This window comes from Dromaius novaehollandiae, chromosome 14 (genome assembly GCF_036370855.1).
Source record: "Dromaius novaehollandiae isolate bDroNov1 chromosome 14, bDroNov1.hap1, whole genome shotgun sequence".
Lineage (NCBI taxonomy): Eukaryota > Metazoa > Chordata > Aves > Casuariiformes > Dromaiidae > Dromaius > Dromaius novaehollandiae.
Genome location: NC_088111.1, coordinates 4,398,852 through 4,467,796, shown reverse-complemented (window position 1 = coordinate 4,467,796; position 68,945 = coordinate 4,398,852). Strand labels below are relative to the sequence as shown.

Below are 68,945 nucleotides of genomic sequence, written 5' to 3'. Positions count from 1 at the left end.
TCCAAGCCTGCCTTTTTTTTTTTTTTCCAGGCACCCGCAGCGAGGCAGCCATGGGGCTGCTCAAGGTTGGAGCGTATCGAGGACGCGAAAACACGAGCAGGGAGCAGCCTAAACACACAAGTTTTGTCTGCAGATTTAAAAATAAGAATTGCCAAGCTAAGAAAAAAAAGAAGAGGAGGAGGAACAACGCACCGCTCCAGCGCTTCTGCCTCGGAGCCGGCAGCAGAGGCGGCGGGGACCGAGCGGGGTCCGCAGCGCCCCGACTCTCCCGTTCTGCCCCGGCAGGGCAGCGCCGTCCCCCCGCGCCCGCCCGGGGAAAAATAATAATAATAATTAAAAATTAAAAAAAATCACGATTTATTCCTCTTCTCGAGAGGAAAAATAAGTTATATATATATACTCGGAGCGGGCGGCGGGGCCGCCCTTTCCCGCGGGGCGAAGCGGCGATCTTTTCCCACCGCCCCTATTTATTCCCCCTCCCTCCGGCGAAAGCCGAGCGAGGCGCAGAAGCCGATTTTGGGGGAAAACGCGCCCAAAACAGCGAGGAATGTCTTTTTTTTTTTTTTTCCGGGGGGGCGGGAGCGCGGCCGGCCGCGGAGCCTTACCCGGGTGCGAGTGGAGGCTGATGCCCGAGGCGAGGAACTTGCCCGGCGGCAGCGCGGCCGGCAGCCCCGCGGCCAGCGGCCCGGCGGCGGGGGGCAGGCGCCCGGCGGCGGGGGCCAGGCGGTGGCTCTCCATGGCCAGCGCGGAGAGCAGCGGAGGGGGGCCGTACACCGAGCGGGGGGGCCCGAAATCTCGGCCATCCATCATCCACTCGCCGGCTTCCAGGAGTCCGCCCGGATCGCTGTCGGTGACCCCCCCCCCCTCCTCCTCCTCCTCCTCCTTCCCCCGTCCGGGTTGGAAAATAAAATAAAATCAGGCGGTTTTCGCGATCGAGGCGTCCAGGCGTCCCATGGCGCGGCGCAGCCGGCCCCGGCGCGGCGGTCTCGGCGCTGCCTGCAAGAGAGACGGGGCGGGCGTGAGCCGCGCTGCCGAGGCGGGGAAATAGTCGGGACAGCGCGATATATATATATAAAAAATTAATAACAACAACAGCAGCAGCAAAAGGGGCGTTAAATGGGCAGAGCGGGGCCGGCAGCCCGCGAAGCGCGGCGGGAGCGACGCTGGGCGCCGGCCGCCCCGACGGCGGGAGGCTGCGGGGTCCCTCGCCCAGCCGCGGAGGAGGGGGAAAACAGCGCGGAGGGGGGGGAAAATGCTGCTTTTTTTTTTTTCTTCCTCCCCAGAGGGGGCTTTAGTCCCTCTTAAAACAGCCCCCGCCGGCAGCGGGCTGCTGGCACCGGCGCCCGCCGGGGGAAAGGGCTCGGCGGCGGCTCCGCTCCGCCCGAACGCCGCTTTCGCCCGCTCCGGCTCCGCTCCCGCTTCGCCCGGCGCCGTTCCCACCCCACGGCCGAGTATTCCGCGGCTGGTTTTTCCTTCCCTCCTCCACCCCGCTGGAAGAAAAAAATATATATATATATATATATGTGTGTGTGTATATATATATGTATTTCCAGCCGGGACGACCCGATCGGCCGGGAATGCAGCGCTTCTTCCCAGGAGAGCGGGAGGGCGCGGAGCCCGGCGCGGCCGCGGGGAAGAAGAGTAAATAATGGGGGGGAAAAGGGAAAAAAGAGGGAAAAAATTTTAAAAAAAATAAAAAAAACAGAGAAAGGCACCGCACCGCCGCGTTGTTTTCAGTCCCGCTGCCGGAGCGGGAGCGCGGGCACAGGGGGAAGTTTCGGCGGCGGGAAGCGCGCGGACCGCGGCTTTTGGGGGGAAAAATCCAGGCTTTGGGTGTGCGCTGGGGGGGGGGGGAGCCCGCCCGCCCCGCCGTCCTACCTGGGTGCGCTCAGGCCGCCGTGTCGCGGGGCCGGGCGGCGGGGGCCAGGCGGGGGGTGCCGGCTCGCCGCCCGCCCGCCGCCGGCTCAGGGGCAGCGCGGAGGCGGCGCGGCGGCCGCGCCATAGACCGCGGGGGCCCCGCGGAGCTGCGCGACGCCAACCCCCTCGGCAGCGCCCCGCGCGCGCCGGCGCTTAAAGAAAAAAAAAAAAAAAAAAAAAGAGAGAGGGAGAGAGGGAGAAAGGAGGAGGGGGAGCGCGCGCGGGGGGAGGGGGAAAAAAAGCGGAAAAAAAATAATTAAAAAAAAAAAAAAAAAAAAGCGGCCGCGCTCGGGCCATGAAACGCGCATTGTTCTCCCGCCCGCCCCTCCCCCCCCGGCCGCGGGGCGGGGCCGCCGCCTCCCCGCGCGGCCGCCCATTGGCCGCCCGCGCTGCCACTCGGCGGCGGGTAAACAGGCCCCGCCCCGCCCCGCCGCGGCCACGCGGAGCCCGCGCGCGCCGCCGGCCGTTTCCAGGCTCCCCCGCCCCCCCCTCCCCCCCCCCCGCGCCGCGGCGGTTGAATGGGCCGCGCCGGCGGGGAGAGCGGCTCGCGGCCGTTTCCAGGCTCCCCCGCCCCGCGCGCGCGCCCTGCCCCCCCCCCCGCCGCCGCCCCTCCCCCCGGCCGGGGCCGGGCGATCAAAATAGAAGATGGTTGTAGCTGCGATTCGCTTCTTTTCATTTCGCTCTATTTAGTGAAAATGCTGTCAAGTTCCCCATTTTCTGGGAAGGTGCCCGTGGAAAGGCGGCGGGGAGGGAGCGCGGCGCCGCCATCAACCCCCACCTCCTTTTTTTTTTTTTTTCGTTTTGTTTTTTAATCCTTTCCCCCTGCTTTGCCCAGTCCCCCCCCCCCCCCCCGCCCCTTCTTCTCCAGCCCTTTGCAAAACACTTCCCAAGTCGGGGCGGGGAGGAGGAGGAGGGGGCGGAAAGCGCAGGCGGCTCCTCTCCCACGGCCCGGCCGCGGACAAAGCGCCCATTCAGGGCCGGACCCCCCCCCCCCGCCCCGGGGCTCGGGGTCTCCCCCCGCCGCCCCCAAAGAGCGGGGCACCCCAACCCCCCCCCGCCCCCAAAGCAACCCGCCGCCGCCGCTTCCCAGCGCCGATCTGCCCCCCCCCGCCCCAAAATCCAGCCCCGAGGGGGGCCGGGCCGAGCACCGCGCCCCCCCCCCGCTTATCCCCCCCAACCCACCCCCCAGGAGCCTCCCAACCCACCGCCCCTTCTTAATTAAAGAAAAAATCCGGTTTTATAAAGGCGCGCGGGGGGGGAGGGGAAATCTAATTTAATCCCAGTCTAAATTAAAAAAAATAATAATAATAATAAAGCCGATTCCCCCCAGCGCCGCTCGCGGGACAGTTTCAAGCCGCCCGCGGGCGCCCGGGGCGGTTTCCAGGCGGCCCCGGCGGGGACGGGGGAAACACCCGCGCCGCCCCCCCCCCGCGAACCCCCCCCCCCGCGCTTTCCTCAGCTGCAGCGCCCGCGTCCCGCCCCGCAGCCGCGTATCGGGGGGGCATTTGCGCGTGTTTGTCCGCGGCTGCAGCGATCCCGATGCGGCGGAGCCCGGCCGCGGTGCCGGCCGCTTCCAGGGGGGTGTTTTGGGTTTTTTTTCTTTCTTCGGGAGACTAAAGGGGGGGGGGGAGAGTGGAAAAAAATATATTAATGGCTTAATCGCTTTTATGTGGCTTTAAAAGCATATTTTATAAATGTTTAATGTTTTCACACCCGGCTCCTACGCGCCGCTGTAATTGCGACGGGGGGGGGGGGAGCGGCATAAATCTCCGCGCTCGCTCATAAAGATGCTGCCGGCTCGTCCCGGCCGTGCCAGCGGGGCGCGGGGGCCGGGGGCCCCCCCGGGGTGCACGGCGGCTCCGGCCCTTCCTCCTCCTCCTCCTCCTCCTCCTCCTCCTCCGGCCGGGAGCCATCTTGTAGCAGCGCCGGGGAAGCGCCGCAGCAACGCGCCGCGCTGCCCTTCCCGGCAGCCACCCCCCCCCCTTATAGAGCTATATTTGGGAAAAACACATATTTTTTATTATTTTTGTTTTTTCTCCCTGCGGCCGCGGCCGTTACCCCCCCGCTCCCCGCTATTGTTTCCCCGACGGGCCCCCCCGGCAGCGCCCGGGCACGGGGGGGGGTCGTGGGGGGGTCGGGCTCACGTTTTCCCTGCAAAGCCTGCGCCGCCATCGCCGCCCTCTCCAAGGCTCCAGCTCCTGTGGTGGTTTTTCTGGGGGGGGGTCAGAAAGCAGCCCCCCCCCCCCCGCGGGGGGCGCTGCGCCGGGCGCGGCGGCCGGTTCCCACGGTGCCGCCCGCTGCCGGGCCGCCCCCACCGACGGGCCCGGGGGGGCCCGACCTCCCGCCTGCTGCCCCTCTCCCCTCCCTTCTCCTCTCCCTTCCCCCTTTATTTTTCCTTTTCCCACATTTTGTTTTTCCCTTTTTTTTCCCCCTTTTTTCTGTTCGGACACGACAGCCTCTCCCGGGCTCGCCCCTCTTCCCCCCCCCCGGGGCTGCGGGTAGGACGGGGCAGGGGGGCCGCCTCGAGGCCTCCCCCCCCTCCCCGTGCATCTGCCTACCCCCTCGGGGGGCACCAAGGGTGGGCTGGGGGCACCCCCTTCTTCCCCCCCCCCAGTGCAAACCCCGCTGGTGACTTTGCACCGTGCTCGCTGCCTGGGGGGGGGATGTCCTGGAGTTGGGGCTGTGCTGGGGGGTGCACGCTCGTGCAGACACATGCACGCTCATGCACACTCGTGTGCACACACACCCCTTGCCTGCAGCACCCCGTGCACAGTCCCCCCCCCCCACCCGCTGCAGCCCTCTCCCCCTTGCCTGGGCTCCGAGGGGTGCAAAGCGCGTGTGCACGCGTGTGTGTGTGTGTGTGTGTGTGTGCACGCGTGTGTGTGTGTGTGCACGCGTGTGCACACGTGTGTGCACGCTGGGAACAGGCCGTACTGTAATCGCATCCCCGCCCGTCTGCCCGGGAGGCTGCCCCCCCCCGCACCCCCCCCCGTGCACACGTCTGTGCAGGGCTCCGCACCTCGCGTGCGTTTTGGCCGCGCTCGCTGCGCGTTTGCAGGGCGTTGGGGAGCAGGCGAGCGCTATTTAAAGCGCGCAGTCGGGCTCGGTTTAGCAAAGCGGGCATAAATCACATTAAAATACTGATCGCGAGGATCCCGGCGCCTGGGGGGGGTCGCCCGGCTTGGGCAGGCAGAGGGGAGTCCAGCCGATGGGGGGGGGCAGCCGGGGGGGACACTGGCCGGATTCATTCGCATCCATTCTGGTGACGATCGGACAAACTGGGGGGGTTAATTCGGGGTCTTCTCCCCCCCAGGCCAGTAGCTGCCCCCGGTCCGCGAGGAGAAGCGTGGCACCGGCACCGTGCCTGGGGGGGGCCGGGCTGGGGGGTCCCGGTAAGGAGATCCCCGGCAAACAGCTTGGGAACAGGGCGAAGAATTCCTGATTAACGACCAGAACAGCTCGGGATCTCGTTTTTCTCCATAAATCCTGGCTGATTATAAACGCAGCGCTGGGCCGGGCTGCCGGCTTCGCGCGGGGGGGCCGGGGGGCACCCCTTAAATAGCAAACACATTTTGAGACGTGAAATTTGGGGTTTTCCCATTTCCCTAAGCCGTAACTCCGGCTCTGTGGAGGTCCAACCCCCTGCGCCGCATTCAGACCCCCCCTTTTTCGTCTTTTTAAAAATTTTTTAAATTTTCACTTTTCCTCTCCGCCGAGGAAAGTTGTCCCAGCACCAGCCCGTCGCAAGCCCAACGTCACCGTCCCAGGCGTCACCGCGAGGCCCGTGGCAAAGGGCTTTCGCCGCAGCCCAGCACCGTGCATGACAGATCAGCGTCGTTTTGTTTTTCCCTTTTACCCAATAATAAGCTTTTTTCACCCAAGATCGGGGGGGGGGGGGAACCATATTCCCAGGAAGGAGAGAGGACCTGCGCAGGGCAGGGCTAGCTCGAGCGCAGCACGGATCCCGGTGCTATAATTACCACCCGCATTTTTGGGCTCCTAAATCGGGTGAGATGGGAGGAAGAGGCACCCGGGGGAGCAGACGGTGGGGTAGGGGCGTGCGGGGCGGGGGGGGCTGCACATCTGCAGGCCCCCCACGACCCCCCAGTGCTGTGGGTCCGCATGGGTCCGAAACGGCCGGACGTCGGGTCAGCGCTGCGCTCGGAGCGACAGGATTTCCTACATCCCCGGAGCAAATTGGGTGTTTTTCCCTCGAACTGTCGGTTCTGCCAAAAATACACCCCTGGGTGCAGATGTGAGCGGGGGGGGGAGGGGGGGGGGGCAGCGCGCGCTATTTTCGAGGGCTGATATAAAATAGACACCCTCGGTTTTCGTGTTTCCCCCTACCCTGGCCCGCAAGAGCTGCAGGTACTTTCCTGTGCACACGAAGTGTTTTAAAATGGGAAATATTCACGGCTGCTCCTGCCGTTTTGACGGGGAAGGAATCACCGGGCATCTTAAGGAGATGGGAAGAGCCGCGGTCGGAAGCTCCTGGAGCATCTGCCCGGCGGAGGTGCGGGAGAGGCGCGCGGGAGCTGCCGGCACAGCCGTGTGCCTTTGCTCCGTCCCTCTTAAAATGCACCTCTCCTCTGCTGCTCGTTTCAAGGAGCGGAGCCTCCCGGAACTGGAAAATCCAGATTTGCAGTATCTGGCGGAGGAAGAAGCCCTGCTCCGAAGGGGGCCGGGTGCCCCCCCTCCGCACAGGGGTCCTGCACCGGGTTTTGCACCGCTTCGGGTTTTGCACCGGAGTAGAGCCGGTCGTCCTCGAAACGCCGGCTCTGGAGCAGGCCGTCGCGTGCCGGCCGCTCGGACATCCCGGCGGGAGCGAGGCGTGCCGGGGCCCGGTTACCACCTCCCCAAGGACCGGCCGAGCGGCCGGAGCCGGGCTGCGCCGTGCTGGCGGCCGGATTTGCGCCGTGCCCGCCGGAGGAGAGCGCCCGGCGGGGGGGGAGCGCGATTTAATTATGGAGCCGCATTGTGATTTTGCACACATAGCTGGCTGCCGTAATCGGGTTACAAGGGTATCTGATTTTCCTCCCTCCCCTCCCTCTTCCTCCTCTTTTTCTTTCTTTTCTCAGCTGTTTTTTCCCCTTTTTCTCCTTTTTTTTTTTTGGTTCGGTGGTCCAAAGCAGTTGCTTGGGTGTCTCCGAGACCAGCTGCTGTTCGCCGGCCCCATGGAGCGGGCGACGCTCCCCACGGCCGCGCCGTTCGCCCCACGAGGCACCAAAATCCCTGGAAAACGGGGAATTTCCCCTCCTGGGAGACAGGCGGAAAGATGTGCAGCCCCCCCCAACCCCGCAGGGCCAAATTCCAGCAGATTCATCCCGATTTCCTCAACAAATCCCGGACCTTGATGAAGAGGAGGACTTCTCTTCATCCCCGCCAGGCCGGGAGGAGGAGGAGGAGGAGGAAGCACGCCGCTACGGCAGTTTGGGCGGCAAGGCGAGCGATGCCGCCCGCGTGGGCCGGGCCGTCGGGCTCCTCCGGGAAGCCGTTGTTGTCCGGGCGAATTCTTCTTTACATTTCGCACACCAGGATTATTTCCCCGGGGGGTAATATCCTGTAATTGGAACACAATAACGGGAATAAATTACTTACTTAGCCCTAATAACGGCAGCCCGGTTCCCATATCTATAGGAACGGCAACAGCTCCGGTTAGTGAAAGCGTGATCGTGGCGGCGGATGACACGTTCTTTCACTGGAATCGGAATGACTTTTAATTAAATTGGCTGGGGGAGGAGGGAGGGAGGCGGCGGACCTCCCAGCGCCGCCCCGGCCGGCCGGGCGCCGGCACCGCGGGGGTCGTGGTGGTGGGAGCCCCCCGGGCAGCCAGGGCCCTGGGTCTGCTCCCCGCGGTGCCTCGGCAGCGCCCGGCCAGGGCCCCGAAGAGGCGGGAGGGATGGAGGGAATGGAGGGAATGGAGGGGATGGAGGCATGGAGGGGATGGAGGGAATGGAGATGGAGGGATGGAAGGGATGGAGGGGATAGAGGAGATGGAGGGAATGGAGGGGTGGAGGGAATGGAGGTATGGAGAGGATGAAGGGATGGAGGGAATGGAGATGGAGGGATGGATGGGATGGAGGGGATAGAGGAGATGGAGGGAATGGAGGGATGGAGGGAATGGAGGTATGGAGAGGATGAAGGGATGGAGGGGATGGAGGGGATGGAGGGAACTGGGGCATGAAGGGATGGAGGGGATGGAGATGGAGGGATGGAGAAGATGGAGGGGATGCAGGGGATGGAGGGGACTGAGGGATAGAGGGGATGGAGGAGATGGAGGGAATGGAGGTATGGAGGGAATGGAAGTATGGAGAGGATGGAGGGATGGAGGAGATGGAGCAGATGGAGGAGATGGAGTGGATGGAGGGGACTGAGGGATAGAAGGCATGGAGGAGATGGAGGGGATGGAGGCATGGAGAGGATGGAGGGATGGAGGAGACTGAGGGATAGAAGGGATGGAGGAGATGGAGGGGATGGAGAGATAGAGGGAATGGAGAGATAGAGGGGATGGAGAGATAGAGGGGATTGAGGGATAGAATGGACAGAGGGGATGGAGGGGATGGAGGGGATGGAGGGGACTGAGAGATAGAAAGCATGGAGGAGATGGAGGGATGGAGGAGACGGAGGCTGGAGGGCTGGAGAAGCCGGGCCGTTCCAGGCCCCCAGCGCAGGCCGTGCCGCCGGCCGGGCAGTGCCCACGCTCTGCCCACGGCACCGCCTGCCCCGCGCGGGGGACGGACCGGCCGGCGACGGGCCGAGGCACCGCGGAGAGGCGGGAGGGCTCCCGGCACCACCGAGCACGCGGCCCCGCGGGAAACCCCGGCCGAGCCCCCCCGGCACAGGGAAAACCCCCCTGCTCCTGAAACACAGCAACATTCACAACCCGCCGCGGCCGGGGGGATTGAATTACCTGCCGCTGCGGGAAGAAAGGAGGCATTCAGCGCGGTTTAGCTTCTTCCAGCCGAGGCCAGACGCCACGGTTATGGTCGCGCGCGGAGGCCGGGCAAGGCACCTCCTGCATCTTGTCCTTGGGACCGGCCCCGCGTCCCCCAGCCCCGCTGCCGCCCCCGGCACAGACCCCCCCGTGCCCTCACCGGCTCCCTCATCCTTTAATAAACCCTTAAGAGCAGAACTCAGGCCCTGCCAGCACGGCGGCTGCTCCGTCTCCTCCGGCGACATGAAGCATTTTCCTCGCCGCGTTTTGCTAATTAGCTGAAGCATTTGCGTTGAAAGGGGAGAAATAGGAGCCCGGAAAAAAGGAAAAAAAGGGGGGAAAGAGAGGACGAAACGGGCGCAGAAGGGGCCGGGAGCAACGTCACATCCTCCCGCGGGTCTCCCGGCCCCGCAGCCCTGCAGCATCGGCTCCCTGCGTTATCGAGATGATCCAAAATACCCGTTTTGCCCCCCCAGGCCGCTCAGACCCCCCCGCCATTGCACGCTGCGGCAGCGGTGGGTGATTTCAGACACGCTGCTCGGCGGTTTAGCTCCCCGCTTTATCTTCTACACGGCTGTTAATCCCCCGGACACATGTTTCCTATAAGCTGTTGATATTTAACACACAATAAGTGTCGTATGGAATTGCAGGACTGGCCCCACGCGGACCCACGGACAGCGCGGGGGGCTGCGCCGAGGCCCATGGAGGGGCCCCCAGGCTCCGGGCCGGGGCCGGAGTGAGCAGGGCGGCTGCAGCACCCGAGTGCAGGCGCACACGCAAGCACTCGCACAAACACGTGTATGCGCACAGACATGTATGCACACACACGCACTCACACGGACATCTATAGGCACGCACATATGCACTCACACAAACATATGCACACACACATGCACACACGCACATGCACTCGCATGGATACCTACAGACACACACATGCATGCACATGCCTTCACACGAACGTGTATATGCACACATGCATGCGCGCACACACACGAACACTTACAGGCGCACACATGCACACGCATGCACTCGCATGAACACATGCATGCGCACACATGCATGCAAACATATTCACACACATGCATGCACATGCACTCACACAAACATATATGTGCACACACACACATGCACTCACACAAACACCTATAGGCACACACATACACAGGTGCATGCACACACACTCTCACACAAACACCTATAGGCACACACACACACACACACACACACACGCGCATGTGCATGCACACAAACATGCACTCACACAAACATGTGTATGCGCACACATGCGCACACACACACACGCACACTCGCACAGACACCTATAGAGGCATGTGCATACATGCACACACACAAACACGCATATGCACACATGCGCACGCACTCACACACACGTATATGTGTACACACACACACACACACACACACACACACACACACACACACACACACACACGTGCCGCCTGGGAGGGGCCCTGGCCAGTAGCTCAGACTGGGGCCGCGGCACAGTCTCTGCGCCGTGGTGCGATGGGACCCCCCCCCCCCCCCCCCCCGCCTCCCCGCTCACCTGCCCGGGAGGGGGCCAGGGCCCCGTGCCCACCCGCACTGGCCCACACCGAGCCCCCGTCCCACCACGGGTCCCCCCCGTGCCAGCGGGGAGCAGACAGAGCAGGCAGCCAGCATGGGGGGGGGGGGGGGGGCATGGCCCCTGCAGCCGCATCGGATGGACGGATGGAAAAAGGGTCCCAAAACGCATGGGAGCATCCCGCGGCGATGGGAGCCCCCGGGGCCCGAGCAGCACCCGGGGCCGAGGCCGTGCTCCGGGTAGCGGGAAGAGCCCGCTCGGCTCCCTCGGCCGCTCTCCGGCACGAGCTTCGCGTTGCTGCGGGATGACACACGCCGCCCCCTCCAAAACAAGGCGCTTTATTATTATTCTGTTTCTAATTTGGGGGTTGGAAATAATTTTCCATCCCTGCTTCCAACCAAAACCATCCAAAAATAATAAAAAAAGCGGCTTTCCAGAGAGCCACGGTGGGGTCGGCGGCAGAGGGAGGCGAGGGGGGGGACGAAGAGCCACGCAGGAAAGCTGGCGGTGCCCAGGGCGGCTCCTCCGCGCCCGCCTCCGGGAAAAACCGGCACGGGTGGAGGTTCCCACGGATCCCCACGGATCCCCACGGATCCCCACGGTCGCCACCGTGCAAGAGCCGCTCCAAAGTAATAAACCCCCCAAAATGCGGCTGCTGCTGCCTGGCACGGAGGGTGCCGGCGGCGGGGGCCGGTGCTCAGGCATCCCAGATGTTTGCATTCCAAAAAGTCCTTTAAAAAAACCAGGAGAGGCAGGCACGACGGCAGAAACACCCGGCATGCAGAGCGGCCGCTGCAAAACAAGTCTTTTTTTCCGTGAGTCACCGGTGGAAAGACCAGCTCAGGCGCCCTCCGCCGCGGCTCAGCACCCCCGTCGGACGCCCCGGCCCCCCGAGCCCCCGGCGCGTGCAGCACCGTGCACCGCGGCCGCCGCTCCCGGCTCCCCTGAGCTCTGCCGAGGCCGCGATGAGGCAAAGCAGGAAAATCGGGTTGGGGTCGAGCGGGGCAGGATTAACGGGGGCCTCCCGCCGCGGCCCGGCCGCGTCAGCCGTCGGGAGCAGCGTTTAGGCTGCAGCAGCTCGGAGCGGGATTTTCCCACTTCCTGCGACCCCGGCAGCAGCAGGGGAAGAAATTGGGGGGGGGGGGGGAACTTCGAAACAAACAGTTTTGATTTATCGTTTGCAAGAAGAAATCGAGCATGTTGAAAGAAAGCACAGGAAGTCCTGGGGATCATAAATCCTGCCCGGGAGCAGATAAAGCCAACGCGCTTCCACGCGCTGGGAGAGCAGCGGGGTTACGGGGAGGGCGGGCGGTTAAAGTTTAGGGAATCTGGGTTGTTTTTTTTTTTTTTTTTGGTAAAAACAGCAGCAATTGCTGCCGAGCAGCCTGATCCTGACTCGGCTGTTTCCAGCGGAGAGTGATGCCGCGGGCTGGCGGAAAGGGAGGAAACGGCACAAAAAATGTGGCAGAGGAGGAGGACGGCTTCGCACGCCGGGTGCCCTGGGTGCCCTCGACGCCTTCCCCATCAAGGGGGGCAAAACCAGAGCAAAAAGGGGCCGGGGATGTAGCAAACCCCCTTGGCCGCCGGCGGGTCCCGGGAGCGCGGCGGGGCCGCAATCACTGCGTCTCACTCCCGGCCGAGCCCCCGGCGCAGCCACTTCCCGACGCTTCGCCGCTGCGGCGGATGCGGGATGCGCGCGGGGCAGCATCCGCGCGTCGGCCAGGCCGGGGAGGATGCGATGGCTCCTGGGGGAGCTTGGGGCAGCTGCGAGCTCCTGCCCCTCGCCGTCACCCGCCGAGTGACGAGAGCCCTGGATTTGTTGTGGGGACAGAAACAGCACGTCCTGGGTTCTGGCCGTGTTTCCTGGCAGCTCCAGCAAGGATTTGGCTGCGCAGGAATTTGGAAGCCGCCTTAAATCCAGACGAAATGAGAAAAGGCTGAGAGTGACTTTCCGAGCAGAGTTCGGCAACAAATCTCTGCTCCACAGCCGCTCGCAGAGCAGGAAAGGAGCCGCGGCCGCCCGCTCCCGCTGCTGCCGCTGCGCCCGGGCTGCGCCGAGCAAAGCGCCCCGGTGCCCCTGGCCTGGCCGCGCAGCCGAGCGCCGGGGCGGAGATGCTCGGGGGGCGGATTTGGAAAAGGAGAAGTGTCACCCCTCAGCACACGTGCTCCTTGCAGTGACCCCCCCCCCCTTGCAGCCCCAGCCCCCGCGATCGATAGCGCAGGTATTACACGCCATAAATCCAGCCGGCCCCGGACGCGGGGCTGCCGGGAGGACGCAAGCTGGCAGCGGCCCTGCGCGAGCGCGTCCAGCGGCTCCGGAGACAGCGGAAAGACGTCCAAGTAGGCGTTTGAACCAGCTCCTAAACGAGGATTGTAACTCGGTTAGGAACTGCTTTTAATAACCCCTTGGCCTGGCGGCTGCGCCGCCTCTTTGGGACAGATGTGCGTGTTCTGGCTCTGCCCGCTCCCGGCGGCAGGCGGCTCCCGCTCCGGCGCTGCTCCCCGCGGGAGGCACCGGCTGCCGAGAAAAAGCAGCAGCAAAAACACAAACAGATGCAAAAGCACCCGCCAGCCTCCTTCCACCGCTCCCGGGCCGGGGCAGCCGGGAAAGGTGCTTTCCTGCCCCGTCGGCGCCCCGGGAAAACCGGCGCTCCGGCCCAGGCCTTTCGCCCGGGCAGGGTTTCGGCAGCCCCGCAGGTTTCCCCGCTCGGGCTGCGGTTCCCTTTGCCTCCTTCCGCCGGAGAAGCCGCTCAAAATGATGGAAACCGCTCGGTTTCGCTTTTGCCGAAAGCTGGTTTCTCATCGAGTTTCACTCCCACGCTCTCCCGGCCGGCACCGCCGGGAGCTGCGAAGCTGCTGCGAGCCCAGGGGTTTGGAGCAGAGGAGAATTTAAAGCAGGATCCCCCCTCCAAAACCAGAATTTCTATAGGAATAGAAACATTTCCACCGCTCCGAGCTTTTGCAAAAAGCAAAACAGCTCACGAAACCCTGCGGGGGTTGAAGACAAGCTGGGATGTCGCCAGATAGACGTCTTTCCTAAATTAAAGCTGCCCCAGCCCCGGGGGGGGGGGATGTTTCCAGCTGCGGAGAGCTGGGATGCTCCTCGGCGGGGGCTGCTCCTCAGGGCCGGCTTCGGCCCCCGTCGCCCGCGAAAGCCGCGTTTGCTAAGCGGTGACAACCTACTGCAGAGGGGGGAAAAAACCCCCGCGCGCCCTAACTTATGTGCAGACAAGGAAAATCCGTTAAACTAAAACAAACAAACAACCGAATCAGAAAGCAAAGAGAAAAATCACATTAGCCCGACTGTGAATCATAAATGCCGGAGAGGGGTATTTACAGGCTGAATCGCAAGGCGCATGTAAACTGCGGAGCATCAGACACGCAGAGAGCCGTAAATGCAGGCAACGTTCGCGAAAAAATGCTTTGATTAGGATCTGGGCCGCATTCAGCCCAGATGTTCATTTGTCAATGAAAGAGGGATGGGGGGGAGGTGAGAAAGGCTTTAAATTAATCTTTACAACTAGAAAGGAGCTTGTAATACACACCATATGGGGAGAACCGTCCTTCTAATCCCCTCCCCTTCCCCCGAGCGGCTCGCACGGAGGCAGGCAGGGGTTAGGATCCTTCCCGGGCTTTAGCCCGGCCCAAATTTCGCCTCTCCCCCGTAGATGCCCTGTCTCCCAGCAGCTTTTCATCCCTGGACTTTGCGGGCAAGACAAGCAGAATACGAACCCCAGCGGCTCGGCCCGGCCCGGCCCCACAGGGGCTTTTTTTCCCCCCCGTGAACAAAACAAACTGCGATTCCTCTTGCAACACCATCCCTGTTTTATTATTTCTTCCCGGACTGAGATAGCTGCTCGCTCCCTCCCTCCCGCAGCCACATGTGGTTTCTTTTTAACCCCTCTGAGCTGGAAGCGGGGGGGCGAGGAGGGACGAGGCTGTTTATTAAATGCCATCCATTCAAATTAATTCCCCTAATGGCCTCGGCGGCACCGCGGTGCGCATTTAAATGAGCGCTTTGTCGTCCGCCCCAGCCGACCTGCAGCTCGCCGCAGAGCGAACCTGCCGCAAAGGCGGGCTCCGGCGGCAGCGACCGGCCCGAGCCTGCGAGGAAGCGGAGGGGGATTAAGCCCGGAGCCCAAACGTGATGGGCAGGGAGGAGGGAGCCCCGGCAGCTTGGCGGGCAGGGTGCGAGATCCCAGGAGAGCCGAGCCGAGCATCCGCAACCAGAGTCATCCTCCGCGCAGGGCGAGGGAGCCGTGCAAAAAGGTGCCGGGAGGGAGCAGCAATCCCGGGAGGGAGCAGCAATCCCGGGAGGGAGCGGCAATCCCATTCCCGGAGCCAGCTCGCGGCCGCCGCTTCCCAGCTGGTGCCTGGGCTGCGTTTCGCTCCGCCGAAGCCCTGGGGGACCCGGCGCCGGGCCCGCGGAGGGCTGAGCAATGCCCCCCCGACGGCTCCCCGCGCTCCCCGCTGCTGCCGCAACCCAACCCCTCGCTGCCCGGCTGCTCCGGCCGCGTGCCCCGGCTCCCGGCGCGGCAGCCCTGACGCTCTTGAGCAAACAGGCTGTGCCCCCCGGGATGGCCACAGGTTACGTACGCGCCTTGGCTCCGGCTTCGAGGCATCCCGGCCCTTTCATCAGCCACAGCACACGCACGTGCACGCGTACATGCATGCACACGCGTGCACTCTGCAAGCACCAGCTACCTCCCAGCTGCGGGCAACGGTGCTCTCAACTTCTCCTCGCATCTTGTTCCCTCTCTTCCTCCCTTAACAGCTGCCAGGGATTTCCTTCCACCCTCGAGGGTCCTCCTCCTCCTCCTCGCCATCCTCCCTGCCCTGCTCCTCTTCCCCCTGGGACGGAGGAGGAGGAGGAGGGGAGGAAGAGCCGCGGGGCTCCACTGTTCCCCTCCGGTTTGACATGGCCACCGAGAAATTACTGGTTGCGGCAAGTTTTTGGCTCCCCGCAGCCGTTGGGGACGGGGGGAAAGGTGCCCGCCTGCCACGTGCGGAGCCAGCGCTCACCCCCCACACGGAACGGGGGGAAAAAGGGAAGAAACGGGGCACGCACGCTCCGGGGGCCCTGCTGCTCACAGGAGCCGCGTCCCCGGCACACGGGGTGATCCCTGCCGTGCCTGTGTGGGGCCAGCAGCCCTGCGCCTCGGCCCTCCCCAACGCACCCGCGACAGCCATCTCCAGCCCCAAAACCCGGCCACGGGGGCCAGATCCGGTTCAGTGCGATGGGGCTGCGCTCCTCCGAGCCCCCGTTACGGGTACGGGCTACGGCGGTGGTTACTAATCATCACAGCAGCCCTTTGGTTTTCTTTCTATATGAAAATAAAGCAGTGGTTTGCAGAAGGTTCTCGTTTCGGGAAACATCTGGAGTCAGCACTTCTCCCCAGGCAGCGGAGTGCGCAGGGGAGCGTCAGCCCGCACGCGCTGCAGGGGAGGAAGAGGAGGAGGAAGGCAGTAACTGCTCGGGTCCGAGGGGACGGATGCAGCATGCAGATCCGTTACCTGCAGCCTGGTTTTGGCCCCCACTGCAGGCGCCCAGGGCCCCGTGCGGAGCCCTGCGAGGAAACGGGAGCTGCGGCGGAGGCCGAGGGGACTCAGGACCTTGCGGCCTGCTGGGCGGCAAGATCCGCACCCAAGGCTTACGGTTCCCTCTCCTCCTCCCGGGACGGGCAACGGGGGACGGACAGGGATGGGGACGGGATCCCCCGTGCTGCCGAGCGGCTCCTGCTCCTCCCAGTCACAGCCCGTGCCTGTGGTTGCAGGACCTTGGTGACATGAGGGGACACCCCTGCTCATCTGGGATGCTTGGATGGAGGGTGCCAGGGGGACCCCAGGAGGGCACCGGGAGCAAGGATGCTCCTGGGCCTGTGCACGGTGGGAAAAGGGCTTTGGCAAAGGCAGCAGGTCGGGGCCGCGGGCTGGCGTCTCAGCCCGGAGCGCTTGTCCCAGGCTGGGGGCCGGGACAGCCAGGGACATCCCCCCTTCTCCAGGCAGAGCCGCCAGCTCCTCCAGCGCCCCGGAGCAGCAGCCCCTCTGCAGCCAGCAGCGCCGGGCACGGGAAAGCCCCTTCGCCGCCCTCCCGCGGGGCGGGATGCAGGATGCTGCGGCGGGATGCAGGATGCCAGGGCGCTGCGGGCCCCCCCGGCCCCCAGCCCGGGGCGAGGGGCTGGCACGGCACTGCCAGGCTCCGGCAGAGCAGCGGGCAGAAGAAACCGCAGCCAGCGGTGCAGGGGAAAACGATGAAATCAGGAGCCGGGGGGGGGAGGGGGGCGGGGGGAGAGTTGTTTATCCAGAGCTGATTTTGATTTTCTGCTTTCGAACAGCAGCAGGATGCGGAGCCCGGGCTCGTTATGCAAATGGCAGCAATTAGAGCTCGCCGGGCTCTGCCGTGAGCCGCGTACGCACTCGCAGAAAGCCTTGCTGCGACACGAGGGGAATGACAACGCTGGTGTGTATCTGTTTCGACAGAGACCCTCTGCGATCTCAGATGGGCCCTTTCGTCGCTCCCTTAGGGAGAGGCTTTTCCCGGGGGAAAGACTTCCCAAGGAAGAGTGTCCCCGTCTCCCGGAGATGCCAGCCCTGCCGGCAGCACGTTCACACAAGCGCTCGGGACCAGAGAGGAGGAAAGATCAAGGGAGGGGAACGACGTTGGAGGCAACCCTTGGCTGCTCTACCAAGCTGGAAAGGGGCCGCGTCCCCCAAAAGGCATCGCCGCGCTTTGCTGCAGGGCGCTTTTGGCTTGGGAGGGGACTGAGCACCAGCGGAAAGGGGCAAAGCAAAAACACGCTGTGCAGGAAGGCGGCAACCCTCCAGGAACTGGTTCAGCTTGAAGGTGTCTTTGAAATGCCCTGAATTCACTGCTCCAGGGTTAGAAAGTGAAGAACATTTCCCCCGCCACACTAAACACCTGGAAAAGGAGTGGGCAGCGGTGACACCTCGGCTGCAGCAGAGATGCACCCGTGAGGGACCAAGGCGAAGGCACCCAGCAGAGCGGGTCCCGCTGGGAGTCAAAAGGGATGGAGCAGGAGTGCGTCCTACCTGGATGGGCAGCTCCTGGAGCACGTTGCAGCTCTGCGCTCGGAGGAGGCTGGAGCGCGGGCAGAGCTCGGAGGAGGTGCAGCAGCAGGGTCCCGTCCCCGACACGCGCTTCGCCTCTCCGTGGCTCCCGGGAACCTGCAGGATTGCACCCAAGGGACCAGACACAGGACCTAAATCAGGAGCAGCTCCAGTAAACTCATCACCTTCCTCCTGTTTCACGTCAACGCAACAGGCAGGATTTATTCCCAGTACCTGCCTGTGGTTTCCCACCCCCCAGAGGAGCATCAAAACTATGATATTAAAAGAACCGATCTTTATCCATCTTTCTCCCAAATCTTTCTCTTCTTGTCGTTGCTGCTGTTCTGGATGCAGATGGAGACGGACAAGCCGAAGCTGCAGAGCCCAGCGAGCTCTGCAGCCGGTGGCAGCGAGGGGGGGCTTTGCTCTCCATCCCCCCCGGGAGCAGCAGGCAGGGGCTGCGAGGGGCTGGTGCCGGCCCCGCTCCGCGGAGGCTCCGGGCAGCCGGGAGAAGCTCCCAGGCAGCTCGTTCAGCCCGGGGGCATCTGCTGCAAAGCGCGCCGGGAGACTTTGCTCCATGTCATTTCGCAGCGTTATCACGTTTAATGGAGCGAGCATCCTGCAGGAAAGCACCCCAGGCCTGAATCCCGTCTCTCCGACTCCGCTGCCACGGCCTGCGGAGATCCCAGGCCGGGAGCACGTGGGGCTGCGGGGCCCTGGGCCCGTTGCGCTGTGCAGGGGCTCGCGCATCGCAAGGGGGAGCGGGAGCTGGTCCATCCCCCGGCGAGATCAGCTCCAGCGGGCGTCGCTTGGCAGACGGCCGGCGTAAGGCAGCGCACGGAGAGACGCGTTTCTGCAGTCCCCGGAGCGTTTGGGTGCAAGGCTCTCGCACGTGCCCGTTCCCGCCCCGAAGGCCGGAGGCGAATCCCAAAGCTTCCCAAGCCGCGGCTCAGCCGAGCGTCTCGGCAGCGTTTCGCTGGAGCTGCCTGGAGGCAGTGCTGGAGGGAGAAGCTCGCTCCCCGCTGCACCGAGACCGCGCACCGAAAACGCAGAGATCCAGCGCATCCCGCGACCCGCCCGGAAACCCGCGGCGGTAAGGAAGAGGTTTGGGGAGCAGAAAATAAACAGCAAATACAGAGCAACACACACAGCACCCTGGAAGGTGGTCCAGAGCCGAGCCGTGGTTTTTCCCCCATAACTTGATATTTTCCAGGCCTTTTCTCCATGGTCCAGGCAGGAGCTGCCCAAACACCTCAAACAGCGCTAGAAGGGGACGGATCTCACCCAACTTCACCCCAAACCTCTTCAGATGGACTGAGCAGCTCGGTCCACCTGCCCTGGGCACGAGCCGGGGGCAGGTTGGGCCCCAGCGCTGGGGCCGGAGCCGGGTGGGAGCCCCGGGGGAGCCGCGTGGAAGCGGCTGAGTCAGCTCCAGGAAAGCCGCTCCGGGACAGGCCATTTGGCAGGCAAAGGTTGGGAAGAAGCTTTTCTTCCGTAACAGAGCCGAGCGAATAATTCATGGTGGATAAATTATTCACGAGGAGTTTAGCCGTCCTCTGGCAGCGCCTCGTCTGTGAGCTGCTAGCAATTACCCCGCATTTATTTGTGATGCAGAATTTTGAGTTAATTTATTCAGACAAGTCGTTCCCAGGCTCAGGAAGAGCCCAGGGAAAGGAGGCGATACCTGAAATTGCAGGGGGGAAAAAAAATCATCAAGATGAGTTAGTGCTTCAGTGAGACGCGATGTTGTTATGCATCTGTGGTGCAAGAAATACGCAGAGCTGCCATGGGCCCTGCAGCCAGGGGCAATGCAGAAAAGTGCGTGAGGGATGGAGGCAGAGGAGGCAGCAGGCTGCTGGGTTTTGATGCAACGCGCTCCATTTCCAGCCCAGAGCCCCCAAACGCCCTTGGGTTTTCGGTTTCCTGGAAACTTCCCCGCCAGCAAACTCATCTGTTGGGAGATGCGTAGGGCAGGACATAGAAGGGAAGAAAGCTCGAGCAAAACAAACCCCGATTTCTGTTTGAACGACTGGCTCCCGCGTTGCTCTAACGAGGTATTTCCCCATTTCGTGAGCGGCAGCCCTGCTCGGCGGCCTCCCCAGGCCCAGCCCATCGGCTGCCGCTGAACCCGCGGGCTTGTTTCTGCCTCCTGCGTGCAACCTGGACCCACCTGCAGAGCAGCCTTCGACCCAGCAGAGTTTTGGGGGGGGGGTCGTGAACAGCATATTATTCTCAAGTGAAGCAGAAATTTGCTTGAGCCACGGCGCTGCCCCAACAGCTTCGCCTGCTTTGCATCCTTAGGAGGAAAGACTTGGATGAAATGACTTAACCCACTGGCATTTTTGACGCGTGAGGCTGCCTCTGAACCTCCCAGTTACAGAGAAGATCTTGGCCGCACAGGTCCCGAGGACACCCAAATCATCAGGTATACCAAAGAGACTAAAAATTACAATAAACCCCTAGAATCTCGCAGTTGGATTTTAAGCCTGTCTCACGATTTTAAGGGTTTAGTGGCTTCTCAGGGCCCAGAGCAGACCAGCGCAGCAGACCTGTCCTCGCACAGTGACGGCACCTGCTTGGGTGCTTTTCCACCCTCCTGAGCGCTGAACAAGCCCAGCCCAGCCGGTCTGCACGCCCGCGGCATGGCCGGGTGGAGACGTCCCGGAGCAGGGTCGCGCTACGTCCCCGTCCCCCTCCCGCCGGCCCTGCAAGAGGTTTCCCTCAGGTCTAAGCAATGGAAAGCATCTCCTGAAGCCGGGGACTTGCAACCTCACGTCCTGCACAGACCAAGACTGTCCAGGTCTCCTAAGTTAAGCAAACTGTTCTCCCCATGAGCAAGCCTCTACAGGCTCAGAATCAGTGAAACAGGTAAAAGGAAGAGAAGTGAAAGAAATTTGCTTCTTTTTTTTTTTTTTGCATGGTTTTTCCCTCCTTCCGTAGGTCCTGAAATGATGCTGCGTCTCATGCGCTGCCTTCCTCCCTGCTCTCACCCCCAGGTCTTGCTCTTCCCCCGGCTCCTGTGAGCTCCCAGGCTGTTTGGGTGAGCCGTGCCCAGCGGTCCTGCCGAACCTCCCTCCGGCTTCCTCCTGGGTGCGGGGCACGGTCCTGGGCTCCGGTTTGCAAGTCTTGCAAAGTTTCCTCCTCCCTCCTGAGGCTGCACAGGCCCCTTCGTGGGGCAGGAGCTATAAAATACCAGTGAAACGAATCCCCAGCAGCGCGGAAACCTGCATGGGGGCACGGCAGGGCTGCAGCGCTCCTGGCCTCGCAGCCTGGAGGTTGCCCTCCCTTCCCTGGGCCCCCTGGTTTTCTTTTTAAAGCTGTTTTCTGCACGCCAGGGAGAAGGACCTGGGACTCCAGCCGGGATCCGAGGTGCTGCCCCTGTTGGCCACATCCCAGTTCAGCTCTGTGGTCTGCTCATCGCCCAAGGGATGGAGAGACGGGATGGACGCAAGCGACGGACCTCCCTTTCTTCGGAAGAACCAGGCTAGACAAGAGCAAAACAACCTTCAACCCCATGTCGTCTTCTTCCAAACCACAACGCAATCGCTGTTAAGTGCCGCAGTGCTGGAGTCCAGCCAGGAAGTAACGCTCCCCTCTCGCGGCATCTCCCGTTTGCGACCACCACGGCAGAGGACATTTTGCAATAGCCCCGGGAGGCAGGTGAGCGTCACCGGCCAGGAGCAGAGAGCCTGAGCAGCCTGCCCACATCCAGCTCCCAGACCTCTGCCGCCAGCTCACGTTCCCACCACGTCCAGGGAGTCCCGAGCCCCCTTTTCAGTGTCCCAGGAAGACAAGGATTCCCTTCGCGCCTTGTTTTACCAGTGAATCATGGGACTTGCACCCTCTAGTATCAAGGCTACCGAAAAGGGGACCCAATGACCGGCAAAGGGGGACACTGCAGACCCACTGACCTGTTCACGTCGAGCATCTCCTCAGCCACATGCAGGTCATCGGGTCAGGTCTCTCCAGTGCCTGCTTGCTCCTGCTGTCCATGGCCTTGGCTGTATCCCCTGTCCCCAGGGCACTTCTTGATGGACACAAGCTGGGCCTCCATCTTTCCTGGTGTTCATCCCTTGTGACAGTCACCCAAGATCGCGTCCCACCGAGCTGGCTGGATGTCCAAATCTCAGTGTCCTGAGCATCCACTGCTGACGAAGCTGGAAGGCCAGGGCAAGAACTGGTCAACCCATGGCCAACCCATGGCCACCAGGAGACCCCAAAAGGACCTTCCAGGGGGGAAGGCGGCTTTTCTAGCAGCAAGAGAAACATGATGGATAACCATTTCCAGCCCCTCCTCCTTGCTTCCTCCCATGTGGATCAGGGCTCCCACAGTCCATACTCACTCATGGTCCTTCCTCCTTACCAACTCCTCTTCCACCATCACCCAGACAGGATTTGTCTCCTCTCCACCTAAACCACTGTGCCTCCTCGTCCTCTCTGCAAGGCTCCCATTGCACCGGGGGGTTCCCAGTGCCCACTGGAGCTCTAACACCATCCCAGAGACCCAGAGCCCAACATCTGAACATCTTTATCGGGACGCTGCCTGTCCAGACACTTTTTTTTTTGTGCAATGAGAGGGAGCCGGCACGCCAGGAATGCGCCGCATCAGCACTTCGCCGGCGATAACTGACAGGGAATGCGGCGGTTCTGGCTCCGAGGGCTCGCCAGACCCTCCCTCGGAGGTGGAAGGAGGGTCCTGGCGATGCTCGCGCGCTCGCCCTGGCGGAGGTGCCCCCTCCGCCGCAGCCAGGCCCGGGATTAGGGCAGCGCGTGCCTGGAGGGGGGCTGCCTCCATCCTCATGCCCTTCGCTGCAAGGCACCAGCGCGGAGCGGGGCCGGCTGGGCGGAGAGGATGGGAGGCTCCCGAGCAAATCCCCAGCGCCCTGGGCAGCTCCATCCCTCCGGGGAGCCGAGCTGTGGCCCCTTTGCCAGAGGCACAAGCCGGTGGAAACTGCGGGACCTCGGCCAGGCAGGACTCCCGGAGCGCGCGTGGCTTCGCTCCGTCTTTCCGTGGTGCCGGCTCCATGCACAGGTCTGAGAGCTGAGAACCTCAGACTCATCTCACTTGTGCCTTCAGCAGGCTCCGAGGTTTGGGGTGGGGAACGAGGGGCCTGGCAGCTTCCCGCGGTCATCAGGGCCAACTTAGGGAGGCCACAGCAGAGCCGTAACCCCCAGGGGAGCCGCGGGATCCAGGGGGATTCCCGGAGCCGCCAGGACCCCCGGAGAAGGGGAGGGAAGCAGCCTCAGATCCACCCGCTCTCCTCTGCGCCCCAGCCCTCCCCGCGCAGTGATGGGGACGTCCCGGAGCCACGGCCGAGGCGGCGGGCTGAGAACGGGGCTGCGCTCGGTGCGCTCCCGGCTGAGTCACGGCCACGCGGTGGCCTTGGCTGAGCCCGTAACTCGCCCACGGCTTAGTCACGCCAGCTGCAAAACCCGGGCAAACGGCGAGACCTCGCCGGAGAGGAAAGCGGCTGCCGCCCTGCGCCGAGCCGCTATAAATCACTGAAAAAAAAAGAAAAGAAAAGGGGAAAAAAAAAAAAAAAAAATCGAGGCACCTACCTCCTTTCTCAGCAGCTGTAAATCTCCAGGAGCAGAAACCAGAGCGGCTTATCGGGGAGGCCACCCGGCCTTGCGGGGGCCGTGCACGGGCCACGTGGGGCTCCGCACCGCCGCCTGCCCCGCGGCAGCCCGGCCGGCCCCGGAAAGGGGAGACGCGGTTAACATTAACCGCCCGCAGCCCTCGCCGCCTTATCAGATGGGCACGGGGCACCCGCGTCTGCCGAGCATCATGCCACCCGCCACGCTCGCTCCAACACTGCTGCTAATTGCCAGCCCCGTTGCAAAGGGGAAAAGGAGGCAATTAAGGAGCACGTCCAAGGACACCCAAAACGCGCTCCGCGTGTATTTTGGCCACAGGACGTTTTGGAAGCTGCAGCAGGACGGGCTTCAGCTCGAACGGCAGCCTGGAAGTCGCTGCTGCGGTGCTCTGCATTCACACGACGCCGGCTCCGCGCTCTCCAAGAAAGCCTCCAACTTCACTACGAAAAAGGGAGAAAAACTGAGCATGGGTCTCTGCCCCATCCCATCACCCCATCCCCACCGAGACGGACACCTTTTCCTAGGAGGAAACATCACCACGGCCACACGAAGCGTTTGCAGACATCCAAACCCGGCACAGCGCAGCAGCGAGGCACCGGCAGCGCCGAGCAAGAAGTCGAGCGCAGCAGCACGCGCCGCCAGCCCAGCTCTTCAGACGGCCCCCACCAGCACCGCTGCACAAGGTTCACCACCACCCACCCGTTCTGCGTTCCCCAGCTGATCTTATCCAGGCGTCCGGCAACGCTCGTGTTAGCGCGACTGCAGGTGGAGAAGGAGAAAGGGAGCTGCGAGTCGCCAGCACATGCAGAAAGGAGACGGTTTGGAAAACTGCTCACCAGGGAAGAGAGGCAGTTTTTGGGTGACTCCGGGAGCCCTCAGTGAAGCCCAGCCTGAGGAAAGCAGGTACTGACGGCTCCTTTGCTTCGTTCTGCTCAGACACTGCACACCAGCCCTGTCCCCAAACCGAGACTGCTCTTCTCTTTTTACTTTTAAATAAAAACAATCTCGGACAAAACCCGCATGAAAGGAATTGCGGGAGGTGCCCAAATCGGCGCGCGAGGTGGCACGCAGGAATCCCGCGCCTTGCTCCCGCTCTCGGCCCCCCTTCGCTCCTCTACCGCACACTCGCTTTGTGGACGCAGCATCACACCTGGTTTTCTATTCCCGCTCTGAGAGGCAAGCTCCAAGCTGGGGAGGGAACGAGGCAGGCTGCTGTTTGAGCCCATCTTTTCCCTTGTGGCACTCCTGGACAACCAGCACAGCAGGCAGACCTGCACATCTTTATATTCTCAAAAAAAATAGTTCCCGGTGACATAATTCAAGGCTGCGTCTTACTGCCAAGAGGCGAGGAAGGCTGCCCGTGCCCCTTTCACTCTGGTGTGCCTTAACTTTTAAGCCCGTTGAGTCACACACACTTAATGCCTTCTTAGATTCTTCTAATGACTTCTTTTTTAATCTAAGATTGTGAACGCAATGGGATTCACGCAGTTAATTCCAGCGCAGGAGCACGGCGCGCCTGGCCCCATCCGTGCGACACGTCCTCCCGCTAGAACAGCTCCATCACGTCCGTCTGTTGCCGCAGCCTCTGCACCAGTCGCCGGGAGGAGATGAAGGTGTCTGTCGGCCATCAGGAGCGGCTGCCTCGCGTTACGCGTACCGTGCGGCCTCAGGCACGGGGCAGGGGACCACCGCAGCCTCTGGGATCCTGGGGATCCTCAGGGAGAGGCGTGGAGGATCTGAACACGTTCACCTCCAGCCCAGAGCGTCAAAGGAGGTGGCCTGGGGAACCGCGGGGTTTTCACAGGTGGCACTAGCAAGCTGAGAGCGGTGTCATGGCACGGGTAGACAGCAAATGCTGTCCCTTTCCTTAGGAAAAGGGAAAACAAGTCAACTGAGAAATGAAAACCTGCTAGTCCAACATCAATGGTAAAGTAAGGCTGTAAAAACCATTTTGAGAGAGATTAAATAAAGCAGTGAGCTAAACTGGACCAACATTTTGTTACCCATTAGATCGGCACCTAAACAGAGCTAGATCCTACTGGATTTCCCTATTATTATTCGACTTCCTTAAGAAAGGAAGATCAGTCCTGGGATCGCTACTGACCTTGGCCCAAACAGAAACTCCTGCGGATGCAACGCTGGGATGCGGAGAAGGAGCTGGTTTCCCCCAGGACCTGGGTGGCCCTGAAGAGCGGCGTGAGGGAGCCGAGGGGGCCTGCAGCAGCATCGGGGAGGGTGACACACCCGGCAAGGATGAACTGGGGGTATAAGAAGGGAGCATGGAAAGCAGTGCGGCAGAGATGGATCCGGGTGCACTGGTACGTCAGGAGACGATCGACAGCCACTGATGGGTGAAAAAGGCAAATGCTATTTCAGACTGGAGAAGTGTTTTCCGTAAAGGCAGAGGAATACGAACGCCATTAGACCAGGTACTAGGGGGAACTTCATCTGAAAGTCAAATATTTCAAGGGGAGTAAAACACTGAGAAGGACAGAAGAACTTGTCCAGCAAAGGACGAGCACTGGTCCAAGAAGGCTGCAAATCAGCATAACTTGAAGAGGGTGGGAAAACGAAGACTGCTCCCAGCCAAGAGAGCAGGGAGACGCTGGCACTGCTCTGCGCAGGAAAAGCAGGCGTGAAACACCCGACCGCCCAGAACAGAGCTGGATCCATTCCCTCGACACGGTCGCCTGCAATAACAGGAGACGACAGTCAAATCAGAGCCTTAACCCTGCCACAAATGAAGAGAGACACATTCTGATTAAAACAACCGGGCGCCTAGTTAAAGTCTGATTGCAATAGGCTGCTTACACGTTTGCTGGCCAGCTGAGTCGTGCTCCTGCAGAGGCTGCAGGGCAGGCATAGGATTACGCTGGAAACGGGAAGATTCCTCAAAATCGTACATTGCAGTTGTGACGGGATCAGTCACCCTGCCCCCGGAAAATGAGCTTGCAAATGTCAACAGGACAAAAAAGAAAGTGGTAACAAGGCACTTGGGTACTGAAGGTGCCACTGAAAACCAGGTCCTGTGTGCAGAGAAATTTTATTCTAGGTCTTAAAAGAATAAAGCCTGGTGCAGATACCAGAGCTCCTGCAAGTGGCTGGTGGAACCCCTGCCCTCTCCCACCGCTTCTGGTGTAGGTGTTTACATACCACTCCGAAGAGCACGGCGATGTGCTGCACCCAACATCTGGAAACTGTGGAGGAGCTGGGAGGCCAGAGACGTGAAGCACCTCTTCGTCCCACTTCCAGCTATCACTGCCAGATGTGGTTTGTTGAGCTCGGCTGGTGACCCTTCAGCTGCACTGAGTCCACGTGCTTCCCGATCCCAGAAGGAACCCCAAGAAGCCCTTCGGCCTCGGCCACGCCAAGGCAGGATCTGATACACCCAGCTCCGTCAGTGGCCAAGGCAGGATCTGATACACCCAGCTCCATCAGTGGCCAAGGCAGGATCTGATGCACCCAGCTCCATCAACCGACCTTTGCCGGCCGGGAAGAGCCTCTCTGAAAGCTGCGCTGAGCACGGCCATCCTGCACGGTCACTGCCCCCCTCCAGGGGATGGAAACTACCGCAGTGTTTTACGATGACATTAAACTCAATGTTCCCAGCACCTGAGGTAGTGCAGGACCTGCCTGGCGCCGGGCCACAGGCCAGCGCTGTCGGAAGGGGATATTCCAGCCTGAAGGGCAAATTTACCAGAAATGAATCCAAATGGAGAAGCAGCCATGGGGCGGTTTTCACGCCTTCTGCCAGCAATCGCTGGGGTCTTCGGCACAAGAGGGGCAACAACTTGTTTCTTCATCTCTCCTTTCTCTTTCCTACTAAATTTAAAAAATAATAATGGTAGTAAAACCCCCTTGGCTTTTTCATCCCCCACCAGAGCAGATCCGGTTAGCAGCTTCCTCAAGCAGCAGAGGCCTGGTGTGATTCACTCCCAGAGCGGGATGCGTTGAGATGCAGGGCAGCTGGACGTTTCCATCTCCCCTCCACGTCGTTCTCATTGCTGAGGATCAGAAAAGCTCTTTCTTCCTTCCTCGTTACCAGACCCCCCTCCTCATGGAAAAGGGATGCCGTCACCATCCAGCTCATTGCACGCTCTCCAGGTCCAAGCATCCCTCCAAACCGTGGTTGGTACCCACTAGCGGGACACCGGCTACTTCACAACCAGAGCTGGAAGCTGCTGCTACCGCTAGCCAAAGCTCTCCAAAACACCCCAAGCCATTGAGCAGAAAGCTGAATTCCTGTGTTTCTGGCAGACACACCAAGGGAAACCCAGAGACGACCCCGTGGTGGCACGCCGTGCCGGTTCTCCATGCTGAGGCCCTGCTGGCAGGAAGGCAGGAGCTATGGGGTCACCCCATGCTGTGCACAGCTTCTACTCACGCCAAGCTACTGGCAAGACAGTGCAGGAATAGCTGAAGTCTTAACACGTCCCGTAACAAGGCAGCCAGCTCGGTCCCTCGCATGGGATCTGGCCGCAGCATCCAAGGTGCTCAGCTGGCTGCATCAGCTACAGCCAGCCCCATCCATGCCCCAGCACCGTTCTCCACGCAAGGGGCACTCATCAGCCCCAAGAGGACCCGAAAACGCAAGCTGCTCCCTTTCCATGTGCACGTCCTCCTCTCAATGTGCTCAACCAGGATTTCATGGCACTTCCCAGAGCCCAGCTCCCAGCGAGGGCCGACACGTCCGCACGGAGGCCAGGGAGGAGAGACGAAGATGCTCCAAGCCACACGGCTCCCTTTACGCCCTCCACATCCAGCAATTTCTATTTGATTCCTTTTTAAAGGGCCTGTAACATGGCACGTATTTATACTTCAAAACAGCTTGTATAATTGCCAAAAAAACTAAAAAAAAAAACTAAAAAAAAACCAAAAAAACCGCACATACATACACAAAACAACCCTGCTACAATGACTAATTAGCTCGCTCCTGCCTCGTACCCTGTAAACAAATGTATTTGTAACCAATTTGCAAGCACTTTGCATAAGGGGCCCAGAACACTCGTGCCTGTTTGATGCATTTTGACATTAATTTGATAATAGCGGCTTAACAAGGAATCCAGGCTCCCTAGCTATAAATATGCTGCTTTTCCACTTCCTTTTATCTGCACAGTGAAATAATGTTGTTTTTCCCCCTGCTGCAATAACCACCATCCAGCCCTTTCATGAATGCCCTTTATGTCCTTTAGCATTTTCAAGGCTTCTTTTTTTTCCCTCCTCAAGAAAGCAAAAGGGTTTTATTAGTAGTATTTTTAATTCCTGTTTGCCGGGCGAAGCGAAGAAGAGAGGACAGCGATGTTACTCTGCGATAGCATGGTGTCCAGGAGGCAGTGCTGAGAGACTTGTTTGTCCAGAAATACTTCTCCATCCATCTGTGCTTCATGGGAGAGAGAAATCTCATCTTCCTCTTCTTCTTCACTCTGTATCGCTCTCCTCCTCCACACAGGGCTTCATTGGCACATCAGAAAGCAAAGTCAAGCACGATGAAACGGGAGCAGGACAATGATGGAAGTCCGCTTTGATGCCAAACAGAACAAGGTCACTGCCCAAAACAGCTATAGGATGGCACTACAGGACCACCTTGCTCCAGATCTCTGGCCACAGGCCCCACGTGAAGGACAGTATGTCCAGAGCGCACACCACTGTGAGAGCCTTCACGTGTCCCACAGGGACAGTCCCAGAAGGGCTGGACCATGGGGTCTGAACCCTGGTGTTCCTCCAACACCATGACCAACCAGCTTGTATTTCAGCTACAGCTTGTCCCAGCCCTGACAACACCATTTCTGCTCCCCAGCTGTGCCTTCCAGTCCAGCTCACCCCCCTCCAACCTCATGCAAACTGCAGGTACCAAAACAGGTCTCCTTTCCCTCTTCAGGTCCCTGCCAAGACTTTCCACCTATTCCAGTATCAGGGTGCGACCTCAGCTCCTGTCATCCCGTACACACCTCCCCTTCCCCTTCTCCTCTCTCCATCTGCTTCCTTCTCCAGCGTCACCCTGGGCATTGCCCTTCACTTGGAAAATTGTACTCAGTTACTACAGCAGCACTATGAGCCTCACCAGATCTGGAGGTCCTGTTGCATTGGGTGGGCCCACTGTGTTCCCCAAAACTTCTGCTCTTAGATGATAGCATGATTTCCCCTTTTTACAGAGACAGATACACTGAAATAGCTATGCATATCTGAGGGAAAAAAAGAAAAAAAATCAATCTCCCTCACCTAGAGCAGCACCAAGACCACCCTGCCCTTCCCCGCCTGGGAACCTCTCTCGCACTGCAGTCTTTCACTCATGCGCCCATCCTTCACCTCTGCCTCTCTTGTGAGCCACATGGGGAGAGTCTGTCTCTAAAGCCTGGGAAGCACCAAGCACGGAGTTGGCACTTTAGGAATAGTCAGTCGCATCCTGCGGCTGGGGTGACAGAGCAGTGTTGCCACTGCTGAACTACCAGGCAATTCAGCCTCTGCTCCTCCATGTGTTCTTCTCCCCAGCCTCAGCCTTCACCTTGGAAGCCAGCAATGCACAAGCTGTCCCTTCCTCCAGATGGATTAAAGGGAGAGAAGTCATACTCGGATGCTGGTTGTCTGGAGACCCCCGGTAACATGTGGTCAGGGAATAGAGGACAGGGCAGTCTTCCACAATGCACAGTCGCATGCAGGCTTAGCAGATGAGGGAACCTCCTAGTCAAGAAGAGCATCACCAAAATCCTTCTGAGCACATACCCACAGAGCCTCTCCTCCCGCCGTCCCAGGCCTGGTGACCTTTCAGAAAGGGTCCCAGCTAGAAGACAACCAAGCATTTGCGGCTGTAGACTCAGAGCAAGGGTCTGGTGAGTGCGTCAGCCAGTGCCCTGCAGATCTGCCTCCATCCAGCTGCTCTCACCCAAAACAGCGAATGCTGAAGAGCAGCAACTTGTGGGAGGCAAAAGATAAGGACTAGGAATAACAGATTGGGTGGACAAGCTCAGGAGGCAGCATTAGAGCTTGTCCATGCCTCCCATTCTGACCCGCAGTGCTCACTCACCACGGCGTTAGCTTGGGGCTGCTGCTGGGAACGAGCGCTGGCAAAGGCAGAAGGCACCTGCACGTCCCTTCCCATCCAGAGGACGGGTGACAGGTGGGCTACACTGCCCGGACCCACGCTTGGAAGTGGCTGTTTCTCAGTGTTTGGTAGCAAGAGACTCTGTAAAGAGAGAAGAGGACCAGACCTCCAGGCAGGAGAGAAGAACTGGATCATCTGGTCCATTTAAATGTGTCCTCCCCAAACCCTTCACTATGATCACCAGCCAGCTCGTTTCCATGGCTAAAGATGTTTTTAAAGATATTTCTCCCCTGCCTCTTTTCTGCATCTGCCTCGCTGAATCTCCAGGACTTCTCCCAACCGCAAGCGCACGTCTCGCCCGAGCCGACCGCTTCAGCCCACACGCTGACCTTTCTCTGCCCTACGCAGGCAAGCTGTAAATCTGCGGTGTTCGCGGTAACCTGCTGCTTTCCAAGCAAGCTGCTACTTGCAGCCCAGCAAGCCCAGCTAAACCAGGCAGCACTAAGCAACACAAGCCACCGAGACCTTGGGCAGCAAACAGAAGCAGAGAGGTGCGAAGGGAGCAGGGAGACAACCTGCTGCCCACAGCTCCGCGCGGCATTTCACAGGCAAAGGAAATCATCAGCGATCCAGACCTGCGCATACAGGCTCCCCCTTTCTCCTTCACATGGAAAACAGACAGAAAGGCACAACCTTGTCCTCCATCATCAGGTACCACTCTGTTCTCCTAGACACCTGAATCCGGAGGACAGCAAAGGGCCCGGGAGCTGACATCCAAGAGCCGGCGCGTCCACACGCCGCTGCTAGAGCCCAAAGAGGCTCTTTGACAGCCCAGGCGGAGATTAAGAAAGCACATTCGCGGGTGCAGGGCTCCAGCTCTGCGGCTGCCCAGCCCTGTTGGGAGACAGCCGGAGAGGAGAGGCGAAGCTCACCACCTAAGCCAGGAGCCTGCCCAATTTCATTTTTCCTTCTCTCCCTTAAGCATGTCCAGGATTGCCATGATCTGATTTCAGGCACCTCTCCAGGCTCCCCCTCCCCACAGCGAGCAGAAGCATCTCTTGGCTCCTCTCCCAGACCCACCTTCCAGAGCTCAATGCTGTAGTTTCCCACATACCAGCTGTATGTTTCAGGGCAAAATCTGGGGACAAAACCCAAGAGAACAGCTATTATCGCGTCGTTGGAGACCAGGCAGGTAATCTGTTGCATGGTACCAGCGGGGGAAGCAGGGAAAAAGCAGTTATTACTTTTGCACAGCTGTTATTCAAGAAAACAGGGTAGCACGGTAATGCAGAACGTAACCAACTGCTTCCAGGAGATTTTTCACTCTGCCCCACTTCACTGCTCGGCCATTTCGCTCCTCTGTTTTCAGTTCCCCCCTCCCAGAACGGGGCTGATGGACCCCCCTGCCAACAGATGAGCTGGCAGAGGGCACAGGATCCATACAAAACGGGAAGAGGGCTGCTCCGCGCGGGCCATCGCTGGGTTCCTCCCCCCAGCGCGCCGTATCAGCCGAAGTCCTCCCAGCCGTTTCCCCTTGCGCCCTCCTCTTGGATTATTAATGCCGAAACAATGCGGCGAGCGCCAGCGATAAGCTGGAGACCTCTCGGAGACCAAGAGCACATTCCTTCCTCAGCCTCCTCCCTCCTTATCTCTTCCCTCCCTCCCCCAAAAACATGCTCGGATAAAAGTTATTGGAACAATAAAATCCATAACGTCTACTCGAGCGCAGGAGAGGAAGGAGGGAGGGTCTGCGCGCAGCGCCCGCTCGATCAGCCCTGCCAGAGGAGGGAAGCAGCCCCGGAGAGCCCGTGACCGAGAGCAAACCCCGGCGCAGGACCTCGGATCGCTCCGGTGCTCCGCTCTCCCGCGGTCCTGTTACACCTCCCACCTGCGCTCACCTGTTGAAACCGATTCTGCATCGGTTTCGAGTGCTCTTCCAGCGCTTCACTTACCTGGGTGAGTCGATTTAAGCACGTGGGTGCACGAAGCCGCACCACTTCCCACCAGGCTGCTCTTCCTGCACACTCGTTTTGAGGATTTTTTTTTTTTTTAATCCAAAACAGGTGCTGCAAGCGCCCGTGGCCCAGCTTCCCCACGAACAGCAACACCAGACACAGCCAGACGCACGTACTTTTTCCTTACCGCTGCTGCGGTCAGGATTGATCCGCTTTCCTGCGTAGGCAAACCCAGCGGCTGCGGCTGCCCAGCTGTGAGCGCGCACAGGGCTGCGGTCCAGCACATCAGTCCCGTCGCCCTCCTTCCCTTCAATATTTAATGGCAAGACGCTTCCAAGCACCCCCGCGTGCCCCCGGGAACCGCGGACCACGCTTCCAGCTGCGGTGGCAGCAAGGAGGGTGCAGAGATCGCGCTGCCGCGGCAGCTTAATGTCCACCGAGCTCCTGCACCGCAAGCAGCCCGCGCTGACCACTTCCATAGACCGGCTTCCTCTTCCAGCATCCTCAGCATCTCAGGTCAGATACGTTCGTGCAATCCCGATGACAGCAATGGGGTTTTGACCACCCCAACTGACACTCACTAGACCCTTGAATTCAGGCTTTGGCTGCATGCAAAGAGCTGGTGCAGGCCCAGCCTGTGCCGGAGGGTGCAGTGGCCAGAGCACAGTTTAAGTCACTTCTCAGAGTGACCGACCCTCCGCAAGTCACTTCAGGTCACTCACCCGCAGCCCAGGGACAACTGTTGTTTCACCACACAGCAAGAAGGCTCAGGCCGCCGTCGGTCAGGGATCTGGAGAGAACAAGCATCCCCTAAACGCCAAGTCGCTCCTTCTGCGATGCACAGCTGAACCCACGGCCGCAGCACCAAGACGCACAGAGCAGCACCTGAAAACCTCAGACCTGGGGGAGAACAGGGCTGTAAGTCCCACGAGCGCTGCCCACCTCCGTGCTCCCAGCGCCTGATGTTGTCCCAGCTCCCCATGCACCCGTGCGCCTTGCTGCAGCAACTCACCTCGCACAGCTCACGCGAGGAACATGGCACGCTGCCCAGGAAAGCAGTTTCGGGCTTCTGTTTTAAAGGGAAAATAAGAGGCAGGAGGCAATGAAAGAGGCCTAGCTCAAACTTGGTTTCACTCTTTATTGGGAGTTTTACATGCCACCAGCGTACATGAAAGTTGCACATTCAGAACTTGATTCACTACTAGAACGAAGGGCCAGATGCAAACACAAGTGTCACGAGTGCACGGATGGAGCGGTCCGAGCCGAGGAGCGGGTCGGTATTCGCAGACGGGCTGCGCGGCCTCCTGGCATCACCCCACACGTCACGGGGCAGCCCCCACCTCTCGTCGGCATCTCCAGGGTGCTGGTGGTGAGCAGGGTCCTCTCCAAGCACCACAGTTCTTCCAACAAGCCAAACCAGCACGTTGGGCAACGTCTCCACCACAACCAAGGGCGCTTGGAGACCAACTGCCCATTTAACGCTTTTCTGAATTCCCCGTGCTATCAGTGCCAGCGGTTTTTACAATGAGAAACAATTTCCACCCGCTGTTTGTATGGGAGAGATGACAGAAATAGGGACTCTTACACTGACATTTTATTTTCAAAGAAAGTTTTGATAGAAAAACATTTTTCCAGCAGCCTTGGGCAGGGAGTTGCAGCTTCCACTTCAAAGGACAAACTTCAAAAACAAATCCAGTGTCCTAATGGTTTTGTGCTACATTACTTAATTGTCATACAGCTAATTAGCAATGCCTGATTTCACATTCTCGGTGCATAGATGAAGTTCACAAAAGAAGGGGCTACTTAAAACAATAAAACAAGGCACCAGGCAGCCAGGCTCCGACAACACTAACATAAAACGTTACACTTTACCATTTTAAAAACTGAAATAAAAACCCCATCATAATTAAACCTATATTGATCTGCCTTCCTTCAGATCTCCGCGCTTTGGATTTCCACGGGGAAGGGGGAAGGACGCGAGGCGGGAAGCGGGGGCTCAGTCTGCACGCCTGCGAGTGTGTTTTGCCAGGGCGCAGCAGAGATCTTTAAAATTCTAATTATTTCCCTATCGCTAAGTAAGATCGGGATCAATAGATGGTACAAACTGACCCCTTTCCTCGAGTGTCAGGGGGAAATTAAAAAAAAGAAAAAAAAAGAAAGAAGAGGAGGGAGAACGGAGAGCGTCAGAGGTCAATGCCACAAAACAATAGATATTGATGTCTCCATTCATTTCAAACAGCGGAAAGGTCAATGCCTCCCTTGCTTCATGTTTTATGGCTGAAATCCTGCTGCTAACAGCAACAATGTTAGTAGTCAGCCCTCATCCATCCTTTTTTATTATTATGATTATTTCTAACCAGGTTAGCCATTTTGAAAATTTGACGAAAGCTGGGAAGCAGCAGTGGGGGGGCAGGGCGGGAGGAGAAGAGGGGAGGCTGCCCTGGACATTAAGGGAAGGGATGGTTTCCATTAGTTTTAAGACTGCCTATCCCCCTACCTGGGCTCCAGCTTGTCCCTCGCTGCCCCCTAAAAAATGAAAAGGGCCTGAGGCAACATCCCTTCACTATTAATCATTATTCCCCGTACAACATCCCAATTGGTTTCTATGGAAATGAATCTCCTGCTAGAGCACCCCGGCTGCCTGCGCATCTCATCAGAGGCGGGAGCACCGCAGCGGAGGGGACCTGCCTCTGCGGCACCCGGCACCGCTCGGCACCCGGCTCCCCGCAGACGGCACAGGGGCTCTGGCCGGACGCAGCATCCGCTGCTGATGGCACAGGGGGGATTTAGTCTCCCTTAAGCAGCTGAAATCCCTCTGCATGGGTTTAATCCCACAAACGGAAAAAGCCTGAGGTTCTGCGGCTGCAGGGAGGATACCCACCATAAAAATGGGATGTTGGGAGAAGGCGCTCGGCACCTCCCGAGGTGGGATCCCATTCCGGCACAACGTCCCGGGACCTCCTCGCCTCTGGAGGTCAGCCAGGCAGCGGGAGGGCTCCTGCTACGCCCGACTCCCCAGCCACGAAGGGGCAGCCAGGGCCGACAGCCAGGCACAACCCAGGGAAAAGCAGGAGCTGAGCCATCACCCCAACGCACAAGTCATTTGAATCCCAGCTCTCATAAAGCTTCGCTACCATACAGCCCCCTTTCCAAACCGAACCGCGAATGCACAACCGTTTTCCAAAGAGACCATGAAACCAGATCTGCCAAAAGGCCGAGGAAGCAGTCCTCTAAGTTACGGTCCTTCTAAGAAACCTACTGAAATGTTGGTGACTTGGTCCCATCAAACTTCTCTACACCAAAACCACCACCACTCTTCAAATCTCAACCCTCCCAGGCTGCAGGAACCAAAAGCCACATCGATAAACAGACTTCTGCCATTAACAGAGCGGCAAACAGCTTTTGATTTTAGCCACAAGCTGCACTTGCCCCAGAATATCCTTCTCCCAGAGAAATGTGGGGATCTCTTTGCTGGTCCAATGCAAAGATATCTTCTGCAGTCTCCAAAAACGCGAGGTCTGATTCGGAGTGCAGCAAGAAACACGCCAGCGGGGACGGGGAACCTCGCAGAGGCAGTCCCTGCGAGAAGGGCACCTTCTGTAATTGAATTCATTTATTTTAAACTACGGCCAGTGGTATCAGCAGGCTCAGGAGATCACCTCATTTAGATGCTCACAGATAGCAGGGAGAGATTGCTGGAGAGATGGGGATGGAGAGCAGAGCAAAGGGAGGATTTCATATTAAATAAAAGCTAAGAACAAAAAGCCGGTCTGCCCGTTCTCCTCTCCTCCCGCACGCTGTAGCCTCCGCGCTGACTGGGCTCCGAGTCCCGTACACTGCTCTGCGCAGAACATATGGTGCTATGTTTAATAGCCCGGCTCTGCCAATTGGGGACTATTAGGGTGGGTTCTTTTCCCAGTGTAAATGTTGCAGAATATAAATTGTAATTAACACCGATGCCAAAATAGCACTTAGAGAAAATAAGCACATTATTAACATCTGGTGAATCCTGCCTGGAGTGCAGAAGCAGCGGAAATTCTCACTCGCCATAGGAGGATTTGTAGCACAGATACTGAGCATTGGCCTGCAGCTGGGGGGGAAAGGGTGGAAGAAGTTTTTAAGCTTTATTTGTGGTGCTAACTTAATTACCTGTGGGTGACCTTTCCTAGCCCTGACTGCAACTGGCAATGTTCTTATCGAGACCACTGACCTGCTATCTTGATTACAGATGTCTAAACATCGTACTCCAGGCAACGGAATAACGGTGTTATAAAACCAGACGGGCATCGTTTTGCCAAACAGAAGGCCTAAGGAAAGCATCTTTCATCAGGTTAACCTCATCCCTAAGACCAAAGGCTTAACAGCAGCATTAAGCAACAGGTGCACTGTGCATGCCGCTATCCCGAACTCAGGCTTTCCAGCAGGACGGAGCAAGCGAGTTCTGCCAAACTCCCGCCGGTGCCTTGGTGCGTATGTGGAGGGAAAATCCCTCTTCAGGGCAGGCCAGGCCTTGCTCCGGTGGCACGTATTCCTCCATGGGACAAAAGAGGTCCCCTGAAGCATTAGGGAGCTGGCTCCACACCTCCAAAACCCTCAGCCTTCCCTCTACCCTGCCCTGAGGCTAGAGACAGAGGAATGCAGCTTTGGTAAGGCTTCAAACGCTGCTCACTGCCTAACCCTCCTCCTTCGAACAAGCAGAGAGCCCCAGACACAAACCAGGCAGAGCTGAAGTGGCCTGAACTGGACAAAGCCGTGGCTCATGTTGCTGCCAAAAAGTGCATTTGATTTGTTGAAGGGGGAAGGAATGGAGAGGGAAGCTGTTTGAGAGAGGGATTCAAGCAGGCGAGCACGATGACAAGAGGTAGAAAGAATGACCTCACTGGGAGAGCGGGAGAGAAAACAGTGGCAGCACGCCAAGAGCGGGGTACCAGCTCCTCACACACACACCAGGATGGATCTGATGGTAGCCGAGAGTCTCAAACATTTCAGGAGCGCTCGTGGCTCAGCGGTGAGGAGGACGCAGTCACTCCTGGGGAAGTGCGAGCCTACCTCACCACCTCACTCCTGGCTGCAAATCCGAGGCTGCTGCTGGCACCCAGTCCTGACCGGGGAGAAACCAAAGGCAGACAGAAAACACACCCAGGGGTTCATTGTAGCAGTGCACAGACTTATGCTAATAAAAGGCTGCAGCATTAATGAGCATGTTAACATTAACCTATCTGAGCATAAGAGATACCACAGTCTGGCCCAAAATATAAACCAACAAGTCGGAGCTCCAGACAGGTACGTACCTCGCTGATGGGAAAGCAAGGAAGGAAAGTCCTCTGAAGCTGCGAGATGCATTTTGCTCTCAAATCTATGCCCTGTCAAACCAGGCTTCCTCAGAGTCATTGATCACAGAGCAGCACTCGGGAGATGGCATCCTGTGTAGAAAATGCTGACGAGGAGACGGGGACATCATCTCTAGGTTACACTGGGCCTCCCCACAAAAGCAGTGTTGCAGCAAAACCACTCAACACATTAGGTAGCATTTAGGAGATAACGGGTGAGAAAAAACGGATAAACTTGAAGTTAGATAACTGTTTTGCAAAAGACAAACCCAGCGTTCCATCACAAAATATTCCAGCAAAAGGGAAATCTGACCACCACCCAGAAATGTCGCTCCAGGACTTTGTAGCTTGGCTTTTGGTACAGCTGTCTGATGCTTTCAAAAGTGCTCAATAAATAAGGCAATATGAAAGTGATCCAGACCACTACTGATGCCTGAGGAAGTTCTGTGGAGCAGAGAAGCTGACTGAAATCACACTGTGAAAATACTTCATTAATGTCTCTAAAATTAGCATGAGCTCAAGGCATGGAATCTAAGGACAGAACTGGAACACTACATTCCCATCTCAACTGCAAGACAGACTGCATTTAAATCAGATCTAAGCTTCAACTTACTCACTGTGGGCTCCATCAACCCTAGGACAAGGATTTCGAAAACAGCTGAGAACTTCTTCCACCAGGCCAACTGATGGAAATATTATCAGCAAGAAGAACATACCATGGCCAAGGGGCTAATGGCCAAGATTTGTTATTCCAAAAAAAAAAAAAAAGTCCTTGAGGTACTTCTCATTCAAAAAACCCTTTAAATATCTGTGATTGCATGTGTATGTGACTACAAATGCATATTTGTAACATAGAAAAGATGTGATGCATTTCAACCGAGCAACACACTTTTGTGCCTCTTAGCTGGCCTAGGCTTTCTGTTTTGCCAAAAATAGACCAAAGCAAAGAATGATTTCCACCAATATCACAAAGCACACTGCCAAAGTACACAGGGGCCCTTACACCAGGCAACACAGGGGAAGAGCATCATCAAGTCAGTTTCTCTTACCTTTAACTTAAGGAAAATAACAAAGCAATTCATTATTAACTGCAAGGAAATACTTGTCATATTCCAGAAGCCTTGGGGATAGGCTTTTCAGATGCGAGCATCGCCCAGTAGATGTTTCCCCACGGCAAAGGCCCAGCATTTTTATTTTGCAATTGCACCTAATTAAAGTGATTGTACAGCATCCAGTGAGGTGGCCACGGGCTGAAGATGGAGAATCAAGGCCAAGGAGAAGCTATTTCGTGTGTTCACTCCAATTGTCCCTTCCATGCCGTGACAGTCACCACCACAGGTTGGGAGGTTCCTCAGCCACTCTGCTTTTAAACAAGGTAATTTCATCCAAGTGCCTCATGGGGACATCTCTGATGACCTCTGTCAAGTCCTCATGAAGCAGAGGGAAAATGACGACATTTAATGCAGGGCGGTCTGCCTGGAAACTAAATCAGACACAAGTTATTAGCGGAGGAGAAACACGAGTTCCCCAGTGTAAGAGACGGGGCTCGTGTGGATACAGTTCATGCAGCAGGGGGGCAAGGAAGGGTTGTTCAGCTGAGGCAGGAGGGGCACTGGAAGTCAAGGTCTCCCCTATCCTCTGGGTGTGAGCAGAGAGCACACGCTGGGATTGTACCACTTTTCAGCAAGTCTTTGGAGCTGACACAAGCCCAGTTCAGGCCTGACATGAGGAAGGAGGAAGGAGAAAAATCACAACATACAGGTGTTCTCAGAGGACCAGAGATCCCAAGAGCTTTACCCAAGTTGGGCAAGGTGCTCAGGGATAACAATTTAAAGCTTTTGCAAACCAGCAGCAAGTTGCAGAGCCATTAAAAATCAGGCCAGAGCAGTGCCAGGCATTCCCTCAGGGCTGAGCCCAGGATTATCACTTCGGGCTCAGTTGCTCTGCATGCAGAGTCTACACTCTGCAATTAGAGCAGAGGCAAGTTTAGAAAGCTCAGATCTGCAGATAAGCATTTAAGTGCGTTCGCACGCGCGCACACACACACACACACTGCAGCCTCCTTTTTAATAAGAGCTGCAGAAAACCTGTCTTGGCAGCATGTGAGTCTGCTCTAAACACAAATGCAAGCAAAGTATCCCTGTTTGCCACTTGAAATCTGGGTTCCAGTTCCTGAAGCCACAGCCTCAAACTGTTTGCACCCTATTAAAAAACCTGCAGTGTCAGGTCCTTCCAGCACCCCTCACCAACATTATGCCACTGGGTCTGCTTTGCAGCACACTGGAGCATCCCAGACCTTGCAAGTGAGAGGCCTGGTATGACAATAAGAGAGAAGCAGCAGGGTTATCACTACACAACAGAGGAAGAGAACAGCAAAAGTTAAAGCCATATACACAAAGTAAAAAGAACCATACAAAAAAGTCCACATCCCCATCAGCTCTACAAGACAGCAACCTGGTAAGTAAGGGAACATGGGGGAGAGAAAGAGCATTGCCCAATGTGCAATAACAAGAAAAGGCCAGCTTCCCCCCGCTAGCTTTTAAAGCTAGGGTAAAGGGAATTTATGCCATAGCTTAAGGGTTACACCCTTAAGGTTAAAACACTTGTGACTATTAGTAATACGCCACCAAGCCACTGCCTCTGAACTGTGTGATGAGGGCCAGTTCATTACTGCCGTAAAGGAGGCAGCGCCAAATTGGCATCATCAGTCCACCGAGGCTAGAGCAAGTTGTGCTGGGTCTGAACAGGAGATCACTGCTGAACAAGCTTCTCCTATGCAGATGTGCATCTGGAAAATCCCCAGCTCATCCCTAGCACTGAAACAGCCAGACTTCTCTCAAAGAGAGGCAATGGCTGGAGATCTGGAAACATGCATGCAAATCCCACGTAACCAGTGCTAGCAATAAGGCCAGCTGAAGGAAAGCCCACAAGAGACTGGCATTTCTCCAGGAGACGGAAAAGGTGTTCTCATCCACAAACGATTTGGGATAGAGGTGCCAAAAATGTAGCAGGCAAATACCCATACCAAATTTAGTTGTTCAGTCCTGGTGGATTAAATTAATTCTCCTGGACCTAAGCAGCTGCAGGAACAAGGACTTCCCGTACCAAAACTACCTGGGAAAATTTTTACACCTTTCTGCATCACAGACCTGCCGTTCACGCCTCATACCTAAGGGCTGGCAGAAAAGAACACCTTTCCTTGAGCTCATCCGGAGGCTTGTGCAGGAGCTGTACAGTTTCTTACTTCCACAGTGCTGCCTACAAGAAACCAACCAGCAAATAACGGCTGATCTGGGAGGCAGTTGGGTAAAGCCAGCAGTGAAATTACATAAAATACAGCAAATGTCTGTTTGATAGTCCCTCCTCTGCCTCAGCTCTTCATGTTTCTTATCCAACACCACAGTCCTGCAGAGAAAATCATGTTAATAGACCAAGTTTACTGAAGTTCAGTGTAGGAAAAAACAGACATCTTTGTAGGATACAGCCTTCCTGACCATAAAATCCCCAAGGCAGAAAACCCTCCACTTCTTTCTTTGTATATAGACTCTCTCAAATTAGATCTGCATGCTGCTTTCTCACCATACGCAAAATTGTAGCTTATAAGCAGTCTTTACATGTAGCTATAAAAACAAGAACCTAGACAAGTTTACACGACAATCTGCCACCAAGAAAGAAACCAACACAGTAAGTATACCTTCCAAAAAGGCTGGATTTATGTAAGAGATTTGAACTTGATTTAAAAAAGAAAGGAAAAAGCACTTTGTAATTTTCTCCCCCCCCCCCAAACAGGAAGCTGTATGTGACTGCAAACCTTGTAAATGCCATACCCCAGCGAGCTGACGCCATACAATTCTTTCCATGTACAATTTGCGTGATTTAAGAAAAAAAAATCAAATGCACATGGCTCACTATTATTCTCAGCTAAATGTGCGTGCAAAGCCTCTCTTTTAACTGCCTGTTAAAAAACACCCTACTTTAACAAGCAGCTGTCATAATGTTAAACTGGGATTAGCAGTTCCCAAAAGCAGACTCCCTCTGCAATCTCTGCTCCTTTAGTCCTTCCCCAGAAGGCAATTCCTTTCTTCGTACACCTGTCCAGGTGGGCTAGATTAACTGAGAAGCACTTAGAGCACTAGCTTGAAAGGCCCCAGGCATGGGGAGGAGATAACAAGAAGGGGAAGAGATTGAGTTAATGAGTTGCAGAATAACTCCTGTAATCTTCTTGACGGTTCTTTCCTCATTCCACACCTGGATGGACTTCAAACTGGATCTACCTCTGCAAGCACATGGCTTGTAAAATAAAAACCCGAAGGACAGAGAAGGATGTCGACCTGGAGAGACAAAAGAGCTGCAGTTCCAGACATGAAACCCTGCCTTTTTCCAAGCCAAAGAAGCCAAGGATATGCTTGCTTGCTCTCTCCTACAAAACTTCCAGACTAAACTCATCACGATTAAATGAAAGCAAGTTTTCTAGGCAACTGACTAGCAGCCCCTTCAAAACAGATCCTTTAATCAGAACCAACCACTGGGATAACAAAAGAAAATACCCCTCCACATACATTTTCCAGCATAGCCACTGGTCCAGCAGACTCAACACCAAACAAACCACCACCCAGCAGGAACTTTTACAAGGAGGTCTCTGAAAGCGTCTTCGTTTGGGTGTGGATACAGAATGGGCCTGGCTTCAGCGGCTGGCTGGAGTCATCCATGAAGCTGGGAGATAGATACAGAGATTAAAGCACACTTTGCTTCACAAATTCCTCCTAGCATCAGCCTAAGTATAGCCTCATACTATAGTTAGATCTTGAACACGTTGCACGTGGCTGGAAGGGTTAATAGCGCTTCGTTATTTGCCTGCAGAATTATCCCAGAACAGGTGTGGACTGGACGCAGTAAGGTTATTTTTCAAGCGAACAGCTTGGTAAATAGCCTAACACTGTAGTCTCAATTACTTCCAACCAGCATGGCAGGATCCAATATGTAGGTCAGGGACAAAGTCAAAAAGAAGGGGAAAAAGTCTAAAGCAAGGCTGCACTTCAATCAGATTTCCTTGATTTTAGCAAGACAAAAGAGTCGCTCCCTGGAATGCAGTTGTCTCCTGGCAAGCACCCTCAGTGCATGTTTTCAGACATACTTCTTTAAAGAGGAGGCCACCGAGTCCCCAGAACTCCAGCTGCTGACACAGCTAAAGGGCAGCCCAAAACTACAGGTAAGTCCCACTAGACAGCCTGCAATGATGGACTATGCTCCAGCCTAACCGTCCACACCACAGCTCCCACAAGACGACAGATCCACTGTGTCAGGCGCTGCTCAAACTTGCCTTCTCTTCGTTATAAAGAAAGGACAATGCAGTATCTGAAAGCGAAGAATGTATTTCCTCTTGAGATCTCCAGAGGAAACTAAGAAAAAATCCAATGCCAAATTCAGAGGTTTCAGCACATCCCCCTTCAAATACTGGCAAGCAGGAATAAGGGCACACACGGTGGTAAAATTAAGCACTGGCAATAAAAGTAGTACACATCAGATAAAATAAGGAGTAACAGGAGTGGATCAAGGCCAGATTTTTAAACTCCAGGAAAAGAGATGGTCTTACGGGAAATGAGACTCTAGAGAACATTTGAAAGGAAACCTCAAGCAGCTTGATTTGGGGGAACAAAGTATGGTGGGACCGAAGAAGGTTTGGACTCCAGTCTAGATGACTCTCACAACAGCCCTCTAATCTCTGCTGTGGTCGCACACCTTCTCTCTCCTTCATGCAAACTTCACACACAGCCCTGTCACCTGGCAAGATGCTTCTGGAGAGGAGCAAGTTTCCCAAGAAAAGAGAATTCAGCCTGACTCTCATTTTGGCCTGAGCACAGTTCTTTCACCCACATGCATAAAAACCCTGTTAATCCTCTGCCAGGCGCAGCGTAAGTTTGTTTTCGCTGGAAGATTGAAATCTCCAAAGTTCAAATGTGGCATCTGCCTTGTAAGCTTCAGCCAACGTACCTGAGCCAGGGCTGGAAACTCCCATCCCTGAAGCATGGCATGGTGGAATGGAGAAGTGCCAAGACAAGCTGGAGAAGCTGACAAGTGATGGGACCCAGCATACGTATACATGCTTTTCTCATCCTTTCAGGAAGGCCAGACAGGCACTCAGGATTCGTTCCACTGGTCAGTCCCAGAACTCGGTAACGTGGAATTGCAAGACCTTTCTTTGCTTGCAATGACTGCCAAGAGCATAAAATGAAGCTTCTCCAGAACTTCTTCCAGCCATTCCAAAGAAACCAATGGTTGAATTCCCCCCAGGCACCTTCATCTGTGAGCAGGGCAGACCCTTCCCACCCACCCATTCTCCAGATGCCTCTCAAGAGGGCTCCAAAGCCTGCACACACTGACTCTAAAACAGACCTGCTCCCTAATACCACCCTCCTTGCCAACTCTTACAGAGTATCAGCACTGAGCAGACTTCACCTTCTAATCTCAGAAAAGGACTTCAAAAGTTCCCTAGGAAAGCAGCTGTGATTCCTCAGGTTGCTTTTACCTCACACAACAAGGTAGTTCCTCCTTCAAGTGTTGTCTTCTAATGGTGTCCTTCCACCTCCCATGTCTACACTGACCAACTGGCATCCTCCCAAAGTCTGTAGTTTCCCCTCACCTAAGGTTCTATTGTTACAGCCTCCAACCTGAGACGAAGGGTCGTAAACTGGACCCTCTGGAAGATGGTCACACACAATACTGGCAAGTCTCCCGGTACGTGTCAATTCATCCCGTAAGCCGAGGCAAATTCTCTCTGTACCGTGGTCTCCCTCTGTAAGGCACGAATGACACTCCACTACTCCTCCTGCGTGAGCTGAGGCTTATATCAAACCTGCTTCCAGGGCCTGAGGTTCCTGCGTTATGTGGCCAGCCAAGCTCTGCGTCAGTTAGATGTGACCGGACGATTAGAGAGGGAAGGAATAAGAACCTGAGGAGCAATGCCAGAGTGCCCAGGACACGTCCTAGGGGAGTGCTCTGCCAGAGCAAGCTGAAAGTTATTTCCTAATCTCTTCCACAAATTAAAAAGCTACTGCAATAACTGCTCAATTAGATTTATTTTACTATGGAAATGCTTTAGAGCTGCAGTTAATGCTTCCGTTCAGCCTTTTACACCCTCATGCAGAGAAAGCACGACAGTACTATTCCAATATTATTTCTCAGCCAAGAGAGAGGAGGACACTGCTTGAAACCTATTTCATGTACAAACCAATCTACCCTCTAAGGAGGGTTTGGGGACTGAATTCCCTTCAAAACATATGAGCTAGCAGCTAAAACAAGTCATTTGGGTTAGCCGCAGGAATGCATTCAAGAAGGAGACATATTAGTACCCCCCAAAGAAGATATATTAATACACCAAATTGGGGATGGTCCCACAAGCTGTGCCAGCTTGCAAAGTATTTGAATCCGCCCTTAAACAACATCCCCGGAGAAGCAAAGGTGTCAGGGCCACACCCCAAGCAAAGTCCATCTTCACCAAGCCCGCCAACGAATTCTTGGGTAAGGCAAGCTGACGAGGATGCAGTCTGTTATTCAGCCTGTGACAGAATGATTCAGGGGTTTCTAAGAGCAGGAAATGAAGCAGACAATGAAAGCTGGAACAGGATGCTAATGATTCACTACACCAGCCCGGCGATACATTAAGGCTTCTGCAATCAGACGCAGGGACTGAGCCCACAACATGCTTAGGCTAGCGGAGTGGGATTGGCAGCTCCCGTGCTGGCTCCGGGATCCAGGAGAAACGGCAGTGTACTGCGAGGTACTTTCTCAAGGTCAGAAGGAAGAGAAGGTGGTGAAGGGAAGCTAAAGACAGCTTGAAAATCTCAAATAAGCCCTAGGTGGTAATACCAGCTTTTTGCAGTGTCAATACAATTGCGGCAGTCAGGTGGGCAGTGCAGGAGGGACACTGGAGGACTTTGCAGGATTCAAAGAAGATTTTCCACTCGCTTATTGCCCTAACAGCCCCCTCCCATCCGATCTACAAGTCAAAAGGAACATCCACAAGGGCTTTTCTGAGCCCAAGCCCAAAATGAGAATCAGGGCATGAAGAATAAATCAGCTCACTAGAAAGAAAACTGAAGGGACTTTCAAGGCAATAGCAATAAGGGAGGGGAGAAAGCTTAGCTCTGAGGTGAGCAAAAATTCAATCGTGACAATTGACTCCTGTGCCAAACATCAGAAGAGGGACTGGCTCACTCAGCACTTCCCAAGCACTCACAGTTTCTGCCCCAGGCTCCCACCTGCAAGTCCCACTCCTGCAACTGAATCCCAGACGGATCCTGTAACCCTTCCACATCGTGGCTGCCACAGCCTCCCAGGGCCACTGACATCAGTAGTTTAAGAAGAGGAAAGATCGAGCCAAGAATTTAATGTTAAAGGAGGACAATAACAAGCAGGGGAAAATTTAGACAACGCTAGAAAAGTCTGAATAGCAAGATCTAATTAGGATTGAAATAGCTATTCCTGGAAAGTACATACGTCCTGTTGTGAAAGTCCCTTCAAACTAAGCAGTGCTCAAACCTGACATAGGCAGGAATAGGAAGGCTAAGTTAGCATCTCTTTCTCCAGGTCCTCGATCCCAGGTCCTGGATCCCCCTGGAACAGGCAGGTTGTCCTAAAATAGTAAAATTCACTGCACTTGAGAGCACTGGTTAACTCTCAGAGCTATCCGAGCAGTGAGGCACAGCACTGCAGTCACGTCACAGAGCTGTTTGCTGGAGACAGGTAGCCAGCACGGCTGGGGCACCAACGGCGGAGACCTTGGCCAGCCCTGCAGCAGGTTGTGGAGCTGGGACCACCACAGCTCCAACCCGGCATACAACCCCCGGCGGATGCTGCGCCAGGACCCGAGCTAGCCCCCATCCTCTGCACCGTCTCCAAAGGGCTGTCAGGCCGCGGGAGATTACAGCGGCGCTTTCGGGAGATGCGAGTAGCCGAGGCGAGCTGCCCACCCACCTCCCCAAGACGCGCTTCAGCTGCACCACAGGCTTTCACTTCCTGACCACGCTTTTCTACCACGGCTTAGCTTGGATTGCATTTCTATAAATCACAACTCAGCTCTACGCCTTGACACTTTCCCCCATGTATGAAGAATCCCTAATGACACCACTCTCTCCGAGACTTTTTTAAATACACACGCTACTGCTTTCTTGATCTGTTTCAAGGTGTTTTTTCAAGGACTTTTCACAGGCTTGTATTGTTTGGTATTGTAGAGACCTTGAAATCATTACAATGATAGGAGCTACCTAAACATTTAAACTAAAACCAGCCAAATTCAAAGACACCCACGGGAAAATAAAAACTGTCCTTGAGGCCACGGGGACATTTTCCAAGCATTTCCCATCCCCTCTTCCAGCCTGTTTCCTGCTGGCAAGCTCTACCAGGAAAGCACCTTCTCTTGCAAATCCGAAGTGCCCAGTAACTGTGCCATGCAGCAGCGCTACGCTGAAGTCATCCAAATTCCTTTCCCCACAAGATTTCTGGGGCAGAGAAATACAGGCGTATAAACAAGATTATTTAGCAAGCAATACATCAGGACAGCATTGAGTAGTGGGACACCTACCATAGGTCACAGCTCCATCTACCGACTATTGCACAAAATCACAATTTGGAAACCCTCGGGGAAGGCAAGCCACGTCCTCCTGGACCACGCCGGCTGGACAGGCTTTGGGCACGCCGGCTCTTTGCAACCATTTTGAAAGAATCACAGCACAGCGAGTCAGCCCAAAAGCAAGAAGCAAGTCTCCCATTTCAAGGAGGCCCCGGCACAGCAGCAGAACCGGGCTCACGCTTGAACCTACAATCTTGGGTCCAGTAACTCGGAATTGGGGTATTTTACAGTGTTTCTGGAATTAACACTGCAGTGGTTTTAACATAAAAGTTATTTAAGCAAAGGCAGCCTGGAGCTAAGCGCTTTGGCAAAGTTTGGGTGCAAGTGTAAGAGGAGAAACACTCTCCATTGGGTCTGCTTCTGTCTGAAGCACGGCAGCAGCTGAGCACCGTGTGATAAGAAAGAAATGTTGTTTTACAGAGAAGCTGTGAGATGAGACCACTGTCACATGCGAAATCTGAGGAAGATCAGGGAAGTGGATACGGATCACTGAACCCACATCTCCGACTAACCACTGGGCCTTTTTCCCCTTATGTGCACAGAGTATGTCCCTGAACCATAAGGGAGATTACCCCTCCCATACACACAGAAGAAAAAAGAATAAAGAAAAACACTGCAATGATTTATCTGCCCACAGGGAAACGGTCTTCTCTAAAGCTCAGAGGAGACCTTGCCCTTGCAAGCCTCTTGTTTGCTGATGAGGGCTCCAGATGAGTTCTGTTTGGCTTACTGTGTTTCACTGCAAAAGAGGCAAAATGGAATCAGAGGCTTTTAATGATTTAAATATGAAAACTAATCCCTATCGAATGTCAGGAAGCTTCAACCAGGAAAGTGCCCGCAAGAAAAATGGACAACACAGGACCTAGTTTAGAGCTGTCACAGGACTAAAAGATGTGAGAGCAACTCTCTTGGCAGGCAGGTAGAACAAATGCATAAACACTATCCTTATTTTACAGGCAAGAGTTTGAGAATCAGTTCAGGCTTTAAGCCATCCATGTGCAACAGGCGATTTAATACCTGAGCTCCCATCTCCACTCCTTGTATTTACACCCTCTTCCAGTAAACCCAGCAGTAAAACCCAGGTAACTAGTCTGCTCTCCCCCAATCAGTCCCAGGCTCTTCTGTGACCCGATCCCTCCTGTGAATCAAAGTCTGAGAAAACACTGTACTGCACTAGACTGCATTTTCCAGCCCTCCCAGCTCCACAGCCTGCAGCAAACTACTGGTGCATGCTCAGCCCTAGGCCTTTCCAGCTCCCCACTCCCATTCTCCCAACCCCTCTAAAAAGAGAAGAAATGAAAGTCACTTAGGCCGCATCTCCCTGTTCAAAAGCATCAATCCCTTGGCTGCTCTCAGCCTAAAAAAGGTCATCTCAATTGGCCCTGAACCAGGAAGTCGAATCCTTAATGGGACCCGAGGAATACGGATCGATTCCCCCGGCTCAAAGGAAAGGGAGCAAACAAAGGCAGGCTTGCAGCTTCGCCGTCCCCGCTCTCGCTTCCACCTCCCCACCCGCTCTTCGCCTTTTCCCTACGCGCTCAGCATCCGCATGAATTCCAAATCAGAAAAGATAAATCACCTTCTTTCATTCTGGCACAGGATATCTAACTTCAAACCTGCGGCCCAATAGCTCTTACAATTTAGGGCTTGGATTAAAGACATGCCAGCAGCACATTTTTACAGGAAGCCATGCTGCGTGAACTCAAGCCCTCATCCACAGGTTTAAGCAATGATCTAGCTAGCAAGAAAACGCACTCGGGGATTTTACGGCATGTCTCTTTGCCCTCGGAGTAATAGATAAAATGCAGTCAAGAGAAAGTCAATTTCTGACCCCATCTGTAGGCACATTTGTGCAAGGACAGGAACAGGATCACTGCAAAAGTCACATGGTTAAAGGCTTGCTGATGGCTCACGGAAAACTCCAGGCTTTGCTTACACATCATTTTCTGTATTTTATTCCTTGCATTTTATTACTAGAGACAGTCGCATGAGAACAGGATCTCTGTTGCTTAGGAGAGCATCTGCTCCCACTGCTCATCCTCCTCCTGAAGTCATAATCTTACGTGACATCAAAATCGTTTCCAGAGCCACCAATTACTATGTCATAGAGGATTATGACTTCAGGTGCAGAATTAGCAGTGGGAGCAGATGCTCTCTGAAAAAACCAAAAAACAAACAAAAAATACTGTTTTCATACAAATGTCCCTATTAATAAAATACGAAAGAAGAAAAATAGTATGACAGCCAGAATTGTTGCTAAATATAAAAATAGCTTTTAACATTTCCACAAGGCATCAGCTGCTCTTTAGAAAGTTCCCAGGGTTTAAATTATTAAGAGGTACAGAATATAGTTAGGATCCACACATGACAAAGGAGGAAAAGAAGACTGCAGAATAACATATTTCTGTCCAGTAAAAGGACATCAAAATTTTGGCCAGTGCTGCAGTGGCATCTCAGACAGGAGGGCAGAATAAAAAACCTGAACTGCAGATGCTCGTTTCCAAGGATCCTCAAAGCACAACTGCATCAGACCAAGGAATGCTTTTACAGATATGAAGCCCTGTAAAAAAACAAATCCAAGAAGTCCTTGACGCATCACAAGGAATTTACTTAGATGTGTCCAACAGTCACTATCCCAAAAGAACACGGGCCTTCTAGAGGCAGTAACAATCAATCTCGTATGCGGTTTGATAGGTAGCTAATATAGTCATAGGCTCTTCTGGATTTGATTCTAGGAAACAAGCCAAGTCTAATAAGTCAGTTTGAAGCTGGAGAAAGGCTGGGGGGAGGAGCACCCTTTAGGATGCAGCAATAATGCCATGTGATTTGAAATTTTTATTAGAGCTTAACAGAGGAAAGCAACAGTAGGTGACAAAGAAAACAGACTGAAGGCGGAGAAGATGCCTTATAGAAAAAAAAAGAAAAAAAAGGAAAGTCTGCTGCATGGGAAATATTTTGTAAGATGACTGCCGCTACTAGAAGATTTCAAAATGCCAAGCGTAATTAAAAGCTCTCTTTTCAAATGCAGTTCACGGCTCACACACAAATGCTTCCCACCATGTGAGCTTCAGAACACTGCAAGGGGCCAGGCAAGATGCATTTAAGAACTGCCAAACGTGCAAAGGCAGTTTGTACCATTCCCCCCTCCCCGACCCCCCCCCCCAAAAAAACCCCGTCACAGCAACCCTTTAAAGGCTTTGAGTCGCACTGCCAGGGGATTATCAGTAAGTGACATTTACAAGTGATTAGAGGACAGAATTATCTTAGTCACTTGTGGGAAAAGAGGAAAGCTTCAAGGTCAAACCTCTCAGTACTTAAAATGTCGCCAGATGTTTTGTTTACACAAAATTGTCATTTGATTTATGATGGAGCTGTACATCCAGAGCTTCAGCTCAGCCCGACAGAACTGCAGAGAACGCGGGTGGGAACGGAATCAAAAATTCATATAATACCTTCAAATATTTCACCTTCACTTATTGACTCTTATTTTAATAAGAGGCTAGCTCATGTGCCAAGCAGTTACACAGTACCTATTAGCTTCTTGGAACAAGTGCTCCAAGCCATATAAACCTTGGCGGGCAAGGAAACGGAGATAAATCTCGAGCAGCTCCAGAAATCCCCCATCAACCCCTTTCCGCACTCACCTCCGGACAATAGACTGCTGGAGATTTTTGCAAACGGTAAGAGATTCTCCCATAAACATGTGGCACATGATGACCTCAAGGCAGTTGGCCATGAATGACATCACTGCGTCAGACTGCAGAGTCCCACTCCGGGAGACGATGCAAAGCCGCTGGAGAGAAGAGCAATGACTCAGTGCCTGGAAGAACTGGGCACCCGCACTGAAGTATGGCTGCTCTAGCCTGCGAGAACAAACAAGAACAAGTCAATGGGCAATTCGTGCTCAAGTCGCTTTCAGACCAGAGGGAAGACAGAATATTCGAGGGGGTTTGGCAGACGGAGCAACCAGTTTCTCCCACCACCTGTTTCACTTACCCACGCGATACCCTTCTACGTGTGTGCATCAGTAGTATGGCAGGACAAACACGACTTTAGCAAGCAAGAGGCCTGAGCTTGCAGATACCCTTGAGCTATGCAGTCTAGAGGACAGTCACAAATACATTGCCAATGCAGAAAGACCCTAAACTGCAGAATTTCAGAGCCCACAGGGCATTGCCAGAGAGTAATCCTGTTTTTGCCAGTTTTCCACAATAGCACCTTGGTAAGATGGGCCTTGGATTTGACCAGTGGGTCCATCCTGTTCTTAGAGCAAGAATAGCCTAGATTTTGCTGCCTGGCATCCACCGAGTAGCTGATGCGGACTGGGGAGTTACTGCTCCAGTGCACCAAACGCTGATCAAGCCAGTCAGATTCAGTGTACTGCCTAGACAGAAGCAGGCATGAAAAATTCACAATGCACACAGGGCGATGCAAAACTCACGCCTTTGAGCCACAGCAACCACAATCAGTCCTCCCTGGTCAGAGGAAAAAGGATGGAAAAGGATCAAAGCTACCGCTCTCCCACAGCAAGAGCCATCATCAATCCAAGCTTTATCTTAAACACTAATCCCAGAGAATAGAGTTGGGATTTGCTATTATTGATATGCAGTCTGGCATCGTGGCCCAGAAGACCACAAAATGACACAGCAAAGCCACACGTGGCCCACGACAGGGCTGTGTTTCAACTAGCAGCCTAACTGGATTGCTCCCTCACGCAACCCGGTCTGCGGGAGCAGAACCTGCTCAGGGGCCGGTCTCTCCAGGACAGCACGTCTGCTTAACGCAGATTTACTACAGGACCTCAGAGTACTCGGGAATCCCAGCCACTGGGTCAGCAAGGCCAAGAGCTCCGAGGCGGTTAATCCACTAGGTGATAACATGCTGTCAGCCCCAACCTGAGCTGGATAATCTCTGCGCAAGCTTTTGTAGTATGTGGGGGTATCTCAGCAACTTAATCTTGTTAATTGATAAACTGTGGCTTAGAGTCCCAGCCTGAGACTGCTGGTCAGGTAACAACGGCAGAAGAACTAGCCCACCAGCACTTTGGGTAACAGCTTAAAATGAACATTAAGGAAGTGGGAAGCCTCTCTAATTTTTCCACGGTTTTATTGGTCCATAATCAGCTTGAATCAAAAAGCACAGGAGCTTCTGCCTTCTCACAGCAGGCTTCTCAGTCAATCCCTGTGGAAGTGGCACGAGAACCATACTTGCAGTTCCTCCCTTCACTCACTAGATGACAATGTTGCTTTGGAATATCATCTGCAACTAACTCCTAAGCCTAGAGAAAAATCCTTCTGGGGAGGGGACAAAAGGGTAGAAGAAGCAGAGAATTAGTTAAATGGAAAGGAAACTGCATTATCAGGAGGAAGTACTAAACATTCAAACCTTTTAAGACTACATAAAACCTTCCTAGATTTTATTCAAGAAAAAAAAGACGTTTTACATTGCACCGCACAGCTGTCACTGCAAGAAGACACCCTTGCTCGTCCTCTACACTGCCTCGCATTTGGCCTCCATTTCAAAATCTCTGGAAACTACAGGGCCTAGACTGAGTGATGCAGCAGCGCACATCAAAACGCGTTTCCCCAGATCTCTGTACTCCCAGGGGTGTTAAATCTCTTGAAGGCTAGAGATACATTCACGTGACCCAAGCCATCGAGCGAGTCCATCCCCAACAGCTGCCATCCCTTCTACGAGAGAGACACCCACATGCTCCCTGCCTGTTACAAAGGGGAAGTGGTGTAAAAGGAAAATCCTCTTGAAGTTTTAGCTACCCCATTTCCCTTCACTACTGGATTAGGAAGATGCACACAAACACCAGTCTCAGCTGATAAGCAGCAACTTTTTGTCACACTATTACTAGCTGCAATCACATGAGCATTCCCCGAGAGCCTGGCCTTGCTTTTACTGCTGTTGTGTGTTGCACACTTGTTTTGTGAACTGAGGAGGGCAACAGGGCAGTCAGGTCTAGCAATTTCACCAATAAAAGCTTCTTTTAAAAGAAGGGGAAAAAAAACGAGAGAGAGAAAACAAGAAAGAGCATCTTTCTAAAGTAATAACATTTGCAGAGTTCATATGGATTGTTGCAAGGAAACCATGCTCTTTGCTTTAGTAAGCATATTTCAGATACTGTGAAGTTTCTTTATGCACCCAGGGACATTCAAAACTTTTATTTGAAGCAGCAAAAACATTTAGGTCCTACCAAGAAAGAAACACCCCAGGAAGAACTCTAAATTTGGAATGTTTTCAATACATTATCAAGAAAAGAAAAGGAAACACGAAAAACAAAGAGACAAAACTTCAATGCAAACCAAAGGTAGAAAAATCTCAGTGGGAAACAGGAGGAGATCTCTACGTTAACTAGATATCCTAGGAGTGTCTTCCTCCCTGGAAGCTTTCCAGAGATCTGAGCATATACAAAGCCAAGGAGTCAGGAAACGCATATAGTGTTTAACCCCACCACGGCAGGCTGTTGGCTCACAAACAAGTTGCATCCACTCTTCCTTAGCTAAAAGGAAGGCAGCTGCTGCACAGAGACTTTATACTCTTGAAGCAGTGGTTAAAGGACTTAGCCTGAGCCCTCGAGGACAGCATGAAATGCACTCCCATTCTCCATAACTCAGGAAGGAAAACATTCAGTTTTCAAGCCACTGCAGCTATTTTTGACTGAGACACAAACACTTGCTATTTTTAGGCTAGCCACAACCAGCCACACACTAGATTTCTAAAAGTCCACAAACAAAATGGAGATTTTTAGTGACAACCCCTCACCTGAGATCTCTCAAACACTTGCAGTGTTTCAGCATGTCCATGAGAGCAGACATATAGACCACGTTCCCCATCATGCCCAGGTTGGCCAATGAAAGAGTCCGCAAATGCTGGCACTGTAATCCAATGCTAATAAGCCCAGAGCCAGTAAGGATATTTGGCAGCTGTGCTAAGGTGAGGCTTTGCAAATAAGTCAATTGGCCAATGGCAGCTACCTCTGAATCCCCCACGCTTTGTGCCCGGACACAAGGGGGCAATGAGTTCCGAATCGCTGGCTCATTGCGGGGCATGGCAGAAGAAAAACTGGACCCAATTATTTCCAAGTTTTCCAAAAACGGAAGGCTTCCCATCAAAGCCCAGAATACTGAAGACTGTGGTTTCTGATTTGAGTATGTCTGTATCCCAATCCGGACTTTCTTTCCTAATGTTTGGGGCAACACATTAGACTGCATGGAAGGCTTTTCCATGTTTGCAGCAACATCTGTTATGGAGCAGACTGGTAGTGCTAATGAAAGTAGGTGCTTCAATCTGGCCAGAAGCTGGCACAAATGATTCCCTATGGTTTTTGAGCTGTGATGGTGAGCTGCAGAGAGGTTGAGGTGTTTCAGGTTGCAGCAGGATACTACCAGGCTTTCCAGAATGCTACTGTCAATGTCATCTTCTGCTTTTCGAAACAAGGATTCTGGAGCCAGACAATGAATACAGCCACTGAGATTCAAACTGGTCAAGCTTTTAAGATCCTTCCCACCATTCATAACCCTCTGGATCAGCTGACCACCAGATAAGGTGCATCGGCTAAAGCTGAAGTAGAAAGGGTTGTTGAACTTCAAGTGTTGCAGGAGGCCAGAGCCATTAATCCAGGCTTTGGGCAATTGCAAAGCATCCAGACGTACATTCCGAGCCATAGAGTCCAGGAGGTTTTTAGTGGCTCCCGTCTCTGCAAAGCTACCAGGGGCAGAAATGAGAAAGGCGTGGAGGTTCTCAGGCGTCCGATCGCTCAGCACAGCCAAGTACAGCCTCACCACCTCCTGATTAACATAGCCAGGAGCCAGCCTAGCGTAGAAGACACGAAGGTTCTGGTAATGGGGGACATTGCTCTCGCCTACCATTAGCTGCCCAGAAAGCATAAAACCTTCTCGCGAGCGATCAAGGATCTCAAAATAAAGCAGCAGTTTCTCAAGGCTAGTGCAGCACGGAACAACACCATACGATGGAGTGTAAAGGGTTTGCTTCAGTTCCAAGACCCGGCTAAGAGTGGCTTTACACTCACTGCTTAGTTGACTGGCATCGAAGCCCGGATTGACGTCTATGGCCAGGGAGCGCAGGTGCTGGAGCGTAGACAGCATCTTTGAGAGGTGGAGAGAGGTGATGTGGCACCCAGACAAGTTCAGTTTTACCAGGTTCTTGCATCGTGTTATATGATCAATAGAGGAGCTGGGCAGCCAGTAGCACCCAGCCATGTTCAGCTGGTAAATCTCTTTTCCGATATCCCTCATCAGCTGCTTCACTTTGTCTTTGTTTACCTGTACTTAAACAAAACCAGATTCAATGAGATATATGATAATAGTGTGTACTGACTCAGTTTCCTATCTGAAGTCAGGGATAACAGTGGTTAGCATTCAGATTACGTGGCTCATCCAAATGTCTCAAGACACTAGCACAGTCTAAGAACTATTATACAGCTGATAAAGAGTCCAAAGCATGGCAAATTAAGCCAGTTAAGATTATACTTCCTTTACCTTCTCAGTTTGTGCAGTTCCACAATACTGACTGTGAAGCTGAATCTGTTCAGCAAGTGACAGAGGAATGGAGGACAGTCTCCATTTTCTAATGGCAAAGCTATTCCAGCAGACATATGGAAATAGCTATCTATGGAAATTCATACTGAAAGAATGTTTTCATTCTCTTCCATCCAATTCCCTTGTTTGGAAGTGAAGGAGAGAGGGTCCCCTTTGCCTGCACTTGGTGATACAGTTCTCAAAAAACTTATCACTCTTCATTCCCTAGTTTTATTTTTGTTACAACAGATATACATTTTCTGGCTTAGTGGACTGCATGCCTGACAGTAACATGCGCAAACTTATGCTTGTACAGATTTTTTTGTACAACATGGGAAAAAATATTTTGAGAAAAACGTTAGCTTTACACAATCACAGTCAAAGAGAGCTATAAATGGAAAGTCACATTTACTCTCATTTTAGCTTCCAGAAACTAAAAGGGGACAGCTTTCATTGACGGTATTTTATACAACTAAGGGAAGAGAGAGCTCTTCTAACAAAGCATTCTGGAAAACAAATGCTTTTATAAAACAGTTTTATTGTTTATTGGCTTTCAGAGTTCACGAGCAAGACATTTATGGAGACACACAGAAAAGTCCTACTCCTTGGAACTTTTTCAGAGGTCAGATTTGTCTTCAGAGCTAACAGAAGCAGCAAGCTACTCTCCCCACCTTGTAGTCTTTCTGAAGTAAAACCGTTTGGGTTAGACTCTTGTCAAGGCAGAGCATCGCAAGTTTCCTGCAGGTTCTCCTGACATTCAGGACAAGGTCCGTGCAAGGGACGTAGCTTAGGATGTGCAAAAGGATCTCATCGGAGAACTCCATCAAGTTGACACCACTACTTTCTTCCTCACTCTCCCCACTTACGATCTCCTGAAGGGGGGGGGAGAAAAGAAAAAAGCTACTAGGTCAGAAACTTCAAAGCTTGCGAGAAAACAGATACCTTGGGACTCAGAATGATTTATAAAGCAAGGCAAAATGGAAACAGGACCCCTTGAATCATGAAATACTTCTGTCTGCACAGAGAAACCAAAAATCTTCCCCTTAGAACACAATACTGAGGTAGTGCAAAACTATGCACAAGGCCGCAGTACTCTTTTGCTACAGACCACTTTAAAATGAGAAAAGCTGTTTACATTCAAACCACTTTTGCCACTTACTTTCTAATTGTGAAAGTGACTTTCCCCACTTCTTCCACAACCTAACACATCAGTCTCTCTCCTTCTTTCCTCTAAGTGCAATCTATTTAAATAACCTTCAGTCATTCGAGAGGTTACATGTATACATCCATGTATACATAAAATAACAGAACCGCAGTCCAGCTTCAGAGCACCCATAGGTCTTTCGCCACATGTTTACACCTTAAGCGCTTGAAGCAGCGTAGATTCACGGTTACGTCCCCTCTAGAGCAGCAGGGCCCCCTTCTTCCTCCACTTGATGCTCCCCTCCTTCGACACCACGCGCGGTGGCCAGCAGCCCGGCCACCACGGGCACGCTGGGCTCGCTGTAGCCCGGTGAGGAACTCCCGACGAGCAAGCGACACGGCACCCGCGTCCCCGAGGACGAGGCCGTCGCCGCCACGCAGGGTGCAGGAAGCGGCCCGGCTCTGGGCAGTCCCCGAGGACGAGGAGACGGGAGCGATGCTGGCGGCATGGGGGCAGCTGCTGCTGCTTTCGCCCTGCCTTTAATAAAGCTCAGATCGACATTAATGCAACGCCACCTCCCCAAAGGGGGATCACACCCGGTGTCCCAACCCTCTCCCTACGGAGGGATCCCAGGCGAGGGAAGGCGGGAGGGTGATTTGGGCCGCGCCACCCAGCCCCGGCAGAGAGCGGCCGCCGGGCCGCCCGCGGGGAGAGGGCCGCCGCCTCCCAGCCCAGCCGCCCCCGGGGCCTGCTCCGGCCCCACCACCCCCGAGCGGGGTCGCGCTGCCCCCGCCCCGCTCAGGGGAAGCCCGAGGAGGGCGACGAGCCCCCTCGCAGCCCCCGCTAACGACCCGCCGAGGCCCGCGCCCCCCCCCCCGCGGCTCAGCCTCACCTCTTCACAGCGGAACATGGCGGCGGCACCGCGGGCCCGCCGCCGCCCCCGGGCGCCGCTCAAACCAGCCGCCTCCCGGCCTGGCTCCCAGCCGGCCCGGCCGCCGCACGGCTCTTCCGGCGCTGCCATGACCCGGCTTCCGCGGCTCGCCACTCCTCTGCGTCCTCTTCGGCCGCCCCGCGCCTCCATCTTGAGCGTGGCCCCGGCCCGCGTGCGCGGAGGGGCGGGAGGGTGCCAGCCGTTCCTCGGCGCCATCTTGGGAGCGGCGTAGCGGGCCGGCGCCGCCATCTTGGGAGCGGCGGGGTCCATGTTGGGATCCGGCCGCCCTGCTCTCCCCGACCCGCCCCGTTCAGCCCTCGCCCCGAAACGCCGTCCCCTCCTGCCCGGCCATCGATGGGGGGTGGCGGCTCTCCACCACAGCTATTACAGCCGCGAGCGTGGAGGCTTTGGGGAGCTGGGGGAGACAGGGCGAGCAGCCTCTCCAGCTGCAGGCAGCTCCTAGCTGTGGAGCCCCAGAGCCGTCGGCAGGCCGGTTCTCCCCAGCCCCGGGCAGCAGGGCTGCTCACCAGCACCCCACAAAGCCCTGAGTCGGCTCCGAGAATGTAAATGGGGCCTTGGAGGTGCGGCGGGAAGCTGGGCGCAGCGCTGACTCACCTGGCCGAGCGACGCCAGTGGCGTTGGAAGCGTTTGGATCCTCTCCCTGTTCTTGGTGGCCTCCTAGCCTGGAGGGAGCTGGGATGTGGGAGACATGACACACAGGAGCCCTGAAGTGGTTAATGCTAACAAGGGGGCCATGGATTCCTCAGCACCCATCCTCTTCCCTCCACTGCATGACCCCACCCGGAAAACCCCAAATATAAACCAGCTGGCCTCACAGTCACTGCTGTCCTGTGTAACGATTGTAAATCTGGGCTCTACCTAGGCTGAATCAGCTTTGGCTGCAGGTGTGCAGCATTATGCTTAGCCTTGCTGGCGCACAGAGGACCTTGCAGAGCTCTTCAGGAGCTGCTGTGAGCTCAGCCATTGCAAATAACAACCTCCATTGGGTGCAGCTGGCTTGGCATTGCTATTATTAGCTCCTGATCCCAAATCTCAAGTACAGACAGGACCAGGGTGCTGGAATTTCTACAGTTACATGTACACTTTGGGAATTTCATTATTCATAGAAAGTGTTCTTCAAAGATGACTCGCAAAGGAAGATGAATAGGTTGCTGCTTTCTTCCTGCTTGATTGCTGCCGTTTAAGGCCATGAATGAGGACTCAAAGATTAGGGGTGGATTGGACATTTAGCTTAGAAGCATCAAGTGCCTCAAGTCTTGAATTACCTATTTTGCTTCTAGGCCTGTGAGAAGGATCTGGAGATAGAGGGGAAAACTCCTCTGAGCCCTTAGCTGAGCAAGAGCCTCAATAAAAGCATCTGTACCTGTTGTATTTGTTACATGTTTCAATTAAATAGAAGGTAGTGACAAATTAAATCCAGAGACTCTTCAGTCAGGACTGACTTGTTTGACAGCTGGGCCATCTACCAACTTACCACAGTTGCAGTCATCAGGGAAAGCAGAGGCCAGGGTGGAGAAGACTTGAATTTCCAAAGCAAATATACATAAAATCAACAGCAGGGCCAATAAGCAGAGTAAAAGCCCTGCCCAGAGTCTGGGCTGAGCCTCCAAGAAGCAACACAAATCAGAGATGCGAAGATGGCCAGTGCAGGGCTGGTTGTGGCCACGGTGCTGCTCAGACTCTTGGCTGAGGCCTGCGTGTTGCAACAAGAGCAGCCTGTGTCAGGACCAGCTGCAGGTTCCCACCAGCCCTGGGGCATCTGTGGACCATGCAGTAGTTGCTAACCTCAGGTATGAGCTGGGAACTGAGATAGGTTAAAGAACCTTCCCAGGAGAAACTAGGCTCACAGCAGTTCATAAGAGGAGCTGTGCTCAAACTCACCATCCACCAAGCAAATAAGCAATGTAGCACTATAGATAAGACACAGAGGTTTAATACGGGATGGCAGTAGGACATTAGATAGACCATAAAGGAGGAAGGAAATGAACTGCCACACCAAACATTGACATACCTCATGACACTCATGACAACCTCCATGAGAAGGGGGATTTGGTTCCAACCTGGGCCATCTCAGAGCAGACTTTGATCATCTTATGACTACTACATAGCTGTTTTAGCCCGAAGAAGGCAAGCACATACCATGCTATCCTAGTCCAGGAGGGCAAACAAACAAATCTAGTGCTAGTATCAAGTCATTTTGCTTTGCATAAGGCAACATCTCTTTATTGTTCATGGCCAGATTGACTCGGTGATTTTTGCCCCTGGAAACCTTTGTGTCATTTCTCTCCACTGATTCTTATTAACACTGATACAGTCCAGACATCTCTTTATCAGCATGACTGAAGCCCACCTGGACTACAGTGGTTAGAGCACTTGGTATGCTTAGGTAAACTGCTCTCTCTACCGCCGCAAGTGATTTTTGCGTACTTGATGCAGCCTAATACAGTAAGGCCTACTAAAGCAGATTACAGATGGGTATAATGCAAGTCAGGGCAGGCTCCAGGTCACTAATCCCTCTGCAAAGACCAGCTTCAAAGACCAGGACTCTCCTCCTAGCATAGATGATACTCGCAGTTCAAACCATGGACTGACACCTCAGCCCATTTTTAAGCTGATGCTTTGCATGTTTGGAGGGGACTTCCACAGGGAGGCAATTCTGTTTGAATGCCATGGGATTTCCCAGGCCATTTGCATGCAGAGAGCCTGCACCTCTCCTGCAGCAGCACATGCCCTCTAAAGAGCAGATGGGACCCCACTGACAAGGGAACATTTCTCTGTAATGCAGCAGGCTGTCAGGTCATGAAAAAGTGCTCCCTCGCACGACTAGGAGACTACTGAATAAGGAGGCCCTTCAGGGCTAAATCCGAAGAACTGCAAGTCTCCTTTGCCAAGGACATCGCTAATTCCTGGCGGTGGCTTGATTCCATAAGCAGCTCAGCGAGGTGACTTTCCAGGTCACCAGCTAATTGCAGGTGAGCTGCCAGTGACTGTCTGCAGCAGGAGCGAAAGTTGGGAGCTCGCAGCGAACAAAGGGCATAAATGCGTTCCTTCAGCTCCCAGCTGAGCCATCTCCCCCCGCGCAGCTAAAGGGTGGCGAGGAAGGGCTGACTGGTTTGTAATGATCTACTTGTCTCAAAGGCCGGGGAGGGAGATGGCCGAGTCCTGCCATCTCTGCAGGCCTGGGAAATGGCAGTGCCTCACAGCCGCTGAGCCGGACCTGCTCAGCCTGGCCCATCTGGGGGGACTGGCCCATTGGTGGCGATTTTAACACCCGCTCCCCACACAACCCCTGGCTCAGGAGGTGTCTAAACTTCTTTGCCACAGAGGAGGAGGAGGTAGCCAGGGGACTGCTTATTCCCTACACACCTTCTTTGACTCCTGCCTTAAAGACTCCATTGCTGGTGGCTAGAAGAGCCAGGACACAACTAAATGCACTCCTCTGTGACCTCTACAGTCAATGCTGTGACCCGTGAACAGGCCCCACGGCATTTCCCCAGCTCCGTGAAATAGCAAGAGGAGGAACTGAGTCCTCCAAAACACACCAATGGAGAGGCTGCAGTTAAAAAAATGCCTCCTTTCCAATCCCTGGCGTCCCTGAAAGGAAACCACCCTGGACTCCCCCCTGCTTGCAGGAGTCCAGAGCAGTGAGTAATGCTCGCAGGCTTCCCTGCTCAGCACCACATACTTTTCTCCAGCATGTAATGGCCCAAAGGAAGTATAAACCGCATCTTGCTGGAGCAGCCTGCAAAGCATCTGTGCACATGGCGACCTCGTGCCAGAGAGGCATCGGGAAAGACTGCAAAAGCCCAGCCTGGTTTTAGTGGGGGGCCGGTCATCTGGAGCAGCAAAACAGGAAGAAAGGAAAAACCCCAGCAAAGTGTTAACTGAGAGAAAGCCTGGTTTTCTGCTCTCTGAAGCATGCAAAATCAGCCCAGCTCCCCTGCGCTCGGGCTGCTCTGCACCAGGCGGGCGCTCGCCTCTCCCTGTACCCACACCTCTTCCTGCCTGAGCTGCTCTTAGCCCCAGGCGTTTTGCTGGTCTGTGGTTTCTCCCTCACTGCCACCATCACCTCTTCTGCTGTTTGTGTCTCAACACATTTTTCCACAGCAATCAGTGGAAAGATTTTTCCAAAGCAATCAGGGAGGACTGAAAGCAGGAGCCAGACTTGGAGGCTGACGCCCCATTTCTCAATCTCCATCTTCTCTTCTTCCTTCCCGGCCTTTCTCTGGGCCCACTCCCACCAGCTCCTGCCCCAGGGGCAGCCATTGCCTCCTCCTCACCCCAGCTCCCCCCAGGCCCCAGGTTATAAGCCCACTTTGGGCCTTGCTCTGGCCTGTTTCACCTCCCCCATGGGGAACTAGTGCTTCCAGTAACTCCTCTGCCCAGCCTGGTGGCCGCACCCACAGCCCTGCCAGGCTCCTGCTGCACCCGGGGCAGTTGGAGGGAGGCTGGGGAGACCAAGGGCAGAAACCAGCAGGTCCAACCTGAACACGGCATGACGCTGGAGCAGGATCAGGCCGGGCAGAGGATTAAAGAGCCAATGGAGCCTGTTTCCTGCCTTTCATCTGCTGTGAGCATGACACAATCACAGCCATTAGCTCTTCAAAGACAGGCAGGTTGGAGGAGCCTTGGAAAGCCAGCGTGCCTGCAAGCGAGGCTCCGAGGTCTCGTCCTCACCTACACAGGCAACACGAAGCATCACCTGGCATTGCTTGCCTGGTCCCTGACCTGGCAGCCCTGCTCCTCTCCAGCTCCTTCCTTTTGCACCAGGGCAAGCGGCCGCAGCTCCCAGGACCTTGCAGGTTTCCCCGTGCCTGACAGAGCTTGAGCTCCCACCAGGGCTTTGTGAGGATCCCCAGTGCAGTTGCTTGTTTTCGCAACACCTACAAGAACTCAATCTGCCAAATAAGGCTGAAATTTCACAGGAGGTTCAGACGTCAGGAGGATGGGGACTGAGCTGAAGGACCACACAAGCCTCCTTCCCGGAGGCCAGGCCAGCAGACTTCTGCACAGCCCAGAGCAAGCGGAGCACAGTCAGAGGAGTTTCCCCACCCAGGCTGCCTCGTTGCTCAGCCAGCACTGGAGCACAGCCTGTCTCTAGGTGTTACTGAGTAAATAACACAGCTTCCTCCTACAGCTGCTTCCTCGCACCCCTTTCCCAGCCCCACCCATGCACAGCAACATGCAACACCCCAGTGGCTCTGCTGTGAAGTCACAATTTTCCTAATTCATAGAAAAGACTTGCTCTTGCCTCCACCCTAGAAGCTGCTTACACCCCAGTGAGCACCTGCAGCTCACAGCTGGGACTCACTCAGGGGCTGCAGGTGGGGTGAGCTACAGGCACAGCAGGCAGCTGCTGCTCACTCAGAGGCACACACAAGTGGAGCAGCAGGCAGGCTACAAGCTCGGGCACCTGATGCAGAGCACACCCTGGGATTTGGAGAGCTGCACCCCCCGAGCCTGCCCTGGCCACTAGCTAAGGGAGAAGGCAGCTACTTTGGGGCAATATTTAAGGCAATCCCTCCTCTGCTTTCACCAGCTCAAAGCCAGGTTACACTGCAGTACCAGGGAGAAAATATAAAAAGTCACCTTTCAGGTGCTATTTCACACCAAACCCAGCTCCTTCCAGGAGAAAGCACTCTGCCCCCACTGGCCCCCCCTCAGAGCAGCTGTATTGCACACTGGCAATAGCTGGGGAGCCACAGGGCAGCCTCAGGGCTCAGCCCTCCCCTGTATCTTGGTGAGCCATCTGGCTTCCACATCAGCCCACCCCAGCATCCGCACACAACCCAAGGCAGATACCCGACCCTGGCAGCCTGGCAAGGCTAGATTGCAACGTTTAGTAACGGTCACAAAACCACACAAAAAAAGTTAACACCAGTCAAGCCTCTATTGTGTGCACTTTTATTTGAACTGGTCTTAAGTCAGTGTACAGGTAGCCCCTCCCTCCCCCACATACTGGCACCACTTCTCCTAGACTGTGGGGGACTGTAAAGCCTTCATTCACATCTATCACTGGGGAACACAGCCCACTTGCTTGACAAATCAAAGAGAAAGAATCAAGTGTGTTTTGTTTTTAAGGCGGAAGATACAAAAAGACACTTGTTGGGTTACATAATTTACAGACAAGCAATTACAGCCAAATGCCAGTGACTGGTATTGGCTCCTCCGAGCTGGGCTGCTGCCTTCACAGAGGCGAGTAACTTCCTGTAACAATGCATTATAACAATATTTGGAATGACTATTAAAAAAGAAACAAATGTACAATCAAAGTCCTCAGATGCATTGTAGAACTTTGGGGGCGTTCGCTCCAACATGTTTCATTTTAAGACTGCTGCTGACACCTTCACCGTTCCAGTTTTTTAATCCTGAGTCAAGCGCCAAAAAAAAACAAATAAAGCCATGCCAATATCTCGTCTTGTTTTATGCGCATTTATGGGTTTCATTTCATCACAAGGGTGTGGGTGTTGGTAACAGTCTGGTTTAGAAGCATTTGCGGTGGACAATGGAGGGTCCGGATTCATCATACTCTTGCTTGCTGATCCACATCTGCTGGAAGGTGGACAGGGAGGCCAGGATGGAGCCTCCAATCCAGACAGAGTACTTGCGCTCAGGTGGAGCAATGATCTGCAGGGAAGAGGAGGAATGCATCAGATGCACAATGACACTACACCCACTGCTCATGCGCAGCCCTGCAAGACAAGGGCTAACTCCCCTATCTAGCCTCAGTCAAGACACAGCCAAGTTTGAGCAACCTGGAAGTATAAAACCCAACAACAACTCCCTTCTCTCCCAGTTACAGCCAATACTTCTATTAATGCTACTGTTCATGTGGTTGAACAGATGTCACCTCATCCAGACAAAGGCCACTAGGCTGGACTACTCAGACATGTAGAAGTATCCCTAGGAGGAGTTAAGTTTATCCCCTCCACCCACTCTGGATTTTGGCAGGGATGCCAATAGCTTCCCATGACTCCAACCTACCTTGATTTTCATTGTGCTGGGGGCCAGGGCTGTGATCTCCTTCTGCATCCTGTCTGCAATGCCAGGGTACATTGTGGTACCACCAGACAGCACTGTGTTGGCATACAGGTCCTTACGGATGTCCACATCACACTTCATGATGGAGTTGAAGGTAGTTTCATGGATACCACAGGACTCCATACCTACGAAGAACAAAGTCTTAGGTCAGCAAGGGCTCACAGGCAGCCAAGGAAGCAGACTGGTAACTGAGAGCCAAGCAACTCCTTCAGCAGAAAGGCACTACAGGCAGAGCCATGGCTCCGAAAGCCTCAACCTCCCCATTTTACTGTCTCAAGTCCCTCATATAGCTTCAGGCTATGTGGAAAGAGAGACTAAGTGGTGGGACAGGACAGGCCTTGCTAGCAGTACAGTGACAGTGAAATGCCAGTCTCTAGGCCACTCCTTTACAAAAGGGAACAGAGGGGGCACAAGGCCTCCTGGAAGAGTTAGACTTACCCAAGAAAGATGGCTGGAAGAGGGCCTCAGGGCACCTGAACCTCTCATTGCCAATGGTGATGACCTGACCATCAGGGAGTTCATAGCTCTTCTCCAGGGAAGAGCTAGAGGCAGCTGTGGCCATCTCCTGCTCAAAATCCAGGGCAACATAGCACAGCTTCTCCTTGATATCACGCACAATTTCTCTCTCGGCTGTGGTGGTGAAGCTGTAGCCTCTCTCTGTCAGGATCTTCATGAGGTAGTCCGTCAGGTCACGGCCAGCCAGATCCAGACGGAGGATGGCATGGGGGAGGGCATAGCCTTCGTAGATGGGCACAGTGTGGGTAACACCATCACCAGAGTCCATCACAATACCAGTGGTACGACCAGAGGCGTACAGGGACAACACAGCCTGGATGGCTACATACATGGCTGGGGTGTTGAAAGTCTCAAACATGATCTAGAGGAAGAAGAGAAGGCATTGGGTCAGCAAGACAAACTAGGGCTCACTAAAGGCCTACACCAAATCCATGCAAGAGGTTTTCCTTAGAGGTGTTCCTCCCTAGACAAGACACTTTATTCCCTCTGGAAGGAGGTGTCAGTGCTTTTATCTTGCCTAGTATTGACCCAGACCTGCCAGGTCAGAGCTTGAGGACACCACCACGGGCCCATTCAAGTGTCACAGCAAGGAACAAAACAAATACTAAGTAACTACAGTAGTCACTCAAGGTTGGTAAATGGGTTAGTGTCTAGTCAGAAACAGCAGTTAGACAAGTTGCTAGTTCAGTCTCAGAGAAAGCCAGCTTAGAAGAGCAAACAAAACCTGTCAAGGTCCAGCAAAGAGGAGACTCAGGTCAGGAAAGGAAAACCCTGTAAAGATGGCAAAAAGGGAGAATAGTGGTGAAGGTGCAGAGAGGACAACATGGAAGAGGAAAGCTGGCTGCAACATCATCTGCTCTAGCACCAAGCTCAATTTTACATACCTGTGTCATCTTTTCTCTGTTGGCTTTGGGGTTCAGGGGAGCCTCTGTGAGCAGCACAGGGTGCTCCTCAGGGGCTACTCTCAGCTCATTGTAGAAAGTGTGGTGCCAGATCTTCTCCATGTCATCCCAGTTGGTGACAATGCCGTGTTCAATGGGGTACTTCAGGGTCAAGATACCTCTTTTACTCTGGGCTTCATCACCAACATAGCTGTCTTTCTGGCCCATACCAACCATCACACCCTGCACAACAAATAAGCAGCAAGTTTAACTGAACAGTCAGCCTCACTGGGTAGGATAACCTGTTTGTTTTTAAAAAAGAAAAAAACAAAGCTAGACCTCTAATGACTTTTATTCTCCTGTCCCCACTCTATCAGGGAAGGCATTCAGTCAGTTCCAATATACACTGTTAAACACTGCAGGAAGGCTCTCTGCAGCATGTATTCCCCCCCAGTTACTGTTGCTCCACAGAAGCCAGATGTGCTACAGACATATAAAAGGGCTTCTTTAAGTTTACTGCCTTTAGAGGAATGGTTTCTACTGCAAGCTCCTTTAAACTGTCTGATAAAGAGGCAGCCCAGCCACGTACCTGATGTCTGGGGCGACCAACGATGGATGGGAAGACAGCACGCGGGGCATCATCCCCAGCAAAACCGGCCTTGCACATACCGGAGCCATTGTCAACAACGAGCGCAGCAATATCATCATCCATGGCTGACTGTGGAAGGATAGGAGAGCATGTCAGTGAGCGCCAACACTCATGCACCAGCAACCGAGAACACCTCGGCAGGGGAACTCCTTCTCCAAAGCCGCACCAGGGGAGAGGAAACCCCACGCAGCACGGAGCCGCGGGTGTCCAGGCAGCCGCCCCGGACCACGCCGCCAAGGCCCTTCCCCACCCATTTCCTTCCTGTTTGCGCGGCACCGCTTCGCCCAGCGCCCGCTAGAGGGGGCGGCACGTTCCAGGCTCCGGCACCGCACAGATTTGGGACAAAGGAAGTCCCCGCGCCCTCTCGCAGTATTACCATAAAAGGCAATGGATCGAGCGCGCCTCGCGCCGAGCCGGGCGCGCGGCACCGCGCCAACGCTGGGAGGGCGGGAGGCGGCCAGCGCTCGGCCACGCCCCCTCCCGCGCGGCCACGCCCTCGGCCACGCCCTCGCCGGGCGCGCGCCCCGCTCTGGAGCGCGCAGCCCGCCGCCGGCCGGCCGCCCCCCCTCCCCCCGCCCCCCCTCACGGCCCGCGGAGCGCGTCGCGCCGGCAGCCGCCACCGAGTCCACCCGAGCGCCGCGCTCCGGGGCCGCCGCCCCGCCCCGGGCGAGCTTCGGTTTAACCGCCTCGCCCAAGCCGCCCGCCCGGCGGGTGCTGGGCGTTAGAGCCGCCTCGTTATGCAACTGCCGCCCGCCCCGGGAAGGGCGAGCTCGGCTCAGGCGCTTCTGAAAGGGCCGGTTTCAATCTGCCGGCAGGAGCGGCTGGGCGGGGAGGCGGCTTCCAGCCCCCGAGCCTGGCACGCTGGGAAGTGTAGTCCCCGGCCCGGCAGAGGCAGTCTGGTCCCGGCAAGGGCACCGCGGCTCCCCGCAGGGGCTCTTCCCCCCCGAACCTCCCCTTTCTGCCCGTGCGAGCCGGCACCCCGCCTCAAGGGCGGGGGGCGCAGACAAAGCCCCTCCGTCCCATCCCCCCGCACGCCGCCGCGCACAATAGCCACCCCGCTCTCCCCCCCACCCCGCCGGGCGCAACCGCCGCCCCCGAGAAATCCTCTTAGGAGGAGGAGGATCAGCCCCTCAGCAGCCCCCTCCGCAAGGGGGGGAAGCTGCACCGCGGGTGGCGGCAGCTGCGCCCCAACCGGGCGGTTCCCCATCGCCGCCCCACAACAAAGGGCGCCCCGGGAGCGGGCGCGCCACGAGGCGGGCCGGCACGCCGGGCACCGCGGGGACCCGCAGCGGGGCAGCGCGCCGCTCCCCCGGGGGGAGGGCGGCCCCCTCGCAACTTTAATTTGCCAGCGGAAACAAGGATCTATCAAAGTAAAGAAATTGAAAAAAAAACCTGAAAAACACAATTGTGGGAGAAGCCCGAGAAAGGCAGCGGGGAGCGCCCCCGCCCCCCTCGCCCCCACCCCCCACGCGGGGCCCCGCTCACCTTTGGGGAGTTGCACGGTCAGAGCCGGGGCGGGCGGGCGGCGCGAGGCGGCGGTGGCGGGAGCGGGGCACGCGCGCGCGAGGCGGAGGCAGCTCGCAGCGACTCTCGCCCGCCGCGCGCCGCCGGGTTTTATGGGGCCGGAGCCGCCGCCGCCTCGCCATAAAAGGAAACTTTCGGAGCGCGCCCTCCTGATTGGCCCCCGCCGCGCCTCCCCGCCTCGCGCCGCCGCGCCTCGCGCGCGCCGCCCTGCGCGCGGCAGCGCCCCCCCCGCCCTGTGGAAAAAAAAAAAAAAAACGCCACACACCGCGGAGGGGGGTGGGGCTGGGGGGCGCGGGGGGGGCGCGCTGTCCGCGGCGCCTCACAAAGAAGCGGGGCCGGCCGCGGGTCGGAGGCCGCGGCCGGGTGGGCACCGGCCTCGCCGGGCCGGGAAAGGCCCCCGCGAGGGCCGCGGGGGGGTGAGGGGCCGCTCGGCGCCGGCGCCCACCGCGGGGTGTCGATGTGGGGCTGCCCCCGGGGGGCGGCGGGCAATTGGGCCCCGCCGTCCGCCCACCGGGCTGCGCGGAGCGGCGGGTGACAGTAATTCGGAGCGGATTCCGGTTTGGAGTTGGGTCTTGGGCCAAGTTCGATGTCAGCAGGCACCGGGCGGGGGGAGCTCTCGCCAGCCCCCTGCGGTCCAT

At 55.4% G+C, this 68,945-nt stretch overlaps 3 protein-coding genes and 1 long non-coding RNA gene across 9 annotated transcripts in view; all 4 read right to left on the bottom strand.

Annotated features, from left to right (window-relative positions):
- TNRC18 (trinucleotide repeat containing 18) overlaps positions 1-2,109 on the bottom strand; it is a 55,152-nt gene extending 53,043 nt beyond the window's left edge. For 3 of the 5 annotated variants that reach the window (XM_064520153.1, XM_064520155.1, XM_064520157.1), the window contains exons 1-2: positions 1,879-2,108; positions 606-996 (exon numbers count right to left, since the gene is read on the bottom strand). In XM_064520153.1, the coding sequence (XP_064376223.1) occupies positions 606-810 (205 nt within the window). In that variant the 5' untranslated portion in view covers positions 811-996; positions 1,879-2,108. Of the gene's footprint in view, positions 1-605; positions 997-1,720; positions 1,822-1,878 lie in introns of those variants that run through there. The other 2 variants (XM_064520156.1, XM_064520154.1) reach the window with 2 other exon arrangements.
- A 3,262-nt stretch (positions 2,110-5,371) lies between these two features.
- Positions 5,372-22,112, bottom strand: LOC112990615 (uncharacterized). 2 transcript variants are annotated; one of them, XR_010391573.1, is made up of 5 exons: positions 21,848-22,112; positions 21,416-21,661; positions 17,487-17,621; positions 15,033-15,872; positions 5,372-7,477 (listed from the first exon to the last, which is right to left on the bottom strand). It is a non-coding gene; the product is annotated as an uncharacterized LOC112990615 (long non-coding RNA). The 2 variants fall into 2 exon arrangements; XR_010391572.1 differs by lacking the exon at positions 15,033-15,872 and having other exon boundaries at positions 21,848-22,087.
- An 11,102-nt stretch (positions 22,113-33,214) lies between these two features.
- On the bottom strand, positions 33,215-57,942 carry FBXL18 (F-box and leucine rich repeat protein 18). Its single transcript, XM_064520152.1, has 5 exons — positions 57,637-57,942; positions 56,272-56,472; positions 53,826-55,345; positions 50,699-50,917; positions 33,215-38,909 (listed from the first exon to the last, which is right to left on the bottom strand). Exons 1-5 carry the CDS (start codon positions 57,922-57,924, stop codon positions 38,753-38,755), a joined length of 2,385 nt encoding a protein of 794 aa, XP_064376222.1. The 5' UTR covers positions 57,925-57,942; the 3' UTR covers positions 33,215-38,752.
- Positions 57,943-63,584: 5,642 nt separating this feature from the next.
- Positions 63,585-68,424, bottom strand: ACTB (actin beta). Its single transcript, XM_064520151.1, has 6 exons — positions 68,269-68,424; positions 66,724-66,852; positions 66,138-66,377; positions 65,176-65,614; positions 64,681-64,862; positions 63,585-64,323 (listed from the first exon to the last, which is right to left on the bottom strand). Exons 2-6 carry the CDS (start codon positions 66,844-66,846, stop codon positions 64,180-64,182), a joined length of 1,128 nt encoding a protein of 375 aa, XP_064376221.1. The 5' UTR covers positions 66,847-66,852; positions 68,269-68,424; the 3' UTR covers positions 63,585-64,179.
- Positions 68,425-68,945: the final 521 nt, after the last annotated feature.

What these genes read in the sequence shown, in the direction of transcription:
- FBXL18 (XM_064520152.1), bottom strand. Translation starts at nt 57,924, where the DNA reads ATGGCGGCGCCGGCCCGCTACGCCGCTCCCAAGATGGCGCCGAGGAAC. An exon ending in AAGTGTTTGAGAGATCTCAG is followed by an intron (nt 50,918 to 53,825) that starts GTGAGGGGTTGT and finishes TTGTTCTCGCAG; the next exon opens with GCTAGAGCAGCCATACTTCA. An exon ending in CAGCAGTCTATTGTCCGGAG is followed by an intron (nt 38,910 to 50,698) that starts GTGAGTGCGGAA and finishes TGTCTGATTTAG; the next exon opens with TTTCCAGGCAGACCGCCCTG.
- ACTB (XM_064520151.1), bottom strand. Translation starts at nt 66,846, where the DNA reads ATGGATGATGATATTGCTGCGCTCGTTGTTGACAATGGCTCCGGTATG. An exon ending in TTGGTCGCCCCAGACATCAG is followed by an intron (nt 66,378 to 66,723) that starts GTACGTGGCTGG and finishes TTTGTTGTGCAG; the next exon opens with GGTGTGATGGTTGGTATGGG. An exon ending in CTTCCAGCCATCTTTCTTGG is followed by an intron (nt 64,863 to 65,175) that starts GTAAGTCTAACT and finishes TGTTCTTCGTAG; the next exon opens with GTATGGAGTCCTGTGGTATC.